At 39.5% G+C, this 70,993-nt stretch overlaps 5 protein-coding genes and 2 pseudogenes across 5 annotated transcripts in view; 4 read left to right on the top strand and 3 right to left on the bottom strand.

Annotated features, from left to right (window-relative positions):
• Positions 1-5,859: 5,859 nt before the first annotated feature.
• On the bottom strand, positions 5,860-7,517 carry LOC115684954 (uncharacterized). Its single transcript, XM_030609920.2, has 3 exons — positions 7,353-7,517; positions 7,183-7,235; positions 5,860-6,256 (listed from the first exon to the last, which is right to left on the bottom strand). The coding sequence occupies exons 1-3, from the start codon at positions 7,441-7,443 to the stop codon at positions 6,134-6,136; spliced, it is 267 nt and encodes an 88-aa protein (XP_030465780.1). The 5' UTR covers positions 7,444-7,517; the 3' UTR covers positions 5,860-6,133.
• Positions 7,518-15,538: 8,021 nt separating this feature from the next.
• LOC115684812 (50S ribosomal protein L1, chloroplastic-like) lies at positions 15,539-21,709 on the top strand. Its single transcript, XM_056308150.1, has 6 exons — positions 15,539-15,970; positions 16,543-16,722; positions 16,808-16,862; positions 17,078-17,205; positions 17,759-17,842; positions 21,204-21,709. Exons 1-6 carry the CDS (start codon positions 15,539-15,541, stop codon positions 21,312-21,314), a joined length of 990 nt encoding a protein of 329 aa, XP_056164125.1. The 3' UTR covers positions 21,315-21,709.
• On the top strand, positions 19,358-20,951 carry LOC130135209 (hypersensitive-induced reaction 1 protein-like). The gene is made up of 3 exons (XM_056303769.1): positions 19,358-19,992; positions 20,389-20,509; positions 20,668-20,951. Exons 1-3 carry the CDS (start codon positions 19,804-19,806, stop codon positions 20,850-20,852), a joined length of 495 nt encoding a protein of 164 aa, XP_056159744.1. The 5' UTR covers positions 19,358-19,803; the 3' UTR covers positions 20,853-20,951.
• Positions 21,710-22,856: 1,147 nt separating the features above from the next.
• LOC115684815 (carotenoid 9,10(9',10')-cleavage dioxygenase 1-like) lies at positions 22,857-31,749 on the bottom strand. The gene is made up of 17 exons (XM_030609697.2): positions 31,505-31,749; positions 31,326-31,396; positions 31,192-31,206; positions 30,765-30,876; positions 30,241-30,340; positions 29,684-29,746; positions 29,485-29,595; positions 29,223-29,407; positions 28,763-28,901; positions 28,183-28,300; positions 27,981-28,082; positions 27,494-27,744; positions 27,222-27,334; positions 25,252-25,401; positions 23,818-24,072; positions 23,377-23,458; positions 22,857-23,282 (listed from the first exon to the last, which is right to left on the bottom strand). Exons 1-17 carry the CDS (start codon positions 31,739-31,741, stop codon positions 23,086-23,088), a joined length of 2,301 nt encoding a protein of 766 aa, XP_030465557.2. The 5' UTR covers positions 31,742-31,749; the 3' UTR covers positions 22,857-23,085.
• Positions 31,750-35,906: 4,157 nt separating this feature from the next.
• On the top strand, positions 35,907-38,716 carry LOC115684816 (beta-glucosidase 17-like; annotated as a pseudogene).
• A 20,046-nt stretch (positions 38,717-58,762) lies between these two features.
• On the bottom strand, positions 58,763-69,519 carry LOC115684817 (cycloartenol synthase 2-like; annotated as a pseudogene).
• A 92-nt stretch (positions 69,520-69,611) lies between these two features.
• LOC115684818 (hypersensitive-induced response protein 1-like) overlaps positions 69,612-70,993 on the top strand; it is a 1,985-nt gene continuing 603 nt past the window's right edge. The window contains exons 1-4 of the mRNA XM_056303762.1: positions 69,612-69,801; positions 70,198-70,318; positions 70,477-70,568; positions 70,639-70,735. Coding sequence (XP_056159737.1) covers positions 69,613-69,801; positions 70,198-70,318; positions 70,477-70,568; positions 70,639-70,735 — 499 coding nt within the window. The 5' untranslated portion in view covers position 69,612. The remainder of the gene's footprint in view (positions 69,802-70,197; positions 70,319-70,476; positions 70,569-70,638; positions 70,736-70,993) is intronic.

A 70,993-nucleotide genomic window follows, 5' to 3' on the forward strand; every position in this document is an offset into this window, starting at 1 on the left:
CTGTAGACAATAGAGTCTCAGAACCTTTAGATTTAATACACACAGATATATGCGATATGAAATCAATACCGTCAAGAGGTGGTAATAAGTATTTTATCACATTTATAGATGACTGCTCGAGGTATTGTTATGTTTATTTGCTTAGTAGCAAAGATGAGGCTGTGAATGCTTTTAGAATTTATAAGTCCGAAGTTGAAACTCAGTTGAATAAGAAAGTTAAAATGATAAGAAGTGATAGAGGAGGTGAATATGAATTTCCTTTTGAGGAAATTTGTACTGAGTTTGGTATCGTTCACCAAATGACTCCTCCTTATACGCCGCAATCTAATGGAGTGGCAGAAAGGAAAAACCGGTCTTTAAAGGAAACAATGAATGCATTGTTGAATAGTTCCGGTTTACCACAGAATTTGTGGGGGGAAGCTGTTTTGACGGCGAATTTTATTTTAAATAGAGTGCCCCACGAAAAACACAACAAACTCCCTATGAGAAATGGAAAGGCGAATGCCTAACTTGAATTATCTCAAAGTGTGGGGGTGTTTGGCTAAGGTTGCGGTTCCTAAGCCTAAAAAGGTTAAGATAGGACCAAAGCGTTGATTGTGTTTTTATCGGATATGCTCGTAATAGCAATGCATATCGTTTTCTTGTTCACAAGTCGAGATCCCGATATACATGTTAATACGATAATTGAATCAAGGGACGCTTCGTTCTTTGAAAATATATTTCCGTATAACATAGTATATGAGCCAATTGATAATAATAAGAGGTCTCGAGATACTATATCTAGAAATGATCCAATTGAGGATGAACCTAGACGTAGTAAAAGACAAAGGACTTCCACGTCTTTTGGACCTGATTTCTTCACGTATCTGTTAGAGAATGAGCCTCGGACATTCAAAGAAGCTGTGACTTCGCCAGAAGCCCCGTTCTGGAAAGAAGCTATCAATAGTGAAGTTGAATCCATCTTGTCAAACCATACATGGGAATTGGTTGACCTTCCTCCTGGTAATAAACCACTACAATGTAAGTGGATTTTCAAGAGGAAAATGAAAGCGGATGGTGCTATTGATAAATATAAGGCTAGGCTTGTAGTAAAAGGATACAAGCAACGAGAAGGTCTTGATTATTTTGATACTTATTCACCTGTTACTAGAATTACATCCATAAGGATGCTAATTGCCATAGCAGCGGTGTATAAGCTTGAAATCCATCAAATGGATGTTAAGACGGCCTTCTTAAACGGAGATTTGGAAGAAGAAATATATTTGGAACAACCCGAAGGGTTCATTGTTCCAAGTCAAGAGAAGAAAGTATGTCGGCTTATCAAGTCACTCTATGGATTGAAACAAGCACCGAAACAATGGCATGCTAAATTCGACCAAGTCATGTTGTCGAATGGTTTCAAGATCAATGAGTGTGATAAATGTGTATATGTTAAGAACACTCATAATGGTTTTGCCATTTTGTGCTTATATGTAGATGACATGCTTATAATGGGCAGCGATAGTGAGGTTGTTAAGGCGACCAAACGCATGCTCACAAGTAAATTTGATATGAAAGATATGGGGGTTGCAGATGTTATTTTAGGAGTTAAAATCCATAAAACATATGGAGGATTAACTCTATCACAATCCCATTATATTGAGACGATTCTTGGAAAGTGCAAGAATCTAGATATTGTACCGGTAAAGACTCCTATAGATGTTAATTTACATCTTTCAAAGAATACTGGTGAAAGTAAGGCTCAAAATGAGTATGCTAGTATACTAGGCAGTTTAATGTATGTCATGAACTGTACTAGGCCGGACATAGCTTGTGCGGTTAGCAAGCTAAGTCGATTTACAGTTAGTCCAAATGAAAATCATTGGAAAGCAATGAAACGTTTATTGGGCTACTTAAAGCATACTCAAGATTATGCTTTGCATTACACAGAATATCCAGCGGTACTTGAAGGATACTGTGATGCAAATTGGATAACCGGCACTAAAGACACAAAATCGACAAGTGGATATGTATTCACACTTGGGGAGCGGCAGTGTCTTGGAAATCATCCAAACAAACTTGTATTGCTAGATCCACTATGGAATCAGAATTTATTGCTTTGGATAAAGCCGGTGAAGAAGCAGAGTGGCTTCGAAATTTCTTGGAAGATATTCCTAATTGGCCTAAACCAGTGCCCGCTGTATGTATACATTGTGACAGTCAAGCGGCAATAGGAAGAGCAAGGAATGTCATGTATAACGGTAAGTCTCGACACATACGTCGAAGACATGACACAGTAAGACAACTTCTCTCTAGTGGAATTATCACCATTGACTATGTGAAGTCAAAAGATAATATTGCGGATCCATTGACAAAAGGCCTAACTGGAGAGATGGTTGCAAAAACATCAAGGGGAATGGGTTTAAGGCCTATAAACAAGTCATCATAGCGGAAACCCTACCTAGTTGACTGGAGATCCCAAGATCTAGGTTCAAAGGGACAACTAAGTTATGAAGACAGTAGAGTAATCGTTAAATTTTTACTCATTCCCCGATGAAGACAAGACTAATATGTGAAGGTTAAGCAAAAGCTTTTAATGATTCGAATTGAGTATGTGATATACTATATGTTCAGAAATCACCTATGTGAGTGTGAAGTGAGGGCCGCTTCTGTGAGAATTGAAAAGGCCGAATTCTCTAAAACACTCATGAGACCAGGCGGTGTTCATGGCCAAAACGAACACAACAGTGAGAACCAATTTTGTTCGAGAAACAGTTGTGTGATTTCTATTGTCTAGGCTTACACCAAAGGTCGACAGTTCAAAGACATCAAGTCTACTGATTGACTGAGTAAGTCCGATAGGTTTCACTAAGGAAAGTTCAAGGTCTCAGACTACTTATCCTGATGCAACGTTTTCTCATGGAATAATCGCACATTGCATCTCATGCATACACAAAGAGTCATGATATCTGAACTTCTCATTCATGTGGGGGATTGTTGGGATTTTGGAACCAAAATCCCATAGACTTGAATGAGAAGTGTGTGGGTGAAAGTGTCCCACATAGGGTAGAAGAGAGATGGGAGATGGGTTCAAATAGTTGAGCCTCACAAATGGGTTTGGGCCCCAAGGGGTACCCCACTTTTGTGGAAGAGAGAGGACCTACGTCAAGCTAGGTCGGTCCACCTCCCGCGCGCGCGCCGCCGCCGCCGTCCGTCCGGCCGGCTCGGTTCGGTTCGGTTCCGGGTCCACTCTCTATCGGTTTTTTTTTTATTTTTTAGTTTTCGAACAGACACGTTGTTTAGAAATTATTTATTTATTTATTTATTTTTGGACAAACAAACATGTCTGTTCGTGAGGTTCGGTTCGCCCGAACGAAAACCGAAGCCCTTCGCTACTATTCACGAAAACTCGCGACTCTTCATTTTTCGTCACTTGAATAAGACCGAACAGTTTAGTTCGGAATATAGATATCACTTCGTGGCATTCATTTTTTCAAGACGCACTCTACGCATATTCACTTCATCATTGTCATTTGGTGCGATTGTTCTGCAAAATTGCGTTCGTTGGAGTCCTCCGAATACGTACCGCTTCGGAGGAACGAGATCCGTTCTATCCTGGGAGACGATTGTCCAATATCCTCGGGTACAGATTGAGGGGCCAAATTCGTCTTAAGGACACGACGTTAATTCGTTGGGCTCGGATCAACATTCTGCTTATTTGGTTGTACTGCTTTCAGGTTAGTTTTTCCTAACGTTTGATTTTAATTTCTGATATACGAACTTAGCCGACTACACCATCTACGTCTCTCACAGCAAGATTTCCCGAATCCAGGAGCTGTCGTTCACATACAGATGAGTTGGAGGGCCAAATTTCCCTTGCATACCTGTCCGAAAGGACAGGACTTCCCCTGGCTAATGACCTTCAAAGGACCTGAAGAATCTGTAAGGGGAATGGCTGTGTTTTCAACCCATCTTACTGTCATCTTGGGTGTTTTCTTGCACCATATTCCAAGGTATCGCCTTGGAGGATCACCACGGCAGAAGAATCCTAATTCAGAATTCCCACCCACTGAAATTAAATGATCACCATCTCGGATCGACTGATCCGTAGTTATTGCATCTAATGTATTGGCAAGAAGAGCAGTATACAGCGAAGAGAAAAGAAGAAGACATGAAAAGTGTTTTCATACTGATTTTTTTTTTGGACATAACAGAGACTTATCATTTCATTTAATAAATAGCCCTCTAGAGAAAGGGGCATCAAAACACAGGATCTCCCATAGAGGGGGTGGTGGGTAAGAAACCCAATAACGTGGAAGTGCCTTAACTCTTGAGGCCTTTACAACCCAATCTGCTGATCTATTTGAATCTCGAGGGCAGTAGGCTAACTCAAGACTCTCAAAAAAGGCCATGAAGCCTAAGCATTCTGTGATAAGGGGCTCAACGTCCCACGAGCAGAGAGAGGAATCTTGTAGGAAGCAGCCAAGGTTCTCAAGGGCTGATTGAGCCGTGAAGGCCAAAGGGAGAATATTGATTTATGGAGAAAAGGGTCAAAAAAGTCCTAAACCTTTTACATTAATGCCAATTTAGTCCTAAACCTTTTTTTTGGTGTCAATTCAGTCCTAAACTTTTTGCATTGGTGCCGATTTAGTCCTAAATCTTTTCTTGGTGTCAATTCAATCCTAAACCTTTTTGCATTGGTACCAATTCAGTCCTAAACCTTTTGCATTGATGCCAATTCAATCATAAACCTTTTTTTGGTGCCAATTCAGTCCGAAACCTTTTGCATTGGTGCCAATTCAATCCTAGACCTTTTGCATTAGTGCAAATTTAGTCATTCCAGCTAATAGCTATTCACGTGTCGAAGGACTGAATTGGCACAAATGCAAAAGGTTTATGACTGAATTGGCACAAATGCAAAAGGTTTAGGACTGAATTGGCACAAAAATAAGGTTTAGGACTAAATTGGCATCAATGCAAAAAGTTTATGACTTTTTTTGACACTTTTCCCTTGATTTATGAGGGGTGAAGGCTCGTGTTGTCAAAGCAGATATTAGTCAGAAAATAAACTAATCATATTCAATATCAACTGGTAATTGCATCATACATGGGAAAATCGGCAATATTTTAATCCTCATATATGCACTTTCAAAAGACCACTTTTCCTCCAAGACAAGTCCTTATGATCAAGAAAGTTTTGGAGAACCCAGGAAAGCTTTCAGTCAAAAAACCAATGACTAAAAGAGGAGACGACCCCATGTTCACTGGGGTAATTAGTCATGCAACTGCTGGTCATGTAAAGACAGGACATTTTCTCGACGCCCACAAACTTGGGTCAAGGTTTTAGCAGTGATATTTCAGCAACAGTATGAAAGTTTCGTGATGATACACGTAATCAAGCAACGGGGCTCTTGTACCCAGTTGTGCTCCCTAAGAATTGATAGTATCATTTTGTTAACAAATGCTCAAGGGCTACACTTGTTAAACACCTCTATTTGTTGTTTCAAATATTATTTTTCTGTATAATGCACGATTGATGCATAGGAAATGAAAATATTTCCTTATTAAATATGGTTAACCGGTAAATTGGGATACTCGTGTATCTTGTCTCCCGCTCCCCCAACAAAATTCAGGTTCATAATATTCTTAAATATTAAGTTAATTGGGAACCAGGCAATTCGAAGCTGATCAGTACAGAAAATTTCTTAGAACAGATGATATGTAGAGGAGATGAGAATACTGTGGTGTGAGGCTTTTGTCTAAGACCTCAGAAATAATTGGAACACCCATTTCATATCAATTGCAAGCTGAAGACTACTGGAAATAGAACAAGAGGTGAAAGATTACCCATGATTTGTGATAACACTTGCAAAAATGCAATGAAAGAAACGGCACAATCCATTACTATAGTTTTTTGTACTCCTAGATTACAAAATTTCCCTTCTTTGGCCTTCAGAAAAGATACATACATATGTCCCAACTCTAATAATCTGAAGAAAACAAAGAGATTCCAAGAGACAATAACACGTATTGCAATTTCTATAGGAAAAACTGTCAGATAAGTTAGTACATCATCCCAAAATTTGGGGTCCCATTTGTCTCCAAACCCACCCATTTGTCTTTAACCAGTGTTCTTTGCGACCTCGACAATGATTTATTTCTTTTCGCCAGCAGTAGATTCGGGTGGCGGTTTGACAATGCTTAGCTGACCACCTTCCTTGTTAGCAGCGGTGGCTGCTTTCACTTCGTTGCAGTGGTTTATGAACTTGCTTATCTCCTGCATCATTAAATTAGAGGCATCAACCAAAAAAAAAAAAAATTAGAGGGAAAGTTGGAAGGCAACTTCACAGGTTAATGGATTGATTTTCTTCCTTTTACCAAGAATTAGATTCGATGAGAATATGATCATATTAAACTAGAATCGAATAAGCATGATAAAAAATCAAATGACAGAAGGAAAACCATTGTGCCTCAGATTGCACCAGTTCTGACAGTAAACTCGTAATAAACCACATGCAGATGCTAGCCAAGCAAATTTCAAAGTAGTGGAAAGTGCACTTTTTTTTCTGGAGGCAAGAAGAGATGCAAAACATCGAATCATGTCAAACTGACTAGAGAAATTATCAACTGGGGGTGTATCAAATTGAAACCTCTCAATTTCCTCGGATGTCTACAGAAATCCCAAAGGACACGCTAGAATCCTCCACTGGTTCCAACAGAGAGGCGGTAGATCAATATGCTCTCGGCAGACAGAATTAGCAGAATAGAACCGATGCTACAACGTTTGTTTAAGCAATCAAGTAACATCTTTGGAGCTTGGAAAACGAAGTCTCTTGTAAGAGAAAGAGCCAGATAGTGTCAGGGTTTTCGACACGAAACGAAATTCTCTCGACACTCTAATCAATCTATTGTAGCAGACCGCTCTACCCAGAACCTCTAATGGCGTCAAATCAAAACCTTTCGAAGATTACACCAATTCCACAATATATTATGACAATGAGGGAAGAACAGACAGAGTAATCATCATCGCTTCCCAATCAAATTCTTCCAAAGCAAGCAACTGCACTTCCCAAACACCGATCGGAAAACCACGAGACATGTATGGACGAATCGAGATTGAAGCTAAGGAATCGACCTAACTAAGCTGGCAGATTCCATCGACCAAAACCAAAATTTAAAGCTCTGGTGCGAGCGAACACTTACCCGGTCCATCTCCATGTCCTTAGTGACCTTCAATGGCTTCACGTACCTCTTCCCTGCGACAATAATCAGAGCACGATCGTATCAGAAGAAGAAAGAACGCCGAATCGCATCAGAACCCGGCGACGACAGTCTCGAAACCCGCACGAAACCTACGAAGGAAAAGACGATACCTTTGCGAGTTGGAGGGGCTTTCCCATGGCGACTCGGAGGGATGGTTTTCTTCTTCTGTTGGCCCTTGAACAGGTTCGATTTCTGCGTCATCTTCTGCTTCTGCTGCTGCTGCTTCTTCTTCTTCTTCTTCTTCTTCTTCAGGGTGTGCTGCGTTCGTCGCTGTAGCCGTTAGGGTTTCAGAATTTTGCTCAGTTGTTTTTTTTTGCAATGTTGAGGTCGGTGTCGGCCCAAATTCCAAAGCCCAAGGAATAAGGAATGATCCTTAAGGCCCAATTTAAAGCCCGAAGAACATGACCCTCCATCCATCGATCAACCTAACCACAACCCGAAATCCGACCCGGAAAAGGACCATGACCCGAAAATAAAACATCCGATCATATAGCAATGGATGGAAATCTTGGTGTGTGCTCGTTACTGAAGATGGATTCAGGTGATCGGTTGCCGATTTTGTTTTGAAGAAGTTGCAGATTTGCTCTTCAAGCGGATGACCCATAACTTTGTTATGATAATTCATTTTGTTATCTGGAACTTATTTTATTTTGAAATTGTCTAGGATTTGTTTTGATTTGCGGTTGGACTGCCTTGTTTTCCTCTTGTATTTCCGTGGAAAAAAATGAAATTTTACTTTGACAATAATAATAATAAATAAATAAAAACAAAGGGGGTTTGACCTAGATACAATTGGGTACGGAATCGATTGGAATAAGTTAGAACAAGCGTATATAAAATGATCCAACAATGACCACACTCTAGACGTTTAGGAATCCAATCTAATCTAATGACCATTGCTTATAGAATAAATCTAAAAAATATAGATTATTTCACATTATCAATGATTGGCATGTGACCCACTTTTAAGTTTCTGGGTTATTATCACGAAAAATCCCAAACTGGTAGACATGTAACAAATTTACCTAAAACTAATTTTTTAACCACCAAAAACCCCAAACTGATACACTTATGACAAATTTACCCTCTGTTAGTTTCCATTAAATTTTACTGTCAAATTACTTAGTTAAATGACACATATCAGTTAATGAATGTACCAATTTGGGGTTTTACCATCAATTTATCCCAGGTGTACAAGTTTATAGTTTTTTTTGTATTAATTCAATTTAATAGAGGGTAGATTTGTCACAAATATACCAGTTTGGGATTTTTATGGTAAAAAAATTAGTTTGGGCTAAATTTGTCACAGATATACCAGTTTGAGATTTTTGGTGGTCAAAAAATTAGTTTTGGGTAAATTTGTCACAGGTGTACCAGTTTAGGGTTTTTCGTGGTATTAACCCTAAGTTTCATAATTTTTATTTCCTTCCGATATTACAAAAATAAGCAATAACCATTTTTCCTTTCCAATGATTACATTTTCGTTCTTTATTTTCTATTCTAAAATACATGGATTTACATCAACAATTTTTTTAATACACTCAAGAAAGATTGTAGAGATAATTTCTCATGTTTTGGTCAGAAATCACCGACGTGAAGGTTCAGTTAATGCTGGCCGTCTTACGTCGCACAACGGCATTGAAGTGAATAATTTATTTTAAAATTTTCTGAATTTGTTATTGATTTTTTATTTTTCTTTTCTTTTCTTTCTATTCTTTTTTCTTCACGGGGCAAGTGGCGTTGCCACCGGGGCAAGGGTTGCGGCCCTCGCCGGCAACAGCGAGGGCCTGTAAGGGCTAGGACGCCCTCGCTGTGGCCCGTGCCGCCCTTGCCCAATGGTCGGCGGAGATTGCCGGCCCTCAGTCAGCTCGGTGAAGAAAAAAAGAAAAAGGACAGGAAAACGAAAGAAAAGATAAGAAAAAAATATAAAAAGAAATCAATAAAAAAATATTTAAAAAATTATCCTGGTCAAAATTAGCCGGAAAGACTACATTTATAATCTATTAAAAGGTTTAACACTAAATTAGCATAATTAAAATATTTATAATTGAATTGATCGCAGTACAATTGATTTAGGACTTTTTGGACAATATTCCCCCCCGAAACCACACATGCCACCTCCGTCGTTGCATAGAGTCGGTCACATTTCGAGTAATGAGTAACTATCCAAATAAATGCAAAAGGTATATATTAATACAAACTAGAAGCAGAGGGAGCTAATCACTAGCATAACAAACTTTAAAAGATATAAATTATCGAATCTAACATATCACAAAGATATGATATCTTGAACCCTCTGAGCTCTCACGAACCATGTTCAAGTATGCTTCTACACGCAATTTCGTGTTATTGTTTAACCATAGGTTCATTCACTAATCTTGAAAACATAAATGTGTTCCTCCAATAATGGTATCTACGTTATTCATTTTTGACTTTTGTCCACCTGATGTTGAACATACAAACAAATTCCATATTCACCATTTGAAGATTAAAACAAGTATCCTTCATGGACTTATCATTACTCTACTGAGCGACATTTACTTTCATTCCTGGTTGGAGAAAATAACTTCTTTTCAACTAGATCTCTAATTGGTGGGTTATAAACATGGACATCATCCATACATAAACTTATATGTCCATACCTGCAACTCACAATCAGAAATCTGGTTGGAGAAAAGCTCGGGCCTTGTCTTCTTTAACTTACCTGTATTCGGTTGACCGAATCCACGAAGAACGATAGACAAAAAATGAGAACTTCCTTGTATTTTTTTCATAAGAACTTACTTGTATTTTGTTACAAGCAATTGGAGAAAAGCTGCCATGAGAGCTCTGCTATATTAACCTCCAGCACAAGGCCTCCCTGCCCCACCAAATGGTGTGAAGTGCTTTCCAATCACGTTTACCACCCACCCCCCCATCCTGTGTAGTATAGTTTTTTTTTTGGTGTAAAATGTAAGTAGTATATAACAGATGATGTACAGCAGCTTAGGGGCATTCCCCGGCACTACAACTAGTACTAATAATTTGAGAACATGGAGGTAGGAAGTCTCCATAAAGTAGCTAAAACAACGTTAGCTTGCGAAGGTTTGATTTTTTGGTATAACGAAGCTCTACCTCTTACATTTTTCCGCACCTTCGCCTAAATAATCTGAATGTTAGTTGGATTGTTTTGAAACCGTCTATGGTTGCACTCCATCCAAGTGCAATATACAGTTGCTAGGAAAGATACTTTGAGGAGTTTCGCTGCCAAATCTTTGTCTCTTGTTGCTCTAACCATCCATTGAAGCTCCTCATTCCATCCCCATACATTACGCCTGTTGCGCAAGAATATTGCGCCAGATGCTACTTGTCCATTCGCATTGGAAGAAAAGGTGAGTCCTATTCTCTATACTTGCCCTACAGAAGGTACATTGGACATCGACTGAGGTCATCCACCGTGATATGATCTCTACTGTCGGAAGCCTATCCCTACATACTAACCAACCAATAAAATTGTATTTGCTAACGCCGCTACTCCATATTAAATTATACCACTCCACAGCCGGACTCTCGTGTCTAAGTTCATCCAAGACATCATGGCAGCAATATCTTGGATTAGACATGACTGGGGTTTCCTGTGTAGTATAGTTGAACTCTCATGTATATATATAGTATACATTCAAAAAGCATCATACGTAAAATTATCAAGTTGACATTGTAATACGATTTCTTTTGTCATTTACTGAACGAATAACCATAAAACATCTTCTTTTAATTATTTGACCCTCTTAATTTTGTTGTGACAATAATGCCAAAACTATTGCCTCCAAGAGGTTGGCTGCATTGGTAAGGGTGTAAGACTTGGGGTCCCAGGTCCCAAGTTCGAGTCCCCTCTGCCGCGTAACCTTATCATACTCTTGACTTACATAGAGGCTAGTTAGTGAGGCCAGATTAGCTCTCCTCCGGTTGGTACTTGGCCGATCGGACCCTTGTAGTGCGGCCGGTGCGGGAGTTCGGATTATCAAAAAATAAAATAAAAAATAAAAAAATAATGCCAAAACTAATGGATAGCAAAACGAAATTACTAGAGAAATCAATAATGAACGATAAAAACATAAAAAGTTTAGGTGGTTCGGTTTGAGTATCGGTACCTACTTTACAAGGAGAGCCAACTACAAAGAAATTCGTTAAGTGTTTCTTAGGCAGAAATTATGCTTAAAGCAAACCCACAAGTATTATCTCATAATCTCTCTAAAAAAAAAAATCATTATGAAACTCGCAAAGAGAAAACACTAACACTCCTCTTATTTTCTCTAATGTGTAACTTGTGAAAATAAGTCAAAAAAGAAAACTTTAAATCCCGTGCTTTCAAGTTAGGTGTGACGCCTGGGGGCTCGGCCCCTATTAAGAGCTGAGAGCCTTATTTGGGCCTCTAACTGGGCACCCACCCAAGTCAATCCGAGCTCCCGGCGTTAAATAGTCAGGTGCCCGCCTGTTGCTCAGTAGCTATAAGCTTCTGCGCGCATATGGGCAGACACTCGATCTCTCCAGCTTCCTCGCACCATGGGTACCTCTAAAAACTCTTTTACCTATCTTGATCTCTAGGTACGATCCAAACTCCAAATTTGACACGAACTTTGAGCCAACAATTCACAGCATTTTTTTAAGGCTTCTTCTGTTTCGTGGTTTGCTGAGTTGTGGATACTGCCATATGATTAAGATAATACTGTTGCATTATAACTATTCATAAATTGGTACCTCCATCTCGATGGATTGAACACGAGTGGATCTTCAAAAGTTTCCGAATTCAGATGGAGACCTGCTTGAACAATGATGATGGTCCAGCCTTTCGGAATTGTGTATAGGTACAAGACAAATAGGATGGAAGCAAATAAGGATGTGCAAAGGAACAGGGAACTGCCCGGACCGCCCGGAACTGGACCATACCGGCCCGGAACCGGTGGTTCCCGTGAGGACCAATCCGGTTCCCAGTTCTAATTTACTAGAACCGTTGAGTACCGGTCCGGTTTCCGGTTCTAAGCGTGGAACCGCCCACCCGCCCACCTGGACCGAACCGGTAATATATATAATTTTTAAGAAAAATTTCAACAAAAAAAAACATTTTTAGAAAAATGAAAACTATAAAATTCCTAATTTGAAGCTCGACTCTCAATTTCCATCAACTTACGGCTGCGCCGCTAGCAGTTCATTGCCTCCCTCTCTCACTCCCGGTCACCTCCATTTGTGTGAAACTTTGTAGGACCGGTTCCATGGACCCACCCGGAAACCGGACCCGTCCAGTTCCTGGATGGATCCATGGAACTAACGGGCGGTTCTCGGTTTCCATTTCTCAGAACCGGTCCTTAGTGGGTGGTTCCCGATTCCATGTTGGGAACCGCCCGCCCGGACCTTGCTCATCCCTAGAAGCAAAGCGAGAGAAATTTAACCATTAGTTGTGTGGATGTCCTTTATTGCTCTTCTAAAGATTGCCGCCGCAATGCTCTCGAGTCTTAGTGACTCGTTGATGACCGAGGATTGATTTTCTTTCGGACGTTCTTGATTAGAAAAGATAGATGTATCTCATGGATCACTAGGGAGAGTAATCATAACTATGCTAATGACATCTGACCATATAGTAAGGCATTCCATATTTTCAATTATCTTAAAGATCAAAGCATAAAAAAAATGAGAGAGAGTGAGAAATTGATTTGCTTTTTCTCCTCCTTGACTCACTTGATGGCCTAATTCCAAAAAAAACCCCAAACTTTATACTTTGTCCCAATTATACCCTGAATTTTTTTTTGTCTCAAGAAAAACCTCAAACTTTTCTCCGAGTCCCAAATCTACCCTACAGCTTATAACTCCGTCCAATTAACGTCGGAAAAAAAAAAAAAAACAGAACCGGCGGTGCGGCGTGGCCAAGCCTTTGGTGGCCGCCGCCACGGCCGCCGGGAAGGAGCGGCGGCCCTCGCCCCGGGCCTTCCGAAGGCCGGCGACCCTAGGCCCCGGCGAGTCGCCGCGAGGGTCCGGCCCCGTCTCGGGGAGGGCGCGACCTCGCCCCATATCGGGGCCGCAGCCCTCGCCGGCGACTCGCCCGTGGCCGACGAGGGTCGCCGGCCTTTGGGAAGTCCCAGGCGAGGGCCGCCGCTCCTTCCCGGCGGCTGTGGCGGCGGCCACCGGCGAAGGCTTGGCCGCGCCGCAGCCGCTGGTTCTGTTTTTTTTTTGTTTTCTGACGTTAATTGGATGGAGTTATAACGGTAGGGTAGATTTGGGACTCGGAGAAAAGTTTGAGGTTTTTTTTAAGACAAAAAAAAGTTCAGGGTATAATTAGGACAAAGTGTAAAGTTTGAGTTTTTTTTTGGAATTAGGCCCTCACTTGATGGGTATAGGTCATGGATTTGTATTCCTTCCACGTCATCCCAGCGGTCCCATCACTTCTGCTGCGAATGACTTACTCATTGTCCTCCTGATCGTGGATATGCTGAAAGAAGATATTGTAAGGAAATTATACCCACGAAACCTCCGAGAACTTGGATAGCACTTTAGCTATATATAGCTCAGGAAAGGAACAGTTTACCGTTAATTTCTGAACCACATCAGGGTTTTCGGAGAGATATTTAATGGCTATGGTCATGGCGGATGATACTGCTGCAAATCCAGCGATTAGGAGCACCATGATCATGTACGAAATGAATTTACTGGTCAGGAAAGCCCCATTTTTCGTTTCACTGATGAAGTGATCCAATAGATCTCCCTTGCGCGCATCCGGAGATGATAATCTTTCCTCTATCTCCCGTCTTATCATTTCCATTATCTTTTTGTGGCTCTGAAACAATTTAAAAAGGTACATGATCACATTGTTGTATGTTGCATACTTCCACTTTATCTTTATGATGGTTTCAGACTTCAACCCATGAATAGGAAACACAATTAAGAAATCCAAAAAATTACTTTCTACCACAAGAAAGAAAGAAACGAACAGGAAACAGAAAATGAAGAGACTGTAATTTCAAGTAATTGTTCAGTGATTTGTGCAGTGCCTTTCAGATTTTTAATGTCTCTTCGATTACATTTCCTAGACTTAAAAGTTTCAAACTTCACTAATCTTTGATGGCTCATTTGATACCCTCAAAGAGTTTTAAGTTGAGAATAGTCTCAGGAGTCGCTTTTGGAGGATCGAGTCATAGTCTAGCGTGACCCAACAAAGCATGTGTGTGAGTGCAGTATAAGCAGTATCACAATCAGAGAGAGCAACCTTGGTGAAGATGCCAACACCACACTCCATTGCAACCTTGGCCAAGAACACCGCTGACTTCTCAAGCTCCAAGTACCTCTCCACCACTGCTGCCGGCACCTTCCCCGCCTGTATTGCTGTGGCCAAGTCCTTGGGGATGCTGTCCAATGTCCTTGAAACCTGATTGAGCACAATCGCATCAATGTAACATACAATGTGAATTGCATAGATCGAAATCGCACAAGTACGTTCAAATTTAACTGCGAGAGGGGACAAATAAGTCTTAAGATTAAAGGAGTGCAGTTCCTCAAAGAAAATCAAACTGAGCAAAGTGTACATTTTTATTTGGACATGCACCATAAGGTAGTCTAAGGCATGCGCAAGGGTACATGCAAATCAACAAGTATTATGCTAACATTTTGAATTATGACCAAATGTAACTCTTGATTAAGCTAAATGGATCATATTCAAGCATCTAACAGGAGCGTCACTAATCTTAGCATCTCTAGCACTATTGATGTAATATTTCAGCATGAACATGTACACATGGTGTTTCTACCTTTATTGAGGGATGCAGTTTGTGGAGGCTACCTCAGCTAAAGCAAGACGAGTCTCGATTCTGTTGCGGGACCCAGAGCCATCGCCACCATCTCCTCCACTGCCGCCTCCTTTTCCGCCTCCGCCACTGCCACCAGGGCCACCCCCGCCACCAGAGTAGGGAATAGGTGAGAGGCAGCGGCCGCGGGGGATGGCAGAGGAATGATGTGCAGGGGAAGTAGAGACCAACGCCCAGAGCTCACACGGCGCGTCACGATCATGAAGCTGTGAGAGAGACTGTCGTGAGAGTGGGGGCCGTGGTGGTGATTATGAGCTGTAAACGAGAGAGAGGGAGAGTGTGGAGAGAGGCTTAACGAGAAAATGGCAAAAGCCATGTTTCTTGCTGAGTCTGGGTTTTTCTGAGACGGAGACAGAGAATCACACACACCCAAACCAACACAAAACACCTCCAGAACCGCGGGCCCGGTCAACGGGCCGGGCCCGGATTTGACCGGGCCGGTTCCGGGCCGAAACCGGCCTGTGGCCATGACTACTTCGAATCGTATCGACAGTCCTCCGCTCTCTATCTCAAAGCCAAGCACTAGACCCAAACAAAAAAAAAAAATCGCGTCTTGCGCAACGCCGTCGCCAGTAGCCCTAGCGCGCTCGCCATCCTCCTCCCTATCCGCAGTCCAGGAGCTCACCCCCTCGCTCCTCTCCTTCAAGAATCACCGCTCTTTCTTCCTCTCTCCCTTGATTCTCAACTCCCTCAATTTCTGCTGCTTGGATGATTCCAGAACCAGGCACCACGACTCCGGTCGCGGCAGCTCTCTCGGCCTTGTGGTGGCCGCCGTAGCGTCTGTCGCAGAGGCGGAGGTGGTCGAGGAAGGGGCGGACGAATCCAAAGAAGGCGCTGCTGTTGCCACCGTTGCCCCGCCCAAGCCTAGGAAAGCGGCTTTGCCACTCAAGAGGGACAGAGTATGTAGTTTGTGTATTAGTAGGGTTCTTGTGTTGGCACTAGTTTTTTTTTTTTGCTTATTGTCTTAGTTCGACTGTTCAATCCGAGTATGAGGAAGGAAGATGATTCTTTTCCATGACTAGGCTTAATTATCCTACTAGTCATTAGAAAAATGCCCACTGGAATTTAGTTGTCTAAGGATTAGAAGAACGAGCCTCTTAACAGATTTCATGGTTTGTTGGTTTGTTCACTTAACATGTGCTTATGATTCATGATGTATCATCGTTTGTCTTACTTCTTTTTCCTTTATAATCTCTGATTTTTGTTGTTGGATAGTTGGAAAAATCAAGTAGTGATTCTTATGAGAAGTACGGCTTCTAAGTTCGGTTTTCAAGTTTTACTTTCTGAAATTCTCAGAGCTCTTTATGATGATTTACAATAAGATCTACCTATACCTTGGCACCTGGTATAAGTCTGAATTGCGGAGCTCAAGTCATGTTCATATATTGCTCTTATCAAAGTTTTAGCAAGCATTTTGTCATTTTTCCTTATTCTCGCTTGCCCTGGTTAATTTACATCTTTTAAATGCCAGACGAGGTCGAAGAGATTCTTGGAAATTCAGAAACTTAGAGAAAACAAAAAGGAGTATGACCTGAGTACGGCAATTTCCTTGCTGAAAGAGACAGCAAGTAGCAAGTTTGTCGAAACTGCTGAAGCCCATTTCCGGCTGAACATTGACCCTAAGTACAATGATCAACAGCTGAGGGCAACTGTGAGTTCTCTTGCTTGCTTCATACCTTGAACTCATGTTTCTGTGATATAGATATTCCTCATAGTCCAATAATCTCTGTCTCTAGGTGAACTTACCCAAAGGAACTGGACAGACCGTCAAAGTGGCTGTGCTTACTCAAGGTGGTAGCTCAATCCTCAGTATTATTTTGCTTATTAAGCCGACTCGTGCTTTGATGAATGATGGTGAACTCAGAACTGTCATTATATTATCCACTTGTCATCTGAACCGCATATCAAGCATTGGCTTGGAAGTAAACACACTTGATGAATTTTCATTGGACAGCAACATAGTTATTGTTGCTTTGACTCATCATGGAGGTGCTGATCATCTGTAGGTGAAAAGTTCGATGAGGCAAAGAATGCAGGAGCAGATTTAGTTGGGGGAGAGGACTTGATAGAACAGATCAAGGGAGGATTCATGGATTTTGACAAATTAATTGCTTCCCCAGATATGATGCCCAAGGTGCTTCTCTGCTATTTATATGGCTGATTATTTGTTTATCCGAACTTCTGCTTCCATGTGCTTGAAGTAACTTGGAAATCTTGTCTGACGAAGAATTGTGAAGTAACATGTCTTCTCCCTATGATATGTTGTCCTGACAAGTTGCAAATCTTTGATGAGCATACAATTTTGCGCTGGTACTGGTGGCTTATCTCATATTATACATGATGATGATGATGGTTCAGATGGAATTCAACTTTTAAGGGGTGTGTATGTGTTTGTGTTGTGTGTGTGTTTGAAACATTTCTCAGGATTTGGTTGATTCATTTGGAAGCTAAAGTAGAAATTGCCTTTCTCTGATTATGTTTTAGCCGGTCTTATTTGATATGCCTGCAAAATATTCCTGTGCAATTGGTTAAGAAGGACACTGGAGGTTTATCTAGCAGATCTTTAACTGGTGACTTTTGCTCACGGGCTTCTTGATGAACTTCTGTCAGGAACTTGCTATCTATGCACATATCCAAGCTATAAGATTTCTGGTTTGTATTTTCATAAAGTATTTACTGTGTGTCAGGTTGCCAGTTTGGGAAAGCTTCTTGGACCACGAGGACTCATGCCAAATCCAAAAGCTGGCACAGTGACAACTAACATACCTCAGGTATAGTCGAACAGGCAAATTTCCACAAAAACAAAGCTTTGAGTTTAGCTTTTAAGCACCAAACAAAGTCGAATTTCCAGCATTATACAAATCCTTTTTTCGTGCTTCATAAACATGAGATTTACTCTCATAAGTTGTCTAGATGGCCACAGACCTTATCTACAATGAAATATGCAGCTTTTAAATTTAAACCTTTGACATATGGCCTGTCATATAATTATTAACCATTTAAAAATTTTACCATGATGAACAATTATCTAGAATCAATTGGCAATTGTAATTTCAAGGTTACCATTCTTGGCTTCAATCACAGCTCGCTCAAGTCCCTCATCCAATTTTACATCCCAGATTTGGACTTGCAGAATCTCATATCCATTGAGATCAACAGGCTGCAAAATTTAGAGAACTCCAGTTCAGTTTATCTCTCATAATAACATCAAGAAGTCTAGAGTGGACAATTTTTTCCATTTCTTTCATAATAGCTTGGGCAATTGCATCCCTCTACCTAGAAACTCCGTCCATGTTTTGCACCGCAACCATAGCTCCGATCACTAGAATGATTGAAACAACAAAATCAGGCATGCAATAGTCGTTGCTTACCCGAAGTGTTAATTGAAGGATTAAAGTATGTTACTTTTGCATGTAAATTGTACAAATTTGTTCCAATACTATATTTATATTGATGTGATGAAATTTATTTGGCACATACCCTTGAGCACATATCCCTGGATCTGACGTCTTGGATTACTCTGCATGTGAAAGGCCTCATATCGTTTTTTTGGATGGACTCGGTATTGCACATATGCAATAACATTGACAAAATCATCGTCCTGTGAGAAAAATATCACGTGAGGTCATTACTTATTCAAGCATTTACATGTTAATTGGTAACAAGTGACAGGCTGTCATCTCACAGAACTAAAACGAGAAAAGGAAATTGATAAATCCATCAACATTCAACTCTAAATTCATCAATTATTTGAAATACACCAATAGAATCGCACTAATACTTCTCGACCAACCGACGAAAGCTAGTTTAATTGTGAAAATGTAGTTCTCATAGCTGTTTGAAAACAAAACATTCAAGGAGCAATGTGCTGATTTAAATAGTTTTTGTTTCCCACTAAGAAGATCACCGGTGCATTTGTGTACTATAGAGCAAAATCATCTAGAATGAAATCTAAATGTTGATGGAAGTTTGTACAAAGACAAAAGATTGAACAAACCTTGGTCTTTGTTCTGCATTTCACAAGCAAACTCTGCCATTGGAGTGACAGCTTCCCGGCGAGCTGATATCCGTAAATCCATGGAACAAAATGACACTCAGGTTGAAGAGTTCTATCAAACTTTCCACAACTCTTCGTAAAGCCTATCATTTGTTCCTCAACTTGGACACAACATACGTTACCCATCTTATATGTATATAAGTGGATCTTGCAGAAAGCATGTAATTGTTAGTTTAACGCAAATCATTTTCTTCAAACTTTCAGTAAAATAAAAGCCACATGGGTATGTCACAGCCACAGGTCCTTTCAGTTTCATCCAACCACAAAAAATCTGGTGACATTTTACACATCTAATCTAATCTAATCTAACCCAAAATTCGACCAGTAATCAATGCCTACCTGATAAGTAACATTGCCATTTCTTTTATTTCCATGTAATCAACAACTAAACCCCTAGAGCAAACCATGTTTGTCTTTTCAGTTGTTGATTACATGGGAATAAAAGAAATGACAATGTTACTTATCATGTAGGCATTGATTGCTGGTTGAATTTTGGGTTAGATTAGATTAGATGTGTAAAATGTCACCAGGTTTTTGGTGGTTGGATGAAACTGAAAGGATCTGTGGTTGTGACATACCCATATGGCTTTTATTTTACTGAAAGTTTGAAGAAAATGGTTTGTGTTAAACTAACAATTGCATGCTTTCTGCAGGATCCACTTATATACATATAAGATGGGTAACGTGTGTTGTTGTGTCCAAGTTGAGGAACAAATGGTAGGCTTTACGAAGAGGTGTGGAAGGTTTGACAGAACTCTTCAACCTGGGTGTCATTTTGTTCCATGGATTTGCGGATATCAGCTCGCCGGGAAGCTGTCACCCCAATGGCAGAGTTTGCTTGTGAAATGCAGAACAAAGACCAAGGTTTGTTCAATCTTTTGTTTTTGTGCAAACTTCCATTAACATTTAGATTTCATTCTAGATGATTTTGCTATATAGTACACAAATGCACCGGTGATCATCTTAGTGGGAAACAAAAACTGTTTGAATCAGCACATTGCTTCTTGAATGTTTTGTTTTCAAACCGCTATGAGAACTACATTTTCACAATTAAACTAGCTTTCGTCGGTTGGTCGAGAAGTATTAGTGCAAATCTATTGATGTATTTCAAATAATTGGTGAATTTAGAGTTGAATGTTGATGAATTTATCAATTTTCTTATCTCGTTTCAGTTTGGTGAGATGACAGCCTGTCACTTGTTACCAATTAACATGTAAATGCTTGAATAAGTAATGACCTCACGTGATATTTATCTCACAGGACGATGATTTTGTCAATGTTGTTGCATATGTGCAATACCGAGTCCATCCAGAAAAACGATATGAGGCCTTTTACATGCAGAGTAATCCAAGACGTCAGATCCAGGGATATGTGCTCAAGGGTATGTGCCAAATAAATTTCATCACATCAGTATAAATATAGTATTGGAACAAATTTGTACAATTTACATGCGAAAGTAACATACTTTAGTCCTTCAATTAACACTTCGGGTAAGCAACGACTATTGCATGCCTGATTTTGTTGTTTCAATCATTCTAGTGATCGGAGCTATGGTTGCGGTGCAAAACATGGACGAAGTTTCTGGGCAGAGGGATGCAATTGCCCAAGCTATTATGAAAGAAATGGAAAAGATTGTCCACTCTAGACTTCTTGATGTTATTATGAGAGATAAACTGAACTGGAGTTCTCTAAATTTTGCAGCCTGTTGGTCTCAATGGATATGAGATTCTGCAAGTCCAAATCTGGGATGTAAAATTGGATGAGGGACTTGAGCGAGCTGTGATTGAAGCCAAGAATGGTAACCTTGAAATTACAATTGCCAATTGATTCTAGATAATTGTTCATCATGGTAAAATTTTTAAATGGTTAATGATTACATGACAGGCCATATGTCAAAGGTTTAAATTTAAAAGCTGCATATTTCATTGTAGATAAGGTTTGTGGCCATCTAGACAACTTATGAGAGTAAATCTCATGTTTCTGAAGGACGAAAAAAGGATTTGTATAATGCTGGAAATTCGACTTTATTTGGTGCTTAAAAGCTAAACTCAAAGCTTTGTTTTTGTGGGTTGCAGCGAAGTGGAAGGCTGAAGGGGAGGTTGAGTACAAGAAACTCTCTGTTGCTCGTCACAGTCAAGCCACCGCGGATGTTGCATGGGACATCTCGGGCAAAATATCAGGGGTGACTGGCAAGGACTACTTCGACTTGGCCCTCATGTCCCAGTATATTGACTCCATGTCAGATAGAGGCGGAAATTCAAAATCCTCGATGCTATTCGTTCCGCAAGGTCCTGGAGCCATGCGAGAGGTGACCGCGAAGATACACGATGGTCTTCTTGAAGCGTCCACGTCCAGTGCTAAGTAGTAGTGACAATTTGACAGTTACATTTATGACTCTAGTTTGTAGTTGTATTTTCTATGCCTGTTACTATTTTCTATGCCACGACTGTACTCCCACACCGCACCGTTTTAACCTCCTCCATATGGAGTGCTTTTACTTTCTTAAAGTGCTTTTACTTTCTAGTCACTATGTGGTATGATAACAATCAAGCAGTTCAGAGCAAGCTTCATGATTATGGTACATCTTGTACCTGCTCCTATCTGTATATCTGTATGCGTGTTTACATATGCTCGCATGCTTGTGTTTATACACACTTTCGGATTTGTGTGCCTTTGTTACTTGATAAGAGAGTCTCCTATCTTTGATCAGCAGACAAGTTCTGGAGTGGTCTCACGGAAGACCATTACCTGTCACGAGCGTCAAGCTTCTTTTCTTATTTAACCAAAAGTTTGAGAGAGAATGAGAAATTTGAGTTAGAGGAGTGGAGAAAAGAGCGGATATCATACTCAAACTACTGGCTATCAGAAACACAAATTTACGCAGTGGAGGCAAAAGGAGATGCCCTTGAAATTGCCAAAACATTGTACAGGAACTATTTCGGTTAGCAATCCAATGGTCCAGCCTATCCTCTCTTCCTAGATTGCTCATCTAGTTAACCATTCTCTGTAACTTTCAGTGTCAGCCCGTAGAGAAGCTTCTCTTCCTAGAAAGGCATGACCTGAAATCTGTGTCTTTACCAGTTGACTTGATTAAAGATGTTCTAAATCTAATAAAATCCTTTTGTTCCTTTAGCAACAGAATGTGTGATTCAGTGGATTGTTATGCTCGTATGATGTCACGGTCTATACTCTGTGCTTACATTGTTTGGTCGTAACAAGTACAATTCGACAGTTTTGCTCTAAAAGGCAATGATGTTGCATAAATCATTCATTTCTGCAACTTGAAAACCTCACAATCGCAACACTACATTTCAGCTGGATGTCCAAAGCCAGCCCCCGTCACTTTGTGCTATTTGTGGGACACCTAGTATGTCCAGTACCAGGTACTGTGCTTCGGTCTTTCAAGTCGAAAGAGATTTTGGACATTAGGGGTGGGTAGTTTTTCTGCAGACACGGTAAAAGCATCTGATCAAGAAGTCAAAACCATATTTTTATGCTGAGCATGTTGAAACCGTTTGTAAGCTGGCTGACGGTATTACCAACGGTTGTGAGTTGACTTCCAAAACTACTGAGAATCGATTGATGCCACATAATTAAGAGGTTGTTAAATAGTCATGTTAGGGCATCAGCCTTGCTCATTGTTGAACATCAATAAACTAATGATATGATGGTCAACGTTGATATAATTAACCATTTACTTCATCTTCTAACTTGACATTTTTCATCCAATGACCCCCCTATTCTCATGTATACCCCCCCTCAAACCAATTCCATTGAATATGTATAATTCGCTGTCTTTATCGTCTGCATCTTCTGGCAACTACTTCTATGCTATCGGGGGGCTTCCATCACTGTCAATACCTCCCTGGCCTTCTCCGTCATTGATTGTATCCTCATGATTGTCGATCGAGGAGATACAGTGCTAGTCTCAGCAGGCCCATCTAGTCATAAGATGGGTCATGGAATGCTTAGCTTGCCTCTGAGATGCAAATGTTTAGGGATATCAGATTTATGTTGTACGCTTCTAGAGACTGATGAATCTGTCTGTGTTAAAGTCGATGCTAACAAGGGCTCTAACAAAAACGACTGATTCTGGCTATTCCTTTCCTTCTCCTTCCTCATCTCCTCCAACAAAGCTTTACCCGTGTCTCTGCCTGTTTCATCATCAGAGACAACATGTCACGAGCCACGTCTTAATTGTCTCTGTCAAGATATTCACTCAATTCCAGAATGAAATTCATATACTACCTGCAAGGTATCCACCATGTACATAACCATTGAATCTCTCACTTGTGTGTTCACCAGTGAAAAAGAAGCGTCCTACCGGTGCCTGAGAACATACAGAAAATCTGCTTCAATTACAGGTACAGCTCAAGCTATTTCAAGAAGAAGCGCTAGCACCAACAAATTTCTAGTTGCCTCGGAACAACAAAAGAAAAAATAAACCTCATTCTAGTTGCTTCTCCTAGGACATAGTAAATGTAAAAGAATCTAAAGCTGCTAGATATTTCACATAGAAATTAACCCCTAAGGGATTGATTCAGAAAGACATACATCTTTTGTCAAGCCATAAATGACAACTTGTCTAAGCTTGGATATCCAGAAGTGAGAATTATACTGATCAAAATATAAACATGAAAACAGGAACATGCGGGATTCGTAATATTTGAAGGTAAGATAAGCACCTACCTTAATGTTTTGAACGACCTGATGATTAAAAATGGCGGGGTAGTTGCTGCAGCTGCCACGCTGGAACCTGTTATTCCGCCAGCGGGGCACGAGTATATCAGTGGCATTAGGTATATTGGGCCCAAACATGTCCCTAAGCACCTCCATAGCCTCTTTCAGTGTCTCTTCGTCAGATTGATTCTCCACACGCTTTGATTCTCCATTTGTCAATGTCACAACCAGAATATTGGAACCAGGGTATGCATTCTCCATGTGCTGATGACGTGCCCAGAGATAAACAACACGATCATCTTTATCAGATGAGTTCCCCTCGACGCATTATACAGTCGATTAAAATATTGCTCGAGATTCCACATCAAAGCAAATTAGAGTATCGAAACGTAATGAGGACGGTGAGATCCCCAAATCTTCCATCAGAGGCCAAGTGTGGCAGATAACATTTTATAGTGTTCTCCCAATTGAAGTAATGAAGATATTACAATCTTATAGGTTTGAAAACTGATGGCCGTACTTAATATCGATACCTCATAATTAAACAAATTGGCTGCAATTGTAACTTAATCCCAGAGTGCAGCTAATACCGCCAGCTTTCAGAAAATGACAAAAACATCATGAACATCCCCCTCCAGCCAACGACTTTACGCAACTCAAAGTATAATAAGCTCTTGACTATTTAATGATTGTAGATGGCAGCTATATTATATAGAGGAATCAGCATCACAGTAAGGTGTAGTGATGAATAGATATAATGCCACGCATATGACGGACTCCTCTACACCCTTGAAGAGAAATACATATAAACCACTTCTAACATTTGCAAACAAAAAGGCTGGGTATGAAATCATGGGTCTTAATACAGAAAACTAACTACATGAATAGCAGAAGAGCCAATGCACACGTATTCAGTATCATCAAAATGAAGTAGTTCCAGCTTTCCGAGACAGTGAACTTTCCATCGATGAACGAGCCCTAATAAATAAAAGACACCATATTTTTCCAGCCAACCGTGAATTAGAGAATAACGTGGTATCAAATACTACTCTAGACAATAATACCACTCTTTCTTATGCAAAAAGCGTAGCTTATATAAATACAGTGGCTTGTCTGACAAAAAAAATTATTCAGTGGCTCGGGACCCAGCAGAACGATAATTAAAAAATAGCATAATCGACTCTTTTCCATTAAAATAGGATTTTTTCTTTTTTTGAAGTTCACCTTATTGATGCTTGAGAAGTAGTCCAGTATACTGCTTGTTAACAACACCAAACATGTTAACTTCATAATATTGGGTACAGTTTTTTCACACTTTCTAAGATCCCCGGAGGATGACATCAGGAAGCACTCAATTCCCCACGAGAGAAAACTCTTAGGGCCAAGAAAACCGGAAGAAGAAAGAAAAACTATTAGCTGGCTACAAAAGTTTTGTTAACAAACCTGCCAGAATGTGTAATAACCTCTCCGTTCGTGTGCATATATGAAGAACTCTTTCTCGGGTCCACAAGGCCAGAACTTATACGGAAACTTCAGGAACATTTTCGTGTAAACCATCACGTCAAGCTTCTCTATCGCCTCCATCTTCCATCTCTGTTGAGCATTATTTTCCAAATTAGTGCTACTTCATCGGACCAAGTAAAATGGACAATAGATCAAACATCACTCAGCTTCCTTTGAGGACCACCAACAAAGAGAACCCGTAATCATAATTGTTGCTTAATCCTCTAGACATCGTTAAAGATATAAATTTTCAAATGGATACGCGCAGTAGTAACTTTTATATTTAATCCTAAAGAACAGCAAGCGTGTTGGCACAAGATAACATCCAAGGATTCGTAGGTCCTGAATTCTATCACGATAAAACGATTCTATTGGAATCAATAACAGTGGTGCAGTTGGTTCTGGCTACTATCTGAACCGAAAACATGAAGCCCTCATAGGCATAAATCAAGGAAAGGTCCAGGATGAGACATTTATATTGCTAGTCTTCTAACCTCTGGAGAAACAGAGAATTCCACGGTATGTACTAAAGTACCCAACATTCCAATTGGCATATAGTGCAAACAGCTGTCACCACATGCAATTGGATTCCGGGAATATTGAAATCTCCATAATCGAGGTGTGCCAAAGCGAAAAGTCCACAGCCACCAAAGCACAGCACCCATTTAGAAAGCACGGTTGTTAGTAACTATCTGTGGTCATGCAACCGTGGCATTTGCCTTGTTCAAAGGAAAGGCCACCTCGAAAATCTGCGTCTTACTACCGGGGACAGCGACTGCGAGTGAGGTCAATTTAATATGTAAGATAGCTTGCGAGGCTTTCAATACTGATAATTAACTTGATGATTGAAATAAATATGTGGGCCACAGCTTGAATATCAAGAACGCAACCCAGAAAACTCACTCTTGTAGGGGCACTCATCATGGGGAGTCTTCTATGACTATTAACTACTTTCGTAGAGCAATTGGATAAATTACATGGTCGAGACCCAGTAAATGCAAGGGAAAACATGGACGACATTACAACCAAGAGATCTTTTTCAGTGTATTTACAAGTTCATTCAATCAATCAAAAGCAGCACTTTGCGCTAAAGTGTTTCACAGTAGTTATTAGAATCTTGTTAGGAACTTTCACGTATTAATTGTAAGGCGCAATAATTCCGATTGTACTAGTTTTTCAATATTATTCATGTGATTTCAGTGCACTCTATGGACTTTTCAAAAATTGGGGATAGAAAAGGAAGATAGTGAGAGAAATAAGAATGAAGGGAGATGTGTTGCGGGCATTGATGGCCTGAACGAGATGAGGTCACTTTGGAGAGCCCCAATGCTAACAGACAGAATCGCGTAAGACACAACCATCCTCCGTAGTAACAGTAACTCCGGTTCTCAAGTGTTGTATTTCCCGGACGACCTGCCCCAAATCCATGCATAGACGTAACAGGCAAAAGTTAAAAATCAAATTAAAGCCCGGAGAATCAGATGCAATGGCAATGAAGATAGAAAAAGTTTATCAACATATCTGAATGAGAACTGTGCAGTGGTCAAACAAAGAGACTCATTACCCTAGTGAAGTTCGCTCACTCACAATCTGACATTATAGAAATATTTAAATTGTGTAGAGTCGAAATGGTCCCCGCTAAATTCCACCTACGCGCTAGTCATCTATTTTCTTCATCCTTCTTGCATTTGAATTTGAATGGGCAAGGAAACACCACATTAAATGGAGAAAATGACAACACTTCATGTGTTCATGTTCTTCTTCTATTTGAGCGGATTTGACCGCTCCACCTATTGACTTCTACATGAGGTCATCAAGTTCACTGTATAAGCTAATAGACATTGGCCAGAAAGAGAGCGGTAACATTTGGAAGCAGAAATTATACTAAGAAACTGGAAAAACTTACTAACCTCAGACACGAAGAAGGCATGGAAGCCATAAGGAACCCTGTGGGGTAATTCAACAACAGCAACAGGATCAGATGACATGTTTTTCGCATCAATTACATTTACTGCCGACTTCCTGCACATTTATTGAACAAACATCACTCCATGTTCTCATCATCCTCCTTGAACTATAGTGTTCACCGTTTTCTTGCAGTGCAGCACCAGTGAGATTTGCCAAAAGAGCGGGAGGTCCAATGATTAACTAAATCAATGGTGAGAAAAGGATGAGCAGAATACCGTGTTCTCATCATGTACGAAGAATATCAGACACCCATCATCTTCTTCAGGAGTGATGCCAGGCTCTCGAGGGACAAAAATAGCTTCAGAACCAAATCTACCTGGTCCCAGGTCAAACACACCTTGAACATTTCCACCGACCTCAATCTTCTTTTTTCCTTCCTCTGGCTCAGCGTGCAGATCAAATTTCACAATTCCAGCAACCTTTGCAATGCTGTCCAGAATGGTTCCGTACACATACCTTTGTTTCCTAGGCACTCAAAAGATGGCTCAAGTAAGAAATACAAAAATGAAAAAACACTGACTGACAAAATAATGATAAGATTTTCCACAATGATTAATAGCAGATATAGGATTTCTTGACCTCAGGTTGCGGTAATGGCCCTTCAGCATTTTTTCGCTCTTTGCAAACATTCGTGTAGCTTTGTACATCCAAAATAAAATTTTCCTTATACAACCATTCATGGACCTGAATTAAAGCGACACCTGCCGGTGTAGCACTCATTTATCCTCGGAAAATCAACCACAGGTGCTGACAGCTTCTTTTGTGAAGCCAGGCCAGTTTTCATGTTGAATCTCATTTCATACCTGGTTGACAAAAAGAAAAAAAACAGTCGAAATTTTTTTAAAACGTCGGAATTTAAAAAGAGCATTTGGCAGGGCATAATCAGATCACAGTTTTTCTTACAGTTCATCTGTGAAATTCTCGAGCTTTTCCTTAACAGTCCCATTGACCATGTCCAGATCAGGATTCTCAAGGCGGCAAGTAATCAAAACAACTTCATCTTCCTCCTCCCATGCATTGGCTGGAAGTAAACAGCCAATTTAGTCATTAAGGAGAAGGGAAAACCAGAGTTACGGTATTAATAAACTACTGGATTTACTGATAGCAGCAAAACACCATAAAATATACAACGTTGCTCATGCCAGTGGCAAAATAACAACAGTACAAGGAAAAACTTGGCCAGAATAGAAGTTTCAATAGCCTAACTAATAAACTCCTCACCACCATTGCGCTACTACAACGTGCAAGTTATTGCCAGAATTTTCAAAGCTCAAAGGAATCATTGAAAAAGTAGAAGATGAAGACAAGATGCCTTTGAATATCTAAATGTCAAATTAACTGACTCAAAAGCCCGTGAGCATACTATCCAAACTTTTCCTCATGCAGTACAAAAATCAACCCAAGATCTATGGCTCCTGACAAACAAGAATGGCCTATAAAGTTTATCTCACTATAAAAAACAAGGATGGTCAAGAAGACGCACCATTGTGAAAAATGAAGCAGTTTGGAAGCTCAAACCATCTGATTTGAAGCTCGTTCTTTGCATATCGCGTAAGTACCCCAAAGCGAGATTTTTTGGTTGCATCAAATGTAAATATTAGCTTGTTATCTTTAACCATTTCCTGTCAACATAATCGGAGAACATACAGTCATGATCATTTTATATGGTAAACAATATATGGCCTGTATCATACAAACAGTATAGCAATTTGAGGTGGGGCATTAGGAACATCAAATAAAATTTAAGATGAAAAAGATGACATAACTATTGTGATCAGCAATACTCTCCCCTGATATTTGAATAGAATCCAGAGAGTTTAGGTCAATAATTTGCTCTCATTTTAAGAATTTCAAAGTTTCATCCGAGACCCATTATCTGCTGTAATTGGCTTTAGTCTGAGTAGTGATTCTCATAAAGCTTTTGTACTTATATGTTACCATACCTTGGGCCTGAAATAAAGAGGAAGATCCATGAAAGTTGCATAATTCTCTATAATGGCAAAGTCATGCATCATGATGGGATCTGAAATGGTAATTGGTACTGGATCATGCATGAATCCATCTTTTGAAATAACCCTGTAGGTGATATATGGCGGTGTATGCGAATAGCCAAAGGTGAACATCTCTCCTGCACCAACAATCATAAGTTACAGCATTTTCCCTGAATAGAACAAACTGATTGGAATGTTAGGAGCTTGGAATTACCTGTGAAAGGATCGACCTTCGGATGGGCTGTAAAAGAATGAGCAAGTCTCTTATCATAATCAAGCATTCCAAGAGTCTGCCAGTCGCCATCTTCCAAAACCTTGAGGACATCTGCACAGAATCACAAACTTTAGCTCCCCACTATAAACTAATAAAGGTCACCAAAAGGAGGAAGAGCACAGAGAACTTGGAGTTTTACAAGGTTTATCGGCCTCTGAAAGCGCCAAGAGTTTTCCATGCTGATATATGAGTGCAGTATTGCCTGGAATCGAGAATAAAGCAGTTAATTTTCATATATCTTACAGAAAACTGCATGGAAGTCCCGAACTAGGCATAATTGTATGGATATGGCTCCAAGCAAGGCTCTATATGTGTCTCTCGATCAGGAAAGACGATAATGCATTGTATCGTACAGAGATGTTTTTTATTTGATCGCCAAGATAGAATTGGCAATAACCATGGACATATGATGATGGCTCGTGGACATTCCTTGAGTGCTTAGGACAGTCTCAACTGTTTTCTTTTGCTAGGTCTCAAAGAGTCAACATTGAATTAAATTACATAAGCCGTCATCCAGAAGAATCAACTAACATATGCATAGAAGCCCACCACATATTGCACCTTTTTCACATTTGAATATTTAATGCTTATCATATCATGCTCGAAACTGCTAAAAAAACAGTCTTAAGAGGTCCTCCTCAAGTTACTAAAAGGTTTTAAGAGCAATGCACGGGTCTCGGAGTTTAAAAGCCCTACCTGTCCCTGTTCCATATGAAACATCTAGTATTTTCAGTTTTGCTCTCAACATTTGCATATTGACCATGAGTAAACCAAAAAGCCCTTTGAGGTCTCCAATCTGCAAATTGGGAGTTAGATAAACAATGAATAATACTAAGGAAGCGAACGTCTACAGAAAAAATCCTAGCACATCTTTTGCCTAGCGACAAATAAAAATCGATGCCCACGATGGACTCCTGTATACATAGCTTTTGTCACTTCATAAGGAAATTGATGTTTTGTTCATTCCAAAATCCTCAAGCTAAATTTGAGGCCACTCAGAACAACTGAGGATGATTGTCGACTGACATTAGAATCTTCCATCTGCATTGCAATGGAGATGTGCCGACACATGGTTTTCATTTTGGCCAAAAAGTGTTGATACATTCACGATTCAAAGAGAGTATGCCACATGCTTTGAAGTTTCAACAACCAATCGAACTGAGATATTAACTCTATCGTGCAACATGACAAACTTGTGTCTCTGCTCCTCGTGAACATACCTTCAAAAATTTAGATCCTCCAAAGTACTCCTCTTGCTTGAGTCTCGACGTCCTCACATAGTGAGAGACGTAAGTAGCTTTGCCATATTTTATCCGCATGCCATGAACCATGCTGCATGGTAGAAAAAAGGGCGGGCCAAAAAAAGAAGAACAAGGTAACTGATTCAGTGACCATTCATTCACATATGCTAAAACACTGAATTAGAGCAGACAGGTGCTAAATTTGAGGAAACAGGTAATCGGATAGATCCACAATACTCCCTAGTCTAACTCTGAACAAGTCCAAACGAATGCACACCCTAGTCTAACTCTGAACGATTGTGAATTCGAACTAAACGGTGACTGTCATTTCTCTACTTAGCGAAACTCGTTATGAACTAGAAGTGCATCAGCTAATGCGGAATCGGGCAGGCTCAAGAATACGCACCCATCTCCATCAAACCTGCACGGAAGGGAAAAAAACAAAACAGAACCCAGTTAATAGAACCGTGTATCAAGCCCCTTGTTAAACCGAACCAGAGAGTTTCATCAAGAACGAAACCGGGCAAAGAGAGAGGGTACCAGTGGTATCCGGCGACAGGGGCAAACTTGGGATTGGGGCCCACCCGAACGAATTCTCCATTCAAGCAATCCTAAAAGAGCACGATTTACACACTCCATAAAATCGACGATAAAATAGATAAGAGCGACGAACACACTTTGCCAAGGAAACACGAGAATGAAGGCGGGGAGCAAATTACAGGGAGATGGTCGAGGACAGGGAGGTCGGTGACGGTAGGGGTCTCGTCGGGAACAGGAGCGAAGTTGCCGGAGAGATAGTGGTGAGGCCGAGAAGAGTCGTACATCAACTTCACAATCAGCTTCTTAATGTAGTCCACCACCTTGGACGCCACCCCCTTCTTCGGCTTCGGATTCACCTCCACTATCCCTCCTCCTCCTCCTCCGCCGCCGCTCCCTTTCTTCTCATCGTACTTCATCTTCTCCTCTCTCTATTTCTCTCTCTGCGGGAGACCGATAAGAGCGCGTTATTTGACAGTGTTATTAGTTACTAGTGTTATTACCAGTCAGTCACTCACTCGGATAATCTCATTCGACGTGGTTGGTCGGTCTATCAGAGGCCGACACGCGCTCTTCTCTCTTCTCTCTCCCGTTCGCTCCTCCTCCGCCACCTCCTCGCGTGCTGTTATGGGGGACGGTGGAGAGAATAGAGAGAGAGAGAGATGCTCATTAGACCTTGAAGTCTTGAACAGTCAACTTCGAACAAAAGCCAATTTGAGACCATCTCTCCTCCCTTATATATATATTAAAAATGGAAGCTCGCCTTTTGCGGGCGGGTGGATCCGTGGATGGACACTCGACAGCTTTTCTTGCTCTTTTTTCAATTCTTCTCCTTTGTTTATATATATTAACAAAGCAACGACTGAGTTATAAGGATGAAAGGGTAGGTTGCTACTACAGGACGGTTGCTGCGATCGGTGGAAAAGTCATCCGGGATAAAACAGTTGTTGATTGTGCAACCGTTATGTGAATATATGAAGACATTTTGGCTCTTTGCGCTCATTTTCGTGCTCTGTAATAAAATCCTTCCAATGTCAGCACACTCATTTATCCCGATATTGTTATTGAATAATATAACAAAATTCTCGTACAATCACCAAGCCACCACGGTCATTGACCCGCTCCTAGACATATAGCTTGACCCTAACTCAGGAGAACTTACACCGCTGCAGATATTCACAAATTGAGCCAGACAACAGTACTCGTAGGATAGTCATTTAGCGTTGCATCATCTTTCAAGTTTAGAGATGGAAATCTCTATTCAACAAGTGAACGCAACACCATCCACGGCCCGATGACGGTAACTAGACGAAAAATAGAATACATTATCAGCAACCTTTCAAGTTCGACTACAAAGTCAGCGTCGTCGTTGATTGAGAAAAGCTTAGATAGAGAGGCTCCGCCTTCGCCCTTGAGGTTCCTATCGCTGTCGCTTAGGCCGACCTCCAAAGGAAAAGTTCAAAAAGAGAGGAAACCTTTCTCCTTGAGGCTTTCAACAGTGTCTCTTAGGCTAACTTCCAAGAAATAAGAAATTCACGCCCTACCTTCTACTTTTTCCCTTGATATCCTATGAAGCCGACACAGCAGGTTTGTCGTCTTCACATCTGTGTTCAAAATGCATGATTCATGCAGCATTGGCGAACGTTAGGGTATATGCTCGACTTAAGACCACTTCTCGAGTTGCTCATAAGAGAAAAAGTTACCTTTTTAATCTATGGACTGGAACAAAAATGGGAACTTACTTTTCTGGGAGGTGCAATGTGGGATAAAGATGGCGCAAGATCTTCGAGGCGTCGCGACGGTGCATTGCTCCTCCAACTACACAATATCTGCCGCTAGCTAAAGGATTTTCAAGAGCTTAAATGTGTGCTTGTCCAACGTCTCAGACATCAACACATCCGTAGGACGCATTGGGAAATTCTTCAGTTCCTACATCATACGTGCCTTTGATTATTCCCACTGCAGACACCATTTTCTTAAAGGAAAATCACTTTCCTAGTGCAACTGGGTTTCTTCTTGCACATGGAAATGAATTACGGGTACGTTTGGTTAAGTATTTTGAAAGCCCCTTTAGGGCCCAAAGCCCCTTGGGAAAAATTTTGGGTGTTTGGCAATTATTCCCACAAACAACTAAAAATTGACAAACATAAAAATGTACAAACTTTAGTGCAATGGATTTGAAAGCCCCTTTGGGGCTCATCTACAGTTGATTTATTCACAAGAAATCATCATAGATCAAGGTATGCGTCTCATCTATTATGATATTGTGAAAACCATCTTGCTCTAAGATTTTGGGTATGATGTTTATGCAAATATTAGGGTTTGATTTACATAGAATTGATTTGATCTTACATGAATAGCAACAACTCAAGTGCTTCTCCTTTATTGTCCTGTGTATCACTAGCTCAATGAGACTGCCGCTCACGAATTGCATTATGCGACGGCTCCTTATTTGAGGTTATTTTTGCAATTTTCAGTCACAAACCCTCTCGTCACAGATCCACACCAGCCAACCCCACATTAAACTAATTAAATTTTTTATATCTTACCTTATCAAACCAACCCGTAAAACAGTAAATTTTAATCTCAATTAATCTAGCCCGCATAAAAAAACACTTACATCCCTTTCTCCGAATATACACGGAAATGAGCTGGAATTTAAATCCCCTTCAATGTGCGCGTATATCCTTTTCCATATTAAGCCATTTCTTCTTGATTTCTTTCCAAGAAGCTTGATGTGTGCCCGATTGAGCTCTCCCTTTCTCCGATATTCCTGCCGTTCTCTGTGCCCCTTTCTTGGACGAGAGTATGGCTGAATATTGCCCGAATCTGCTTCCTCTTTCCGGATTCTTGTCGAGAATATTGTCTTCAATTACGGCCAGATTTTTCTCATCGATTTTCGTCCTTAACGGTGCATATTATCTTTGCCTTCCGGAGACGATTGCCCCAATCACGTGCCCACCTTCCTTGCCAAGAATCATATATATTTAGCCCATGTTTTCCTTTTTGCTTCGCCCCAGAATCTTTCCACGAGCTAAATTTCCCATCTTGGACTTTGCCGAAATTCCTTGTACTTTCCCAACTTAGATGACCAATGCAGGGCAGACGTGGAATTCAGCTACACAATCCACCACCGGGTCAATGAAATTATTCAATGCGCACATGCTTTAGAATGCCTAAATTCAACACAATATTAATATTTTTGTTTACAAGTCAAACTCGATCCCTTTTTTTTTTTTTAATGTAATGAATGGAGTAAATTGAGTAACCAAAATTTAGGTGTCAACAATACCACGCTATAAAGTCTGTTGGCCAGCAATGATATAACCTCAAGGGTTTTTGCTAAATAATTTAAATGTCTGGTGAATGATAGATAAAAGTTGCATTCAATTGAGGAACAATTGAATTTAAGGGACAAAAACACCTGTTCCGTCCATTTCGAGGACTCGAAGGAAAAGGAGAAACCTGTCCATTTGAAAAATATTCCGGACTTCTTTTGCTGCTCTCATTTTTGTCTTCCTCACAGCCGCTCCAACCATAACCTCTCCAGATTTCGTCTAATTCTCTCTGAACTTCTGAAATTTCTCGTCATTTCTCCAAATTTTAAGCTAATTCTATGACCGATATATGAGGATTTCGTCCCTCTTATACTTATTGCTCTATGTTTTTTTTTTCTCTTTTTTATCCCCCAGGAAATCTGTCCGGAGGGGTTCAAATCCTATGCGACCCATCCCATGCGAATCCGCAGGAGCTCGTCTATAAGCAAGGCCAAGCTGGAATTATTAAAGCCACGGTTTCCATTATGTTCGATAATCGGGTCGAAGTCAGAGTCCACTTGGCTTTTGTAATTATATCTCCTAATCTAAATCCGGATAATAAAGAACGGACTCAACTTATCACAACTAAAAATTCATAAAAATTCACAACTAAAAATTCATTAAAATGTACTTCACTCATGGTCAAGCAGATAATAAATAAGGTAATATTTATGAGTCATGGAATGGAACCACAAAGTTATTACATAACTCAATCAATTGCCTTTGTTCAAATGAAAGTCCAAAACTTTAGTGCAATGAATAGGTCTTCTGGCAACCCTGAGAGCATGAATCCGCACAAGCTCTGACTTTCTTCACGTCCACTTCAACTTTCTTGGTGTCTGCATGAGTTCCAATAAGAAACAAGAAATTAAAAATGTTACTTATATCAAGATTGAAGTTGATTTTTTTTTAACAAGAGCATATATCGAAGTCCAAGAAACGAAATAATTTAGTACGCGGCTATCTCTCGTAATTAAAATATAACAACGAAACATTGATAAAGAAACAAGATTATACAATAACTTTCTTGGTTTTGTGAGTTTGATAATAAGCTACGTTCTCGATGCGAAGATTATTACCCGCATGATAGTCCATGCAAGTAGACAAGAAACAACCGACATCGCAATGCTCTAGTGTCGCAGACGTAGGGGGCCCTGTTAAGCAACGATTGATGCAGTCCGCACTGCATTGCAATGAATCGGGGTCAAAGACACAGAAAAATGCACACTTCAACGCACATTTCCAAGATATGCGTGCGTCGGCTACGATGGAAGACGACAGTATCAGAACCGCCATGAACATCATCGACCCCATTCTCTTGGATGCTGTGACCTCCATGGCCATATACACCCCACCTGTTCTTAACCTCTCTCTCACGTAATGAGTTTTGAGCTAGTGTAGTGAGGTGTTGAAATGAGTAGCACCTTTATATACTGAGATATTCATTCAAGTTGCTGAATGAGTTGATGAGTAAAGAGGTAAGAAAAGGAAATTATCTTTTCCATTTAATGATAATATGCTTGACCTTGACCTTATCCTTTAGTCGATTTGGAAATTTAGCTGAGAATTTCTTTTTTCTTACCAAATTTCAGGTCCAGTAAAGAAGGTGATATTAGTTGCCACCTATTGCGAGATTTTCTTCTAAATGTGGGTACTTGTCAAATTTGATCTCGTCAGCAACGAAACTGTACAGGGACAAGTATCAGGTATATATACACCTATCTCGGTGATTTCCCCTTCTTTTGGCAAACTATTGAGTTGAATATGCATGGTAATTGCCTCGTATATTATGCACAATCAGGCCGCTCAAAATGGGAAAATAGGCATGGTAATTGCAAGTTTCTGGATGACCCCAAGGCATTCGACGAACATCAGTAGGAAGGCAGCCTCTAGAGCTCTTGACTTTCAGTTTGGATGGTAAGTATTTAATTTATCAGAAGGTACGTACAATTTTATTCCCCCTAGTACTCATAGATTGCGTTTGGTCATCTGGATTTTCTAGCTATGATAGGACTGAATAAGATATGATATGAAATCCAAAAAATTTGCTATATCATCTACATTGTTTGGTAAATTGTGAAAATAAAACCGGATGTTTTCAATATTATCATGTCCACTATTTGCTATGAACGACATATCGTTGGAAAATAACCTACAAATTGCACAAATGGAGATGGTAAGAATCTCTTACGACACTCTTGTCTACGTCATTTAATTGCTTATTTTATTTATTATTTTTCCCTATCTTTTTTTTATTTCTTTTCTTTTTTATCTTCTTTCCCCTTTCCATCATTCTCTAATAAAATTTTATTGAATATTAAACTATACTAATATACCTAAAACATGTAATAAATATAAATAGTAAATATTTATTTTTATATATGGAATTTATATCATAAGATAGAAAGAATTTTGAATATATAAATAAATAAAAAGGAAATTGTTGTTATTTTTTATTTTGAATTTTTTATATAAGAATTCAAATATTATTTATATTCAAATATTATTTAAATTTTATTAATTTAACAAGTTTGTTATTCAAGAAAAGTAACATTCATATTATGGATATTAGAAATCCTATCTACCTTTATCCTACCTCCTTCATTGAATAATTTTATCGAGGCTATATTCTTCCTATATCCGACTTTATCCTATCTTGGGTAGGTACCAAACACAGGATAGAATATCCTGTCTTGAATTTTATCCTGACTACTAAACATAGTATGGTTCCAAATATGCATTTTCACATAATAGCAATTTTACCTCGACGAAAGAGTCATTTTTGCCCTTCCTCAGAAATTTTATGTCACATGAGTAAGTGCATTGTGTGCCGATGACGTAAGGTTTGCTCATCCTATTACCTATGGTGACTACCAAAAATCGATGAGGAGATATGCTGGTGAACGATTACCCAAAATCACAGAAGCACAGTCAGAGGCGCTAAAAGGTTCTCATGACTACATGGGGGTAAATTACTACACAGCAAGATACGTAGATGAATTCGCAACCCCTTTCACCACTCTCAATCTTAAGTTACACCACCGATTGTCATTGTAATTTGACCGGTAAGCATGCACTACCACTGCCCAATCAATTCATCCAATAATACCTCGGAAAAGTTATTTACTCCCATGCGTTCTTCTTCATTGATTGCCTAATTAACTTTGTTTGTTATCTGTGTTGCTACCAGCTGAGAAAGATGGCATTCCGATTGGCCAACCGGTAATGTGTCTACCACAAGCACCTTAAAGAATCTATACAATGTTCATGCGTTAATCGCATGCTAAGAATAATGCTGATATAGAAATTAACTAAACAAAATTGCAGACTGCTGCCGAGTGGCCGTACATATACCCAAAGGGTATCAGAGAGTTGATGCTCTACGTGAAGAAAAACTATGAGGATCCGACCATTTATGTGACCGAGAATGGTAATACATGTATCAATGTCAGTGACAGTAACTTTGCTTGGGTTGAGGGGTCTCCTTGTAATTTTTCTTTAACCCCTGTTTTGTGCAACCACAGGAATGGCAGATGCAAATAACAAATCGTTGTCGCCTGAAGATGCACTGATAGATAGATTGAGAATAAGTTACTTTTTGCAGCATCTCTCAAATCTCTCCAAGGCTATCGAGTAAGTAGTTCGATATCAATAATGGGTATGGATCGGTGGTAACAATGATGATATTTTGATAAAAAGCAATATATACACGAATTCATCATTGACAGGGAAGGAGTGAATGTGAAAGGTTACTTTGTGCGGAGTTTCCTAGACGACTTCGAGTGGGCGGAGGGTTATACAACCCGATACGGCCTCACATTCGTGGATTACGGGAATGGATTGAAGCGATACCTGAAGCAATCGGCGTACTGGTTCAAAAGTCCTACGAAAGGATAATGCGACTGTCAACTTCTCCTTGCAGAGCGATGCCTAGCATATTTACTTCTTGCATGATTGTTGTCTTCATCGATATAAATGAGTAGAGAGAGTATGTATGAGCATTCGGATTGTTTTTAAAAGTGAAACAGATTGAATTTCTATCTACCTTGAGGATAAAGGGGCTGCGTCCCTGCAACACTTCTTGATCCAAACTGATCGAAGGATCAGGCATGAAGAGTCCGGTGGTGTTGGTTTGCAATTTCGAGGCACCGCAAATGTTTGCATTTCTTTCTTCCAACGTATAAGATTTTATATGATTTTTCCCCTTTTTTTTACTTTTTTTTTTATCCTTTTCTGAATTTAACTCAAGAAAAACTTATTTTTGTAATTTTGTTAACTTCTCTTTTATGCAAATAATTGTACTTTTGTTCTTTATATTTCCAAATCAATTTGTCAATGTATCTTCTCTGAGTTTATTGGACTTTTCTTTGATTTTTATTTGTTGACAATCCTTTGAAAATATTAGCAATTTCAATAAAATTTAGAATAAATTATTGGAGTACCATTATCTTATTGGCAAATGATACAATTAATACCTTTTTAATCAAACTTTTGTTAGTACGACGCATTTAGAAGCGGTCGTTGTTCATATTTTTCGTTCGCCATAGCCCCGTTGACATCAATTATGTTTCATATATAGTTTTTTCCAAAGGCACGACCATAAATATACTTCTGCTTTTGCAAAAATTAGGTTTTCTTTATCAAATTGGTTTGGGTCTTATCAAATTAGTTCATTCTGTCAAACTAAGGTAAAAAAAAAAATTAATCCGATAAACACATTATTGTTTCCTGATTGAATTCTTCATAAACTATTAATTTCCTTATGATGCAAAAAAAACTTTCAATTTACTTTTCCACATTAGTTCGTTTTTTAATGTATTCGTAGGAAATTCTATTTATGTGAGTATACCTATATACATTTAACTTTATTCATAAACATTTACCTTTCATAATTTAATCTTAAAAGTCGATCTATACATAAAACATTTTACTTTGTTATTGCCTAATAACAATATGAAAATAAATAGTTAATGCTGTTATGAAATGTCTACGGTTAAATTTTGTTTTTTTTGTAATAGCCAAAGTTAAAATGAGGCACCGATTCACCATCTAGATAAGAACAGAATAAAAAAAACTACATGTGATGGTCCTAACAATTATGGTATATATATATAACAATATTCTCAACAAAATTATTCTTCTCTTGGGTGTGTTTGTTTTGTGAAAAATAAATGATTTTGAAAACATTTTCCTAACAATGATCACTTATATCACTTATAAAAATGAATAAAAAAATATTTTAATCGTCCACAAAAATATTTAGAAATAAATTATTATCGATAATGAAAAAACTATTTTATTTACTAATTATTTCAAACGATACAAATGATTATTTTTAGGAAAATATTTTCTAAATCATTAACTTTTCGTGAAACAAACGGAATCTTAAATAAATATTATGATGTGGAAATAATCTATTGGCTGAAAAGTATTTTACATGGGGGAAAAAACGGGAAAATTTCAATTAAGGATCTAAAGTGGGTCTCTTTTCTCAAAAAGGGACCTCAAGTGGACAATGTCTCAATTAAGGACCCAAAGTGCTCAAACCAGTCTCAAATAAGGACCCCAGCTCGCGGGGCGACCAAATGTTCGCCAGCCGGCGAGCGTGAGACATTTTCGGCTCCGGAATAGGGGCAATTTTGTCCTTTTCTTTTCCTTTTTTTTTTCTTTTTCCTTTCTTCTTTTTCTCTCTTCCCTCTTGTGGCCATCGCTGGCAATGTCTGCCGGCCTCAAGCGAGGCCGAGGGCGGCGAAGGCGACCCTCGCCCGTCGCCGGCGAGGCCGAGGGCGGCCCTTGCCGCAACCCTCGCCAGCCCAGGCGAGGTGCCTCGCCCGACGCCGGCAAGGGCAACCCTCGCTTGGGCTGGCAAGGCCAAGGGTGACCCTCGCCGGATCTGAGTGGGCAAGGGTTGTGGCGAGGGCTGCCTTGGGCCTCACCGGCGTCAGGCGAGGGTCGTCCGACGCTGGCGAAGGCAGCCCTCGCCTGAGGCCAGTGGACGTCGCCGGCGATGGCCACAAGGAAGAGAGAAAAAGAAAAAAGGAAAAAGAAAAAAAGAAAGGAAAAGAAAAGAAAAGTTATCATCTTCCCATATTTTTCTCCACACTCCTCTTTCTCAAGTAAGCTAAGTTATGCGTGCTTTGTTTGGTTTAAGTAGCCCTCTGTGATTTCTCTCTGCATATAAAGGCATTTGTACCTTCAAATCTAATGGGTCTTTCTTTACATGCTTAATTTTTCACATTTAGAGGTTGGTTGTTTGAGATTTGCGACATTTCTTAGCGTAATCTCTTGGTTTTATTTGCTCAGTGAATACAAAATCCTTTTGGTTTATTTAGCTTTTTAACAGCAATTACTAAGCTGTAATTCAGTAGGGAAATCAAATCTCTCTTTGATAATTACTTGTTGTGTCTCGAGTCAGAGCATATCCGCTGGCAAGTGCACGTAAATTGAATGTTGTCATGTTTGTTGTAAGGTTAGCCACAGGCAGCGAGACAACGCCTTGAACTAGCTAGTAGGATTTAAATTGGCAGTCTCAAGTCTTGACCAGTGAATTTGAGCTTAAATTTGCAATCGTTAGAGACATTAGACATTGTGTTGAATTTGGTGCAGTGATTAAGTAGAGTGCATATACGTTTGATAATGAAGGCACGTTGGGTCTTAAGCACGTTTTCTCAAGGAAAACTGACATGCCAAGTTCATATTGCTTAACAACAAGATATATATTAAAGCATGTTGCCTTTTCTTTGCAGGGAAAATCGAGGAGTCTCTTGGCTTTAGTCTCTTGCATACAAAAAGATGGAACATCGTAAAGGGGGGAAGGACAACTACAGTTGATATTGAAATAGTAGATGATTTTGAGGATGAAATTTGGAGTGGAGCAGAGGGTGCTAACCAGGGTGAAGTTGATGTTGAAGTTGAGCCTGAAGTTGAATTAAGCAATGAAGTCACGTGAGTGTCAGTCACACCACGTAGGCGGCTAGCATCCCCATCAGAGATGAATACTAGTTAGTATGATTGAAATGTTTAGAATTGGCCGCCGTACAATAGGTTTATAACTTTTTTGACAATTATCCCATGATATGAATACCCCAGAACCTCATTATATGATGACCACACATGCTTGCGTTCTCAAGTTGCTCATAGTGAACCTTAAGGAAGAGGTACGCCCAAGAGAGCAAATATTGATAATGGTTACCTCATCTTGCAAACTTCTATTATTGAAGGAAAAGAATGAGTGACATTTTTGACTTGTTAAAGCCAAAGTCGGCCTTTTGGCAGTAATAAGCAGGGGTAGATAGATAAGTTGGGATCAAATGGTGAAGTTGTGGAGCAAGGTACACCGGCGTTTAACAAACAATTATTTGATGGGGTGCCACTGTCAGATGATCACTATCACAAGGGTCGAAAAAGGGGAGGGAGGACACCCACGTAAACAGAAGAGAGGCGGGTGAAGCAAACAAGAGAGGAGAGGGCAATAATAAGTGAGGTTTGTATTTCAAGGTTCAACTCGACACCCTCGAGAAACCATCTCATGTGGAGTGCCACAATAATGCGGAAAGAGAGAGAGAGAGAGATGCCCCAGCTTTCATGGACACAAAATTATACCATGTGGGTGTTCTTCAAGGGATTGCACATGGGAGGAGACAATGGTCACATGTAAGAAACAGAGGCCTTTTCTATCCCTTTGCTCCCTCCTTCTGAAACAATCTCTGTGTCGCTCTTATCTCATCGCTTCCTCTCCCACCATCTTCCTTCCCTTCTTTATAAAAAGCAAAAACCGCAGCAAGTGAATACACAACAATCAATGACAACTGAAGATATATGCGCTCTCTACACATGCAAGATAAATAGCATGAAGCACATTCACGTGATTAGGGTCGAGGCCAATTGGTGCATGGACAACAATAGGCTTCTGAAGAGCTGGTAGACCTACTAATAATACACCGAGTGAAACTACCAAAGTTGGGAATTCCCATCCAGCCCCAACAGTACCATGATCATATGGCAATGATCACACTTATAATTGAAGTTGTTAAGGGAAGCATCCTGGATTTGGAGATCCTCCGCATCATACATATTCTCAATTATTCTGCATCTTTTTGTACAAAACATAGATATAATCATGCCGTCTCAGTTTGGAAACAACATTTGCGTTACATGTTATTCACCGTTACAGAGGAATCATAGGACCGCAATTGTTATTGTATAATGATAACTTACATGTCACATTGCATGATGTATGTGCCCTTTTTGACTTACGTGATAATCGCTAGTGTCAGAGGAGAGAGAGAAGGCAATGCTGCATTTTCGTCACGCTTGTTCATCTTCAAGTACCTCGGTAAGGAATTCACTTAGAAATCTACTGTGTTAATTAATTATCGAGGGTTTTTCGACAAAAAAGATTCTGGTGAAGCCCATGTTTGCGTAAAAGCAGATGATGACGGGGCACTGCTTAGAAGGAGATCATGCTCCAAGAGTATAATATAAATCATAAACCGTGCCAGATTTGCATTGACAAAGCCGACGAACCATAACAAATGTCGAACTCGATGAAGTAGTGGGAACGTTAGAGGGATTGGGGAGCGATACTGGATATCCTGTTGACCTGGAGATTATGCTCCTAACCATGCAGTTATTTTAATAAGTTATGGTCGACCCCATGATGAAGATTGAATCAGAAATACGAACACGTGGTTGGGAAGCACTTGACTTTTCCATCAGCGGGGGACATCGTGCGTCACCATCTCTCCTCCCCCCCCAATTCTAACGACGCGGTCACAGTTATATAGAATTACCAACGCTCCTGGGGAAGGAGATTATGGAGAGGGATACTAACCATGTGGCGCTCTCCTTAGAAAGAAAGAGTGCAAAAGGACGGCGTGGCAGGGAATGCCAGCTGGGGAGGGCTGTGGTCGGGGCCCCAAGAAAAGCTTAGAAAAGGAAACTCGACCCCTCCTTTTCTTTCTTTTGTTTTTGTCGATGTTTTAATGTCGGCAATTCTCGGTGGAATGGCGGCTCTCTCTCTCTCTCTCTCTCTCTCTCTCTCTCTCTCTCTCTCGTATTATGGAACTATTATTGTTGTTGTTGGTGTTCTAAAATATGAAAAGAAAAGATAAAAGGGGGGGAGGACAGCAGAGGTGGAGTTGGCCATACACAAGACGACATGCTTCATCCTCGAGAAGTAAGATAGCCCCCAACCCCAACCCCAACCCTGAACCCACCCATGTTCCCAGTTTCCCAACCCCATCATCGACCAATCCCTTTTTTTAAATTCCCATTCCCCCGGTTTCAGTACATCGACGACACGCTGCAATGGAGGAGGAGGAGGGTTGGTGTTATGGCTAAAGGCACCGTTTGCAATGTTTAATTGTACCAAGTCAAAGAGGGCAGCACTCCCACTGCTTATTTTAATTTCTCCCCCAAATTGTTCTTTGTTTTATTATTGTTTTTATTTTGGTAGAGGGGGGGTTGGGTTAGGAATGGATGAGGATAAGGGACATATTTTTTTAAATGCCTGCCCTTTCCCTACTTAGCCTCTTGTCTTTATGGTGTGTTTTATGCCCATTTGATTATAGTAACAATTCGGACATCCCCTAATCACTAAACCCCGAATAGCAGAAAATGCACCCACGGAATCAACTCGGCCAGCAGTGATCTGATCATTGTTTGGCAACATTAAGAAGCGATAAACTTTTCTTAGGTTGGGATGCGTGCAAATGGTTCGCAAGGGTCATTGGTCATAAGATCGCGCTTTAAATCGAGCAGAAAAAAAAAAAGAACTAGAAAAAGTTGACCGAAAGCGATGTGGCAGTGGCCATCAAAATGAGGGGGGGCGGTGGCGCTCGAGAGCTAGGGAAAGGGTAAATCGAGGAGACATCCAAGAAAGAGAACGTCAATGAAGGAATCATGAATTAGTTGGAGGGAAACGAAAAGTGCAAATTAAGAAACAAGGAGGAGGAGGAGGAGAATGATGATGAGCTAGTTATGTGAAAACGAGGGTGGGAAGGGAAGTGAGTGCATTTACGTGTTCAGTAGTGCAATGATAGCAGCAAAAGAGCGGGGGGTGGGGTTGGGGGGAGGAACCGTTTTATTTCCTCGGAGCTTAGCGCCTCTTCGTTCCAACCCTCAGGCAAGCAAGCAAGCAAAGCACAGACTCTGTTTTCAGTTTTCTGTCTATTCTTGGTACTGGCCAAACCCAAGAAGAAGCTCTCCTACATCTACATGTGGTTATGCAATTATGACGTCGAATGAATCCTTTACTGGTCAATTTCAGAACCTAAAGAGATGCCAAATGCTGACATAATGTGTGGAAGAATGAATCATTTCATGGAATATAGTACATGTGACCTTGAAACCATTAAGTAATGCCATTGACAAAGTTAAATATCAATTCCACTGAGAGATTGACAGTAGGCTGCAAAAGTGGGCCAATCACATGTCCTGGGTTCATCATGACCAGGTCGGTCCTCTTCTCTTTGCAAATTCGCAAGCAGCCTTCTCCGCCAAGGTTTTGGAGAGCACATACCAAAGCTGAAAATAGCAGAGCCACAATAACGCAGTGAACGAGATCATGAACAACGGACCAAGCAAAAGAGACCAAAAAATATCAAGAAAAGCATCTTACCTTTGATTCCTTACAGAAAACTGGATCAGAGAACCATGTTTCATCAACTACCACATCAGAGGTCAGAGGTTTTCCATTGCACACTACTGAAGGCATCGAGGAGGTCACGACCACTCGCTTGATAGAAGGGACTTTCGCACATGATTTGAGAACATTTAAGGTGACTCTGACTGCTGGATCCACTATTTCAGCCTGAAATATAAAGGAGATCATCACTACGATTTTGCCGAATCACTTAAGTAATACTAGATCATCTATCGTATCAATCTACAGTGCAAAGTGAGACGAACTGAAATTTGCAGACACCTGTGGATCGGAAGCTGAGAAAACCACAGGTGATGCTGTATGAAAAACAGCTCCGCACCCATCGACTATCGAGTCAAAGGATCCTTCTTCTAGCAACTCTGCTTTAAACAAATGGAGTCTCTCCTTTGCCCCTTTTAAGTGCCAGAAGATGTTTGTGTCTTCCGGGAATTATCTGCTTGTATGCGCTTACAAGAATGCAGAATTAGATTCGATAGATCACAATCTAAGTCATTTCTGATAGAATGACATCAGATTATTGAATCATGACACATGCTATGTATCTTGACTTGAGGGGCAACATATCCTTTTCTATAAAAACCAGGATTAAGAAGTAATGGATTCAAATATGGCAAGGGATTAACTCTTTAGGCAGTGAACTCCGGAAAATGTTATATTGCTAGCGGCTCCAAAAACACGTAGACAAACAAGTATACGCACTTATGCACATCCAAATATACATGCATATGCGAGTGAATCCAAAGAGATGATTAGAAAAGCACACTACCTGATAAAAACGGAATTTGCATCAGAATGATTAAACTAGAAACGAAAAATTGTGAAGAACAAAACATGAAGATAAAACAATGAAGTTACTGGTATTGCGCACGGTCGCTTCGACTGTATAGCCACTCTGAAGCAACAACTTGAAGAGCCAGGATGCTACATAACCGGCCCCTCCGGTTACACAAACCACCTTCTCCATTGTGCTCATTTTCCCTCTCTTCTCTGCTATCCTTGGAGCTGAATCTTCTACTGTGCCTTTGGAAGGTATATAGCAATTGCAATCTCTATATATATAAGGTACAAAATCATCTATGATTGCTTTTAGATAGTATTCAACTTGAATCGCATGTCTGACAAACTTAAATCCTTCAATCAGAGAAGATGGATGGGGAGACTTTGAATGAACACCTACTCTTGGCCACAAGTGTTGGCAACCGGCCAAACTATCTGATCACTTGTGTCATGCCTGACTCAAAGGCAACTTATTTTTCTGAATTGGTTACGGCTCAAAGAAATGTCTTGGGATGCCACGTCTCCAGGAAAGATTCGTTTCAAACTAGCCCCATGTAATTTTCCATTAATTGCGCTTAAATTACTGTGAGTTAGAGTCGCATATACAAGCTAAAGGCTGAATTTTACCACTTCATGGGACTTACAGGGTATTTACTAGATTTCCAAATGGTCGAGCTCCGTGCTCGTGCCTGGATTATCAATATTGATGCTTATCATAATAAGTCTCTCTAATCCTTGTTTAGTATTTTATTCATCGTGGCCATGGATGTGTAAAGGTCTTTATTACTCGAATCTGTCATTCAGTTGTAACGTAACTGAGGGTGACGGTGTTCCGTTAGCAGATTTATCTTTTCGTTGTTGATGTATTTATGGAAGAGTTGGTAACTATTGGAATAAAAAAGCCAAAACTCTACTTTTCGTTCCTGTGCTTACACAATTCGAATCAAGTCCGTGTACGTTTATTAAGTCTTATCACGTCCTTCTATTTTCACAATTTTTCCAATCAAGTTCCTCCAATGTCAAATTCGGGAAAGTCTTATGTGACTTGGATAAAAAATTTTCCATGTTACACCACATCCATATTGGCTAAGTTTTATCCATGTCACCCTACGACGTTATCTACATTGACTAAATCTTTCCAAACATGTTCATAGTAGGCATCCGCATATTCATCTCAGCTGCATTATGCTTTTAGTGTCGTTTGACGGCCCTGTTAACTGATTTTGATTGGATTTGGTGTCGAAGGGACGTGATTAGAAAATTTGTGAAGTAGTAAGGTTTGATTAGATAAATTCAAAATATACACACTTGGTCAGAAAAATGTGAAACTATAGGCACGAAAAATAGAATTTTTCTTAAAAGAAGTCGAAGATCACTTGATTTCTTAATAATTTATTGATAACTTATCAGCATATTTACGAAATTACAAAAAAAAATTGACAGTCTGCAAATTAATAACCGCTCCTTCTTATCTTTTCTTATCTTTACTAACTTTTATGTGCTTGTCTTCCTCGCTTTTATACGAAATTATGTGTTTTATTTTTTATTTTTTGAAGAGGCATATCAGACCAACCTGTGTGACGGCATGGAATTCCGCCCTTTCTCTTCGATTAGAAAGATGGATGCTGAAACTTTGATCGGCCACCTATCCACCACTTGTTCTTCGATTAGAATTGACAACTGGCCCGTCAATTAATTAGTAACTTAGAAACAATATAATGACTTTACCACACTCACATCCGATAGTAAATTATGAAATAACGATTTTATCATTTGTTCGTATCCAGTAGTAGATCAAATAAAGTGCTGTGAAATTTTACATTTGTGGCCCAATAATTGATGACTTACCGATGAAATAATGATTTTATCTCCCCATACGGAGAAGCAGATTATAAACTACTTTAAATTTTACAAGTGGCCCAGTAAATTAATTTGAAACTTACCAACATAATTAAGATTTTACGGTTCTCAAATCTAATATCTAGTAATAGATCAGCCAATGCTTTAAAATTTTACAAGTGAACACATCAAATAGTTAATAATTTACCGATAAAATAATGATGTCATGATACCTGACCCAACTCGAAATACTGGACATGTGTGCTCGACCCAACCCAAGACAAGACCCGAACAAGATATAGCCACACAATCGGTCGGGTTTCGTGTTTCAAACAATGAATTCTAGAAAGCTGCAGAAGCGGTTCATCCCCAAATCGCCACAAAACGAGACCCTTAGGTGCCCTAGCCCCGCTGCCATGCTCTCGAGCTCCCTCTAGGGTCCGCCGGCTTCGTCCACCTTCTCGAGCGTTTTGCGATGAAATAAAGAATTAACTCATAATACAATAAACAAAAGAACTTATTTTTAGTGATAGGTTGTCGTCATTGTTAAATTAAGCCCCTTAATTGCTTGTCCAACGGCGCACGCTTATCTCCCTCATAGAGCAAATTCTTTGAAGCTTAAAAGAGATACTAATGTTCCTCGGACTTTGATTCCCAAACGTTGTTTTGATCATATTATTCCGGAAACATCTAATCAAAAAAAGAAACCAGTAGTTTGATTATTAAGGTGAATTACTGATTATGGGCTAATTTACTGAGAATTAGAAAAATGAAATTTATGATAAATTTAGACTTTTTACTAAATCTTAAGTGAAGTTATGATCGTTAGGACTTTCAATCTTACGAGAACTTAAGGTAATTTATTATCGGTAAAGGTAGATTATTGACCATCTTTTTCATGGACCTAGTGGTAATTGCGATTATTAAGGTGAATTACCGATTATAGGTTCTATGGCTTACGACTATTTGAGGTTACTTTGGTATTGGTTAATTACTAAGTGATGGTATTCTTACTTTACGAATTCTAAAGCTAAGTAATTGCTTCCAAAGGAAACAGACTAGCTATCTTTCCGTTAGTAGATTACAAAGATAGCTAGTAGATTACAAAATAGTTTACATGCTTTACTAGTAGTGTCAATTAATAGTTATAGGGTTAATACCACGAAAAATCCCAAATTAGTACATCTGTGATAATTTTACCCCGAACTAATATTTTGACAACCAAAAATCCCAAACCGGTACACCTATAATAAATTTACCCCGAACTATCTTTTTGACCACGAAAAACTCCAAACCAATACACCAGTGACAATTTTACCCTGAACTAATTTTTTGATCATCAAAAACCCCAAACTGGTACACCTATGACAAATTTACCCTATGTTAGTTTCCGTTAAATTTTACTATCAAATTGACAAGTTTGATGACACGTGGTAGTTGACGAGTGTACTAATTTGGGGTTTTACCCCTCTGTTTGTCATAAGTTTAGCAATTTATGATTTTTCGTGATATTAATTCAATTTAATGGAGGGTAAATTTGTCACAAGTGTACAAGTTTGAGGTTTTTGGTGGTTAAAAAATTAGTTTTTGGTAAATTTGTCACAAGTGTACCAGTTTGGGGTTTTTTATGGTTAAAAAATTAATTAAGGGTAAAATTGTCATAGGTGTACCAGTTTGAGGATTTTGATAGTAAAAAAAATAGTTCGGGGTAAATTTGTCATAGGTGTATCAGTTTGGGGGTTTTTAGTGGTCAAAAAATTAGTTCGGGGTAAAATTATCACAGGTATACCAGTTTAGAGTTTTTCGTAGCATTAACCCATAGTTATAATTTAAGGGCAAAGACAAAGTACCTTGGACTCTGAATCCTTATTGAAGCAATCGACCGACCCTTGCCCACTATTGGAGAGGGCAGTACGACCCTCTCCAACAACTGGCAAGGGTCACACGACCCATGCTCACTATTGACGATGGTTGCATGACCCTCGCCGATAATTGATAGGTGTCGCACGCTCGTCGCTTACGCTATTGCTAAGCAAGGGTCACATGACCTTGATTTCACATGGGTGATCAGCGACCCTCGTCGCTAGTCTAGCAGGGGTTATTGACCCCTGTCGAAGCTAGCCATGCCATTGCCCAGCCACTTTCTATTTTGTTCCTTTTCTAATCTTCAATTCTAATAATTAATTATTTAGATTTATTTTTTAATTAATTTTTTCAATTTTATTTAGTTTCGTTTTTGGCTCCTTTAGCTCGTTCATGTAACATAAATTTGGGAGAATCACTTTTCGGCCCTTGTAAATTCAGGGTTGTCTCACTTTGGCCCGCCAATTTTTATTTCGCTCAGTTTGGCCTTTTCCTCCATGAATCCATCTCAATTTGCTTCAAATTGGCAATTGAAAATCATCACAATCGAGGGAATTGAATTATGCGCCTCACACGAGAATTTCCAAGTTGGTCGAAAGGGTATAAACAGCTAAGACAAGCTCAAAGCAACTCTTCCAAAGAGAGACTAAGTTTCTTTATTTCTTATCTTGCAATGCCAGCCAAACATTTTCAATTTCACGTTCGAAACTTTGACTGCAAGTTCCATTTCATACCCACGAGATGACATATTTTTTGTTTCGCCCCCTCAAATTGCTAAAAACGTGCTCGAGTTCCCTCGAATGGTTGCGAAACTATGATTCAACTTTTGCCGATCTATTATTTGGAAGCTTGGGGGCAAATTGAAACAAGTGAAAATCAACAAACCAAAGCCGAACCATCTCTGGACCAACAGGGTAAAATTCGATTTGTCGACATAATTTTGAAGAGATTGGTTGCGTCCGTAATTAGGTAAAAGACATAACAGTTGCAATGGAATCAGGTCTTCGCATAATGCCGTCATATTTCTGTGGACCATACTAATAAAAAGTTGACCAAGCGTTTGGGAAGTGCCTCGGATGTGGGGTTTGTCGCCACAAAACCCCAATTCCTATAATTTTCTTGCTTCAATTTTCTCATTCATTCTCGGTGATAACCCCTAGAATCCATGAGAAGAAAAGGGATCACGATGATAATTACACAAAGATAATGAAAATGTCATCTGATTAGTAGATGATCCGGCCGGCTTGGATCGAACCGAACTAAAAAAATAACTTTGTTTTTTGCCCTAAAAGAGCGAATCCCCTCTCTCCCTCTGTGCCTCAAATCCCCTCTCCTTCCTCTCTTTCTCTTAGTCTCTCTCGTGCACTTCCACTCCTCACGCAAAAACCCTATCCCTCTCTCACCTCGCCTCGCCTTGCCTTCCCTCTCCCAGCCTCAGCTCTCGTAGTCGCACAACCTCGCTCGCTTGCCACTCGTGCCTCTCCTTTCCTCTCGCCATTTTTGCAATCTATCAGGTTCTTCTATGATTGCTTTTTTAGGACTTGATTGCATTTTTTAATAGTTTTAATACTTGATTGCACTTTCATGACAAGTTCACGAAAAGTGCATTCGAAATCCTAAAACTTGTTACGAAAGTGCAATCAAGTTCTAAAACTGTAAAAAAATATAATCAAGTCCTAAAACTTGTCAAATTGATCTAATCAAGTGATAAATCTTCATGTTATTTAGTCAAGTCTTTTTTTTATTTAAGGGATAAGAGCATTAGATGCACTTTCGTGACAAGAAGTGCACTATAAGTGCACGGGAAATCCTAAAATATTAAAAAAGTGTAATCAAGTCCTAAAATTTATCAAATTGGTCTCAAGTGATAAAACTTTATGTCATTTACTCAAGTCTGTTTTTATTTAAGAGATAAGTGCATTAGTAGTCCTAAAACTTGTCACGAAAGTGCAATAAAATTTTAAAACTTAAAAAAAAAGTGCAATCAAGTCCTAAAACTTGTCAAATTGGTCAAATCAAGTGATAAAACTTTATGTTATTTACTCAAGTCTTTTTTAATTTAAGGAATAAGTGCATTAGAAATCCTAAAACTTGTCATCTAATTACATTAGCACAATTCTACTGTTCCGTAAAAAGAAAAAACGTTTTGCTATAATGGTAGATTTCTGAAAAAGTTGTGAATGTCAAAAAACCGTTGGTAAAAGAGTTATTGGTAATATGATTTCTCAGTAACTTGTAGGTAATATATGAACAATTGTAAATTATCAACTTTTCCTATCATTACCAATTTTTATTTGCATTTCTTACAAACCCCCTATATCAACCAACTCTTATATGTAGTTGACTAATTATTTGAGTGCCTTATCAACTTTTTTTTCGAGTAAATAACCAACTAGTTTTAGACTACTTACTCTCAATTGAGTTATATACCATCATTTACTGTTTTTGTTTTCACATCGATATTTTCTTATCACTTATTAACTTTTATTTATCTTTTAACAAATACCTTAAAGTTATCAACACTTATATGAATTTATTAACTTTTATTTTTGCGACTTGTCATCTTTTTTTCAATTAAATTACTAAATAAATTTTGTTTATCAACTGTCATTTAAGTTGTTCACCAATATTTATATTTTTAATTATCAACTTTTCTATTAAGTTGCCAACTTTATTTTCGCCTAACTTACCTACCCACAAAATTTACCAACTCCATTTAGAAATTATCAATGTTCATTCAAATGACTACTAGCCTTTCTTCTATCAAGGTACTTTCTAGTTTTGCAAAATCGACTCTTATTTAAGTTAGTTACCATTGTTTATTTAGTTTTTTTTACCAACATCACTTATCTCTAAAAAGAGTTTCTTTTATGTCATACAAACATTTTAACATGTATGAAACGGTTAATACCACCAAAAACTCTAAAATGGTACATGGGAGTCACGTGTTATATTTACCTCAAACTAATTTTTATGCCGTAAAAATTCATAAACTAGTATACTCATGCAACATTTATCCAAAAAAATCACAGATTTACTATAATATGGGGTAAATGTGACATGGGTATATCAATTTGGGGTACATGTGACACGGGTATACCAATTTGAGATTTTTTGTGACACGAATTAATTTGGGGTAAATGTAGAACGGGTATTCCAGTTTAGGAGTTTTTTTGACACAAAAACTAATTTGAGGTAAATGTGGCATATGGGTACTAGTTTGGAATTTTTGGTGGTATTGGTACTATATGAGATTACCAACTTTTGTTTGAGCAACATGTCAATTTTTCTCCGATTAAGTTTAAACTATTTTTGAATTAACAATTCTCATTTGAGTTGCATATCAACATTTCATTTCATTTCATTTTTCAATTACCAATTTATTTTTGTCTTGCTTATAATGGTTAAAATTTACCAAATCCTTTTAAAAATTACTAACCTTAATTAGTGATTATCAATTTTTTTCCAATTGAGTTGCTAACTAATTTTTATGTTACCAATTCTTTTTTGAGTTGGCTACCATAAATTATTGTCGGGGGCCCTCCCACGGTGGACACTGAGAATTTCTCTAGGGAATATTTGAACGGATTACCAAATAGGCGCATATAGTCTCTCTCGCGCACTTAGCACGAGTTCTCCCAAACCCTACCGGTTGCATCATTGGTTGATTCGATTAATTATGAAAATTTATTCTTTTTTTTCAAGTGTTGCCACTAACCTATTTGAGGTCGGTTAGAAGGAAAGTGAAACGCGTCCACGAATTAGAGACCCAGGAATAAGGGCTTGGGTATGCTTAAGTTATTAGTATCCTTGCGCTACCTTTTTCTCTTTATATTGAGAACATTTCGATAATTCGATCTTGTCCATTTTTAATTCTTAGACACATTTCATCTAAGTGACCATGCGATATCAGACTCACGTAATAAATTAACATCATATCAATCAAGTACACAAAATAATATCACAACAATTAAATATGAGAAGTTGAAAATACGTTTAATAGAGCATGATACGAGTCCGGCAAATAATGTTACATGGCTTTGTTATTACTTCCCAAGATAGGACCCTCGTAAGCTATGCGAAAAACCAAACGTGCAATGCCTTGAACTGGGGAATTCATGCCTTCTGAAGCTAAATGGTGACCATGCAAAATTTAATGAAAATATTATGCTACTATGCGAAAAATCCAAAGTGTAATACTTTGAACTAGCGAATCCGTGTCTTCTAATGCTTAATGGTGACTTAGCATTATTTTAGTTAACCTTGATTGCTATTTGTGGCTAAATGCAATTTCGATTATTTTTATCTTTTCGTTTATGGTTTTTTTTATCATTTTCTTCCCTTAATGACAAAATAACTTAAAATTCAAACAATAGTAAATGCATACCCCAAGAATGGTAGAAACTAAATACAATGCTTGGAATTGAACTAGATATAATGCCAACATGTAATATGGCATGAAAATGATCCAAATATGCAACTGGATACCCCTAAACCGCTCTAGAACTCAACCAAGAGACGAAATAAAACCGAGGACCCGCTGCCAAGGCCCTTACACGGTATGGAAAACAAGCTTCGGGCCGTATCTCGACACTCAACGAAGCCAAATACTCAGTGAAACGTCCCTACGTGTTAGGCCATTAGGGCTTATGAAAGCGAACTTGATACATGCCGAAGCCACGAGTGAAGGTCAAAGTGGGACGAGTTGTCCCCTGCCCAGCAAGCTTTAAATCCGGGCAGGAGACTCGACGACGCTAACGACGCGCAACATGGTTCAGAAATTACTCAAAAATTGTCCCGACACGTCCTCGAGCCACGAAGACTCTTAAACGCGGGCCCGATGCTAGTCTAAGAACCACAATAAGGCCAAACCGCCACCATCCATAGGTTGGAAGTTGGTGGACAGCAAGTCACAGTAGGTGCACATTGCACAAAATAAACCGACGCGGTGGGAAATTGACGAGATTATAACGTAGGCTAATTAAAACACGAACCTACATTAACATACATGAATTTAGATGACCAATTATCTCACTGAAATGGAGGCTAAACACACTAAATACAGATCTGGAACGGACTGGCTAGAAGGATAAACATTACAAAAACAACGCGGATACGGTGACAAAATCGGCGAAAAAAATAATTAACATGGACTGATTAGAACCCGAACCTACACAAACATACGTGCAATATGTGATTTAATGACGATTAAATAAGGACTAAACGAGCTTAAACCAGATCCGGAACGGACTGGCCAGCTAGCATACATATTGTGGAACACCGATTACAAAGCACAAATCCAACATTCAAGGAATTTAATGCAAGAAGAAAATAACTAATGTTCAAGAAATTAATTCGATCTAACACATGCACAGTTTTAAAAGATATGAACTCATCCAAAGAGAGATACGTAGCTAGATCCAGAACCGAGCCAAAATATAAAAATAGAGAGGAGATGCTTGTGTTACCTTGCTCCTGACGGGCACCGATCAGATTTTTAACAATGATAATCCCCCAATCATTAGGGATTATATATCCTGTCAAACAAAGATGAGAACTCATACAGTTTCGTATTTTTATAAGTACATGGTCCAAGACCTAGTTCTGATGTATGTCATGCATGTATTTATGCCAAGACCATGTTAGTCTGCCCTCATGAAAAATAGATAAGAGACTTTACCATTCAAGTGAATGTCTTTTAAGTGTTCTTCTAACAATGCCGGGTGAAATGCTTGCCAACCTGAATGATTCATTGAAAATATATCATTCCAATAGTTCATTATATGTAGTCTTTAGAAAAATAGGGAAAATTTCCAACAAAAGAAGAGGAAAGAAGGAATCTCCCTGACTCACTTGCATCGGGTAGGCCATCGATTTGTATTCTTTCTACGTAAATTTCTTCTTTACCCGAAATCCTTCGGTTGCAAAGCGCTTCCTCATTTTCCTTGTAATGGAATGGAGGTGAGAAGCTTTCTCGTGAGTGATTGCAAGGAGAGATCATCATCCATTCCAAAGTGAGAGCGTGCAGATGGGATTGGGCTCCTGTAGGCTTTTATATATGACTTCTGGCGACCCAATTTCTTTGGTCGAGAAGTCACATTTTTGGTTGCCACAGGAGGACCTCTCGCGAACAAATTGGTTTGGATGCGAGAAGTCCATCTCTGGCGACCAAACTTAATAATTTGGTCACCAGAGGTCATCCTTTAACGACCAAAAATGAAACTTGGTCGCAAAATTTCAGTCACTAACTTATATATGGATTAATAAGTTAACAATTCACGGTAATTAATTAACTTACGATTAGTTCTTGAATCACTAGAGGGCTTTCTGTGATAAGCATAATGGTCATGGCTAAACCGGTGGCTACTGTTTTGAGGCTAGCAACCACAAGCGCAACCATCACGTAGGTAACCAAATCACGTGTGAGAAACGGCTGAGTTTTCATGTCCTCCAGGAGATGGTCGAGGAAGTCTCTCTTAAGTATTCTCGGTGATGCCATTCTTTCAGTGATCTCCCGTTCAATGATGTTCATTAGCTTCTTTTGACTGTCATTCGCATAGAATTTTGACTTCACTTGCATAAGTACTAAGTTCAGAGCAGGAGGAATAGTACGTGCGTATTAGACGGAGTAGGATGGTAATATAATCAAAGGTTTCACCTTTAAACTCTTGTGAAAGGTCGTGCCGGGATTGTTTATTGGGAGAGACATGAGACCTTGATGGAGTCTGCTGATGTCCGCCGCTAGGTTTTCCCCTGATCTCTCGGCATTGTAGCTAAATAAAAATCTTGAAGTCAATATAAATACCATCTGCCAAATCCGCAAGTAACCATATTGATCAAATAATTGAAATTCTATAAAAAAAAATAACAATGTTAGTGTTCGGACTGTTGATATGATTTGTACTTTGATACCATAAGAATTATGTGAGACTATTGTACGTCCCTCTCTAAAGATTTTAGATTCTTACCATTGCACAATCACGTTTCACCTCTACAAATTCTCGAGTTGACCAAGCATCTAGGGCTTTCTCAGCTATGGCTTGAAATTGAGGAAGGAGCTTATCTTTGAGTCTCTCGATCGGGACCAAAGTGATTTCGGATTACATTAGTAAGGTGTTTGTGTGCATACCCAGTTGCATTCGCCTTAACTTCTAAGCCTGTAGTAGTATCATGACCTAGGAGCTTAGCAACTGCATCTAAATATCACATTTCTACTGATTTCCCTTCTTCAAGAAGAATGAAGCTATTGAAATCAGGATCTGCCGATACCACTGCCGGTCAACCCACCAAGCTCATTTGAACAACGTCCCATACCTAAAAAAGAAAAATTCAAGGAAGTTCAGACACAAAACCACACACACGCCACATCCATCATCGCCATACAGTCGGTCAGAGTTTCAGTATTAACTAACTATCCAACTATCTTGATGATAGAGGTGAACGGTAAGAAGAAAAGGCTACAGAAGCCATGAACCATATCATAATCTTAAAGGAAAGACATGCAGGGCGTGAGAGCACAAGTACCTTTTAGTCCTTCTCTTGAGGAAAGGAGATATGTCAATGGACTTGCTAGGGAAGAACTCAATGGTCTCTCCTATGAATGGAAACCCCATGGAACCAGGAGGAAGCCTTCGACTACTAGAACGGATTAACCATTTGCACTTCCAGTGCGAAACTGCAACTACCATTAGAGCCATAAGGCCCATCACAACCTCCAACATTGGAATAAACCACATCTTCTACTCACAAGTAAAAGAAGACGATTTGTTTGGTGGGGTTTCCACTTAATATCTCTGGACGAAGTTATGTGGCAATCAACAGGAAGAATTGGAAATCTGTGGGCAAGCGTTCTCAATGAGCCACTTTAAATACTAATTGCCCCAAAAGCAAGTGCCCCTCTTCTATCCCTACCAAGCAGCATCTCTAGATTAGAATAATCAGAGTGGTTCATCAGAGGAGCTGGATTTTGTTTCCGCTGATGTGGTATGGACGTCTATCTAGAATATAATGTGGATATCATCTCAGAATTTATGATTTAGTGTGTCTAGATAATCCCATGTTATGTTTCAATATACACTTGTCATGTTGCATAGATTTTAGTGAGTCTAATGGCATTGGTCCCTCTGTCTCACAATGGAATATTTGGGTTCATACCTTACTCATTTTGGTCTTCATTTTGATCAAATTACTAGATGCACTTCTTACTCTCTCATTCTGGGCATCCCAATAACAGGTGATGGCCACCAAAGCAGATTTATGCTGGTCTGGCTTCCTGCTCCCACCGTTTCTCTCCGACCTCCCCTTGCCATCAACGCTGGAGCACTTCCTACGTTCTTCTAAGGCTGTCTTGATCATGCTTTTCAGATCACTAACTTTGGCATTAGATACTTCTTTAGATTACGATGTACAGTAGAAAACAATTTATTTTCCTTTGACAATCTACCTGCAGGCCGCTCTGGCCGGTAGCTCTTATTTACTGTAGCAGAAATTTGGTGCAATAGTGGTATACGTGCACTTAATTGAACTAGAGAGACGTTTTCACTATAGATCAGAACTTATAATGGTTTGTTCTGTAGTGCGGCATAACAGGGCCAAGCTTTCATAGTTGGAACTGGTGCATCTTTGGTACGTCACTTTAAATCGGCAACACCTCAAACTTTGCGGCTATCATTACAGTGGGGTCTCCTCTGTTTACGTCGTTCTCTTGTATGTATAGTCAATGCTTGTCCTGAGCTCCCCATTCAAGTGAAAGAATGTTTTACTGTTGTTTTTCTGTACATTGCAATATTCTTGCTTGCCATACCATTAACAAGGTCCTGGCCAGATGTTAACACGAATAGAACATGCTTGGGTTCATTGATGTAAGACTTTTGTCGCTGACTGTCATTTTAATAACACGATTTTTTTTAATTCTCTAAGAAACACAAGAAAGATATATTATGTTCATTCATCTCAGCAGTTGCCTTGTTCTCATGATTTCAGTGAACATTTTTGGAAGGTCTCAGCACACAATTGTAGTACTTCCCCAGAGCCCATATAGGAAAAATGTTCTTGAAAGCAGCACATGTTATCGTACAGTTCCTGTTAAAAACTTCTGTAGTCTCCTGCAAGAAAAGAAATAATTATGATCAGAGGACATGGTTAGAAATTGGATGATCAATACTGATACGCATGGCATAAGAAGTCGTGTGGCACTCACAGACACGTTTTATGAATCAGCTATCATACTAACAGTTGTGGTGTGAAAATGATTCAAGTCAAAATATGTGAAACATAAACGGTAACACCCTAGAATCTTATCAGATACCCTTGGGTAGTAATCTAGGCAGCTTATAGCCTTGTATGCGTCTGTTGCACCGCCAGTATTCGACATACCTGTTGTGGGAAATCGCCATTATCCATCTACGAATTAATCAACTCTTTTGCTGCACGATGCAAAGGGGTTGGATCTCTCACATCCTAATTAATCATTGTCAGGATCATGAGAAGTGAATTATTAGTGTTTATGTATCTCAAGGACAAGCCTCGTGTCTATGTACCTGTCCACATTCAATAAGAGTCAACATTGTTGGAGCTGTGTCCCAGTGCTACTGTTGTTTTTCTTGTCGTTTTAGTCTTTTCTGTTTTGCAGTCAAGTTTGAATAGTTAGGCAGTTAGTTTATTAGCTATTTTCTAGGAAGTGGAACAAGTCAGTTTTTTTTTAAGTCAGTTTTTTGCATGTTTGTGTGCAGTTCAAAACAGGTTCCTATTAAGCTTGTTCTTTACAGTTTTTGTTTATGTTAATATTTTTAGTCTTCTATTCCATCTCTCTCTGCGAAATCAGAAAATTGTGAAGGCTGGTTTGTTTCATCTACATTAACAATTGGTATCAGAGCCTCCGTGGGATCTTAAGGGACTGTGAAGTGAAGGTAAGCGAGCCTGCAAAGACAAAGCTGATGGAGGCAGGATCAAGTGGATTCTCTGCAATGGCTACTCCAGTCTTTACTGGGGAAAATTATCAAGCTTGGGCTGTCAAGATGACAGCATTCTTGGAGGGTCATGATCTATGGGAGGCTGTGGAGAATGATTATGAAATTGATCCACTTCCAAACAATCCGACCTTGAATCAGATAAAGTTCCATAAAGAGAGAACCACAAGAAAGGTCAAGGCAAAGTCTTGCCTGTATGCTGCTGTCTCACCCCATATCTTCACAAGGATCATGAGATGTGATTCTGCAAAGGCAATATGGGATTGCTTGAAGGATGAATATGAGGGAGATGAGAAGATAAGAAGCATGAAGGTGCTGAATCTCTTAAGGGAGTTTGAGAGACAGCAGATGAAGGATTCAGAGTCACTGAAGGAATACTCTGATAGGCTGATTGGGATAGCTGAAAAGATCAGAGTTTTAGGGACTGACTTGAAGGATGAAAGGCTGGTTCAGAAGATCCTAGTGTCTCTTCCAGAGAAGTTTGAAGCCACCATAGCTTCTCTGGAAAATACAAAAGATTTAGCTGACATAAAGCTTGCAGAATTGTTAAGTGCCTTGCAGGCACAGGAGCAAAGAAGACTAATGAGAAGAGAAGAGCCTGTAGAGGGTGCACTGCAAGCTAAATTGAAGTTCAATGATGGAGGCAAAGGGAAGAAATGGAATCAGTCAAAAGGAAATGCAGGTGACTCCAAGTTTGCAGCCAAAGAAGGAAGTTCTAGTGGGTCTGGCAAATGGAAGAAGAACAAGAAACCTTGTCAACACTGTGGTGGAACTACTCATCAGTCCTTTAGATGCTGGAGGAGGCCTGATGCTAAGTGCAGAAGATGTCACAAGATGGGTCACATGGAAGCAATCTGCAAAGAGAACAATCACCAGCAAGCAGGAGAAGCACAGATAGCAGTGAATGAGACTGAGGAAGAATGCTTGTTTGTGGCTTCCTATTCTGGTTCTCCTGTTGAGAATGATGCATGGCTGGTGGATAGTGGCTGTACCAATCATATGACTGGCAATTTGAAGCTGTTTAAGAGTCTAGACAGGTTAGTCAGGTCCAAAGTCAGAATTGGCAATGGACAGTATATCGAAGTGCAAGGGAAGGGTACAGTGGCTATTGAAGGAAATCAGGAGGAGAAGCTGATCAGAGATGTTCTCTTTGTGCCAAAAATTGACTAGAATCTATTGAGTGTTGGTCAATTAGTTGAGAGGGGCTATAAGGTGAAGTTTGAAGGAAAGGAATGCCTTATTGATAATGCAAATAGCAAGGAAGTGTTGAGAATGCCAATGAAGGACAAGTGCTTCCTGTTCAAGCCACGGGAAATGCAACAAATGGCTTTGAAGTGCAAAGAAGAAAATGCAGAGCTATGGCATAAAAGGCTTGGACATGTTCACTGGAAGAACATGTTGTTTATGCAGAGGAATAGCTTGGCAGATGACTTGCCAAGTTTGGAGGAGGAATTTCCACAGTGCAGAACTTGTCTTCTTGGCAAGCAAGCCAGATTTCCTTTCAAAGGAGGAGGCTGGAGAGCATGTGAGAAGCTGCAATTAGTCCACATAGACTTATGTGGACATATGTCTGGGTCATCTCTCAATGGTAGCAGGTATTTCATTACTTTCACAGATGACATGACTAGGATGAGCTGGATTTACTTTCTGCAAGCTAAGTCTGAAGTTGCTGATGTGTTTGTGAAGTTCAAAGCCTTAGTTGAGAATTAGAGTGGGAAGAAAATCAAAATGCTCAGGTCTGATAATGGTTCTGAGTATACTGCTCACAAGTTTAAGTTAAACTGTGAGGAAGTAGGCATTATGCAGCAGTTCACTGCCCCTATTCACCTCAACAGAATGGGGTCAGTGAGAGGAAAAACAGAAGCATTATGGAAATGTCCAGATGTATGATGTAGGAGAAGATGTTGCCTAAGAAGTTCTGGGCTGAGGCAGCTAGTACTGCATTGTTCTTGTTGAACAGATTGCCCACAAAGGCCTTAGAGAGGTCAACACCTTTTGAAGCCTGGTATGGTGTTAAACCTTATGTAAAGAATTTAAAAGTTTTTGGGTGTTTGTGTTATACGCATGTTCCTCAGGTCAAGAGGGACAAGCTAGATCAAAGAGTTGAGCCTGGAGTCTTCATTGGATACAGTCTACATTCAAAGGCTTATAGGATTTTTCAGCCTATGACAGGGAAGGTGACTGTGAGTAGAGATGTTGTTTTTCTAGAGGAAGATGAGTGGAATTGGATGGAAGAAAAGAATGCAGAACAGAAGAAATCTGCAGAACAACAACCTACAACTACTGTACAGGTTGATGAAGTTGTGAATGGATTGGAAGACACTATGGATGATATGCCAGTAAGAGGCACAAGGTCACTTGCTGAAGTTTATGAAAGAAGCAATGTGGCAGTGCTTGAACCAGCTAACTTTGTGGAAGCTAAGGAGGATCAGAAGTAGATTGCAGCAATGCAGGAGGAGTTGACAATGATTCAGAAAAATCACACATGGGAGCTTGTTGACAGACCATCTAACAAGAATGTGATGGGGGTTAAGTGGGTGTTCAGAACAAAACTTAATCCTGATGGTTCTGTCAATAAACACAAAGCTAGACTAGTTGTGAAAGGCTATGCTCAGATATGGGGAGTAGAGTATTCTGAAACTTTTGCGCCTGTTGCAAGACTTGATACAATCAGGCTAGTATTAGCTGTTGCAGCAGAGAAGGAGTGGCCTATATTTCAGCTAGATGTCAAGTCTGCATTTCTGAATGGAGAGCTCGAAGAGGAGATTTTTGTTGAACAACCTGAAGGCTTCAGTGCCAAAGGGCAAGAAGAGAAGGTATACAGATTGAGGAAAGCTCTATATGGACTGAAGCAGGCTCCAAGAGCTTGGTATGGAAAGATAGACAGATATTTGCAGGATTTTGGCTTTGTAAGAAGCTTGAGTGAGTTCACTCTTTATGTCAAGAAGGTGAATCACAGCATTGTAATTCTGTCACTCTATGTAGATGATTTGTTGGTGACAGGGAATGATGTGGAACTGATAGAGAGGGTGAAGCAAGGTCTATTTGCAGCTTTTGAGATGTCAGACTTGGGAAAGATGGCTTATTTCCTAGGTCTGGAAATCAAACAAACTTCACATGAGATTTTCATCTGCCAAAAGAAATAAATGAAGGAAATTTTGAAGAAGTTTCAGATGGAAGATTGTAGAAGTGTTAGCACTCCTATGACTGCTAAGGAGAAGCTGCAAAAGAATGATGGAACAGAAGCGGTAGATGCTTCAATGTATAGAAGCTTAATTGGATGTCTCATGTATCTCACAGCAACTAGACCAGATATTTTATTTGCTGTGAGTGTTTTATCCAGGTTCATGAGTAGTCCTAGTCAGTTACATTTGGTCACTGCAAAAAGGGTCTTGAGATACATCAAAGGAACATTGTTCTTTGGTGTGAAGTTTAGGAAAGGCCAGAAGTTTAAGTTGCAGGGTTTTTCTGATAGTGACTGGGCTGGCTCAGTAACATGAAGAGTACATCTGGGTACTGCTTCACTCTTGGTTCTGCTTGTTTCTCCTAGTGTTCCAAAAAGCAGGAGATTGTAGCTCAGTCCACTGCAGAGGCTGAGTTTATAGCAGCTACTGCAGCTGCAAATCAAGTTTTGTGGCTGAAGAAGATAATGAAGGATCTGTGGTTGAGTTCTTGTGATTGCATTGAAGTTTATGTGGACAATCAGGCTGCTTTAGCAATATCACAAAATCCAGTTTTTCATGGTAAAACCAAGCATTTTAAGATCAAATTCTTCTTTCTGCGTGAAGTGCAACAAAGTGGTGAAGTTAAGTTGGTTTATTGTAGATCAGAAGATCAGCTTGCAGACATGTTCACAAAGCCACTTCAAGTTGAAAGATTTGAGCTATTAAGGGAGAAAATTGGAGTTTGCAGCAGCAACTGATCCAAGGACGAGTTTGTTAGAGCTGTGTCCCAGTGCTGCTGTTGTTTTTCTTGTCGTTTTAGCCTTTTCTGTTTTGCAGTAAAGTTTGAATAGTTAGGCAGTTAGTTTGATAGCTATTTTCTAGGAAGTGGAACAAGTCAGTTTTTTTTTAAGTCAGTTTTTTGCACGTTTGTGTGCAGTTCAAAACAGGTTCCTATTAAGCTTGTTCTTTACAGTTTTTGTTTATGTTAATATTTTTAGTCTTCTATTCCATCTCTCTCTGCGAAATCAGAAAATTGTGAAGGCTGGTTTGTTTCATCTACATTAACAAACATAGCCCAACTAGTATTCACCAAGTGCATTCTGTTTCCTTCCAAGTTCGTCTATCTCTGTAATCAGATGGAAACAGAAACGTTGTAAAACAATTACTTAAAGAAACCTTATTTCATCTACATTACAAAGTTCTTCGCAGACAATCTGCTAATATGGTTTTAATTAGATGTAGTTGACATGCCTTTGAACTTTCAAAATTGAAATGAATTCTGATTTAAGATGTCATGAAGGACTGAATGTAGAGACCCGGATAAAGAAAGGAGAAAATTTTTGAGCTTGATCTCTTGTGCATGCCTCATCCTGCGATGAAAGGTAACTCTCTCCCCAACTGCCTGAATCAAGTTGTTTGGATAGTAGGAAATCACATGCTCTTCTTATGCTTTCACTACTCTGGTATGTTCTACCTCCAGCAACAAATCCGTTCATCCCGAACCACGTTCCATAGGTGTAGCAGACTCCCCAAGATCCATACCTAATTTAATTGTCAAAACAGTTGGACGATATAAATCATTAGGGGTTTGCAACACGAGTTTAAATGGAATATTAGCACTTTCAGCCCTAGTGTAATTGTAAGGAAATGACTCCAAACTCTACCTTAGATAACATTTTTTTGCCAACAGAATTGAAGGTGATTCAACATCAATGGATGACAATGTGGGACATTTTACTATCCCAATTTGGCCTTTTCTAAGATTATAATGACTAAAATGAAGTAATAACCATCTCGAAGGAGGAAACTGACCAAGAACCATCCGGTAGCTGTATGCTTTCAATGTATTCGATAGCCTTTTTTAACGCAGGCCTTAATTTCTTTGATTCGGTGGCGTGGATATAACTTAATGAAGGCCTTAGACTTTGGATTGCTGCAGAAGTGCACTCCACATAACTAAACAGAAGAAATTTGCCAGTCAAACATCAAGAAGACATCTGATAAGAATGATCCTATGTTACACTGATGAAAGAATATTGTGTTGGTGCAGCCAGAAAAACATTTACCAGGTGAAGCTTGAAAATGTTTTTTCACCCCGAGTATTTTATTTTTCTTCCTCGTCAAGCAAGGAAGTTCTCCAAGTAAAATTTATAAAAAAGTTAGAAGTATTGGGTCATGATCTTACAGATAATCGATAATGATATCTCCAAATGTTTATGATGGATTGATCGTCTGCATGACAAACAAGACATGTGTACTTTATAACACGTCGGATTCTCTCCAGGTTCAAACCAGATGGAAGAGAATAAGAAATCAAACCTCTAACCATGGATATGATCTTGTTTGCTCATATGTTGCAAATCCTCCCTTTTGATTTAGCCACATCATTGATGTAATAATTACAGTATACTGCATTAAAACTCATCCAAATATAACTTTTACGAGTTCTTTCACTATCCTAACACTGCTGTCCAAAAATACGAATTCACAATGCCAACCTTTTGTGATCAAGGACCAAAAAATTCATCATTGTTGGCTTCTCATCAAACTTAACATATAAGAGTGGAAAGATGACCAGCTTTCAAAAATTTTCCGAAAAGAAAATAGTGGATAATTAGCTAATTTTAAATTATAATACCTGAAGGGATAAGATCACGTTAACAGCATCATATAGTTGATCAACTGCTATCACATTTCCCACGATGCTGGGTTGCATTTCTGACAATAATAATGCCGCCTGCAAACAGACAAAAAAAAACAAGGCGAACATGATTTATTTCCTCTATATATTTCTTTGATTGGAAAAATCAATTTTAGCCGAGCTCACCATGCTAAATTACTAGAACAAAATATCTGAACTGAAATAGCTATTTAAGTGTACTATAGTCGAATATTACAAGATGAGCATTGCTCTAATCATTACACGAACCATGAAAAAGATTGCTTTAGGTGCTTATGCAGTGCGGTCGGATATGATCCAGCCATGTTCAGGAATAGAGAAGGGCCAACCTCCCTTGCCTATGTGACGGTACCAATCGGCACGATCTCCACTGCTGTCGGCTCTGACCTTTAATGACAAGAAAAGAACTTTGCGTTAGTTGTTTTGCAAAACTGCAGACACTATTGCTGCAAGTCATCAAACAACTATGTAGCTCGAAAAAGACCAAGGAGTTTACTGCCAGACAAGTACTTGAGAGTTCTTGACAAATTCATGCGCCTTCTTAAGGGCCGAGCCACATTCATCGACAAGATTGGTAGCAAGGAGAGCTTGAACGGAAAATGCAACATCCCACAGTTGAGAACCATTGAATCCCTGTTAGTACAGCCAATTTGATAGTAATTATCTATGCCAGATCCTTCAAAATAATCCTTGTACAAAAAGCACAACCAACTGTTTAAGAAGTTTAGGAAACATTATATATCAATCGGTACCTGCATTTTCATTCCATCTTCAGCCACCCATGAATAATCTTTGATTCTGGAGAGATGATGCTTGTATGCTTTCGAATTTGGGTTCTCTATATAACAGCAGACCATGTTTAACACCTGTCCCGGCATGCAATATAATTTCTACATTTAATAAGGTGAATATATGGTGCGACAAGCCACAATTCTTTGTTAGTGGTCTGCCCTAAGAATCAATCAAGGTTGATACTCTAATATTAGTTGTGGATTAGGTTGTGTCGGAAAACCGATCTTCACTATACTTAGGTAGTCATAATGTCTTGCTAGAGACCGCTTATGACTTCTGGGCCAAAAGGATTTTGTGCACACTGCTAATGCGTAGTGAACCTACAGGGTCGCACACAATCGCGAACGGACTTCATATTTTCTGTGCGCCTTGATCTACTTCAGAAGTAGATTTATTCTCCTATTTAAATTATCTACGCGGTCGTGCGCGTTATGAGATAACGTTACATGTACGATTGGGGGTGGATAGTTTGGGCGGGCCCAAATAGCCCGGCCCATTAGAGTTTCCTATGAGGCTATATATATAGATATTGATAGTGAGAGAGTCTCACGTCAGATGACGCACGCCTCCGTGCCTCCATAGAATACGGAAACCCTAGAGAGAGTGTCTCCAGGAGAAACTCTACGATAGAGAATCGTTCTCTATTCGGCATTCAAGTAAAGGAACTTCAAGATCTTTCGCTAGCACGTGGATCGTTGGAGAATTCCGTTCGCGTGTGTGGATATCGGTAGAGGCGCAACACTTGGGGCGCTTATCCCGACACAATCCCGTGCCGATTTATCTTCAATATGCAAAGGTACGCGTCGAAATTCCCTTTCGATTTCAATATACACATGGATCCTGTCTAGGGTTCTATATTCCGCTGCGTTGTTTTTCGTTGATGAACCCTACATTCTTGACGTCACCAAAATTGATATAGTGGGAGTCACCTTGTTAACAGGACCAATGCAGATGTAGTAACTAGTTTCATCTTCATAGTGGATGTGCTCCATAACAGTACTTAGAGCAATCTGTCTTGACTTATACAAAGGCCACCATGCTAGAAGCGGTTGCACAACCTTGCTTAAGCAACTCCAAAACATGCCTTGGATCCAAGGGTGAGGATCGTACAGATATTCCTGGTCAAGTATGAGAAATCATTATATGACAACGTATCCTTTTTCGTGCATAGTTCGCCAACGCCCGGCAACCGGCTAGAGGAGGAATAATAAAGAAAAAAAGAAGAAGAGAAAGATAAGAAAAAAAAGAAAATATTAAAATATTATTAAAAATTATCCACGTTAGCACTAATCGCGTCACATAAGACAGCCGGCGTTCACGTCAGTGATATTCGGCTAAAATTGACCGAATGAACTTAATTAGCAAATCATGAAAAGGTTTAGGGCTCAATTGGTAAAATCAAAAAGTTTATGACTGAATTGGCAAAAGTAGAGTAGATTTAGGACTTTTTTAACAATTCCAATTCTTATGATATAGTGTGGCCTTTAATGACAATGGAGACCATTACTTTTGGCATAAAGATGTATGTTCTTGTAACATCGTACAATTACATCAACTATGGCAGCTTTATAGGGATATGCCTCCCCCGCAACATCTGCATTCCTAACAATTCATGCATGTGGAGACTTACAGCTTAGCCAGTTCCTCAACTAATTTTTCCTAAATGTCATTTAACGTTGTTAAGTGTTCATGCAAATGTTCTTTTGCGTTGATTATGATCCTAGGAGTTTAGCCATTCTGGAAAGGAAAATAACGATAGATTTATTGGTGCTAAATTGAAGCACCCAAGTATTGAAGAACTCGAAATAAAGTGCATGCGGTGAAGAAAACCCAATGCACGTTGGACAAAGAATACACATGGCTTTATCCTAAGCTCCAAGACAGCTACCCTCGTGAGCTAAATTCGAATTGAGTTCGATTTCTTTTCCAAAAGATCAATCTACTTGAACTAAGTTATATCCAAGGTAACCCACTAAAGGCATGCTAATTAAATAGCACTAAGCTAAGTCTAGTGCTTCCGACCAAAAAACCTAAAAGTCTAGTGCTAAAACTTGACAACCCTAATCAAGGCCTCTATTTCTTGCCATATTCTAATTTTTTTTTCATTCTAAAAAATTTAGTATTATTATTTATAATTAATTATTTTTTTTAAATCGATAATTTTAAATTCCGAAAAGAAAAAAAGGGACCCGAGCTGGGCCTCTGGGCCCGGTCTTACCTGGACTTCACGGGTCCGGAAAGCCTAATGGAAGAAGTAAGCTGTCTATGCAATCTTTGAGCATTGCAATCTTCAGGGCATCTCTCTCGCGCGCTCAAATCCTCCCCTCTCTTTCCACGGCTACGAAGAATCGTTGCCACGATCCCAGCCCTTTTGACGAGGAGGAAGCAGAGGTCAAGTGCTCTCTTTCCCTCTCTCTCCGCTCCGCTCACTGTGTGGGGGGTCGGATTTAGGTAGCCTGCGAAAATGATTCGATATTGAAGCCGAATTTCGTGGTTCCGCGAGGGGCTGGGGTCGGGTGTTGCACCGTTTTGGTTTTCAGATATGGTTCTTCTGCTACGGTTGTAGTGCAGTAAATGTTTGAAGTCAAGGTCGGCATTGTCATCTCTCGCGGTGGGGTGTAGAGATTCGATTCTTTAGCTGCAGCTGAATTGAGTTTTTTTTTTTATCCGAACTGATGCCACGACATCCGTAGGCTAGGAGCTGACCAAGAGTGTTGCTGGAGTACTCCTCCAGGTGTTTAGCCTTTCTTTCGCACCCGACTTTGCTAAAGATCCGATTTCTAAAGCTAAACCGAACCAAATCGGTTTTTTCGTTTCGTATTCGGTATTGTGCTCTACTTGTGAAGTTTTTTAGTAATCTTGTTGTTTTACATCTTGCTATTTTCCTTTTATTCTGTTTAGTCTTTCTGCTGATAACAATAATCCACATTGACACCCCTAGAGCAGACCATGTTTGTCTTTTCAGTTGTTGATTACATGGGAATAAAAAAAATGGCAATGTTACTTATCAGGTAGGCATTGATTGCTGGTCGAATTTTAGGTTAGATTAAATTAGATTAGATGTGTAAAATGTCACCAGGTTTTTGGTGGTTGGATGAAACTAAAAGTACCTGTGGCTGTGACATACCCATGTGGCTTTTATTTTACTGAAAGTTTGAAGAAAATGATTTGCGTTAAACTAACAATTGCATGCTTTTTGCAGGATTCACTTCTATACATATAAGATGGGTAACGTGTGTTGTTGTATCCAAGTTGAGGAACGTACAGTAGGTTTTACGAAGAGGTTTGGAAGGTTTGACAGAACTCTTCAACCTGGGTGTCATTTTGTTCCATGGATTTGCGGATATCAGCTTGCCGGGAAGCTGTCACTCCAATGGCAGAGTTTGCTTGTGAAATGCAGAACAAAAACCAAGGTTTGTTCAATCTTTTGTCTTTGTGCAAACTTCCATCAACTTTTAGATTTCATTCTAGACTATTTTGCTATATAGTACACAAATGCACCGGTGATCATCTTAGTGGGAAACAAAAACTGTTTGAATCAGCACATTGCTCCTTGAATGTTTTGTCTTCAAATCGTTATGAGAACTACATTTTCACAATTAAACTACCTTTCTTGGGTTTGTCGAGAAGTATTAGTGCGGATCTATTGATGTATTTCAATTAATTTGTGAATTAAGAGTTGAATGTTGATGAATTTATCAATTTCCTTTTCTCGTTTCAGTTCCGTGATATGGCAGCCTGTCACTTGTTACCAATTAACATGTAAATGCTTGAATAAGTAATGACCTCACGTGATATTTTTCTCACAGGACGATGAGTTTGTCAATGTTGTTGCATATGTGGAATACCGAGCCCTCCCAAACAGAGCATATGATGCCTTTTATAGTCTCAGCAATCCGAGGAGTCATATCCAGGTTAAAGCGATCACTGGTATGTGCCAAATGAATTTCATCACATCGGTATAAATATAGTATCGGAACAAATTTGTACAATTTGCATGCGCAAGTAACATACTTTAGTCCTTCAATTAACACTTTGAGTGAGCAACAATAATTGCATCCACGATTTTATTGTTTTAATCATTCCAGTGATCGGAGCTATGGTTACTGCGCGAAACTTGGATGAAGTTTTTCAGCAGCAGGATGTAATTTCGCAAGTTGTTGTAAAAGAACTCCAACAGGTTGTCCACTCTAGACTTCTTGATATTATTATGAGAGATAAACTGAACTGGAGTTCTCTAAATTTTGCAGGCTATGTTTAACTATGGATATGATATTGAGCGAGTCCTAATCATTAACATTAAACTGGATGAGTGTATCGAGCAAGCTATGATCGAAAAAAATGCTGGTAAGCTTGAAATTTCGATTGCTCATTGATTCTAGATAATTGTTCAACATGGTAGAATTTTTAATTGGTTAGTGACACATGGCATCGTGTCATTTGCAACTCTAATAGTCCATATGTGAACGGTTTAAATTTAAACCGGTGTACTTCTAGATATGGTCCGTGCCATCGCATAAAGAGTATATACTATTTTGAATGTAGTGGGTGTGCACTTACTCTAATTGATACAACTTATTAGAGTAAATCTCATGTTTACGGAAG

The sequence above is a fragment of the Syzygium oleosum genome, unplaced genomic scaffold, assembly GCF_021117445.2.
Source record: "Syzygium oleosum isolate NSW1041296 unplaced genomic scaffold, Sole_v2.1 Sole_v2.02, whole genome shotgun sequence".
Classification (NCBI taxonomy): Eukaryota; Viridiplantae; Streptophyta; class Magnoliopsida; order Myrtales; family Myrtaceae; genus Syzygium; species Syzygium oleosum.

What these genes read in the sequence shown, in the direction of transcription:
- LOC115684815 (XM_030609697.2), bottom strand. Translation starts at nt 31,741, where the DNA reads ATGAAGTACGATGAGAAGAAAGGGAGCGGCGGCGGAGGAGGAGGAGGA. An exon ending in TTCATATGGAACAGGGACAG is followed by an intron (nt 29,747 to 30,240) that starts GTAGGGCTTTTA and finishes TCTCGATTCCAG; the next exon opens with GCAATACTGCACTCATATAT. An exon ending in CTGCTTCATTTTTCACAATG is followed by an intron (nt 28,301 to 28,762) that starts GTGCGTCTTCTT and finishes GTTTACTTCCAG; the next exon opens with CCAATGCATGGGAGGAGGAA.
- LOC115684954 (XM_030609920.2), bottom strand. Translation starts at nt 7,443, where the DNA reads ATGACGCAGAAATCGAACCTGTTCAAGGGCCAACAGAAGAAGAAAACC. An exon ending in AGCCCCTCCAACTCGCAAAG is followed by an intron (nt 7,236 to 7,352) that starts GTATCGTCTTTT and finishes TTATTGTCGCAG; the next exon opens with GGAAGAGGTACGTGAAGCCA. An exon ending in AGGACATGGAGATGGACCGG is followed by an intron (nt 6,257 to 7,182) that starts GTAAGTGTTCGC and finishes TTAATGATGCAG; the next exon opens with GAGATAAGCAAGTTCATAAA.
- LOC130135209 (XM_056303769.1), top strand. Translation starts at nt 19,804, where the DNA reads ATGGGTAACGTGTGTTGTTGTGTCCAAGTTGAGGAACAAATGGTAGGC. An exon ending in AATGCAGAACAAAGACCAAG is followed by an intron (nt 19,993 to 20,388) that starts GTTTGTTCAATC and finishes TTTATCTCACAG; the next exon opens with GACGATGATTTTGTCAATGT. An exon ending in CCAGGGATATGTGCTCAAGG is followed by an intron (nt 20,510 to 20,667) that starts GTATGTGCCAAA and finishes CAATCATTCTAG; the next exon opens with TGATCGGAGCTATGGTTGCG.
- LOC115684812 (XM_056308150.1), top strand. Translation starts at nt 15,539, where the DNA reads ATGACTACTTCGAATCGTATCGACAGTCCTCCGCTCTCTATCTCAAAG. An exon ending in TGCCACTCAAGAGGGACAGA is followed by an intron (nt 15,971 to 16,542) that starts GTATGTAGTTTG and finishes TTTAAATGCCAG; the next exon opens with ACGAGGTCGAAGAGATTCTT. An exon ending in ATCAACAGCTGAGGGCAACT is followed by an intron (nt 16,723 to 16,807) that starts GTGAGTTCTCTT and finishes CTCTGTCTCTAG; the next exon opens with GTGAACTTACCCAAAGGAAC.